The sequence below is a fragment of the Nerophis ophidion genome, linkage group LG12 (assembly GCF_033978795.1).
Source record: "Nerophis ophidion isolate RoL-2023_Sa linkage group LG12, RoL_Noph_v1.0, whole genome shotgun sequence".
Classification (NCBI taxonomy): domain Eukaryota; kingdom Metazoa; phylum Chordata; class Actinopteri; order Syngnathiformes; family Syngnathidae; genus Nerophis; species Nerophis ophidion.
Window position 1 is genome coordinate 53,041,642 of NC_084622.1, and position 72,089 is coordinate 53,113,730.

At 39.9% G+C, this 72,089-nt stretch overlaps 2 protein-coding genes across 3 annotated transcripts in view; one reads left to right on the forward strand and one right to left on the reverse strand.

Moving 5' to 3' along the window:
* Nucleotides 1–5,704: 5,704 nt before the first annotated feature.
* Nucleotides 5,705–49,248, forward strand: cpt1ab (carnitine palmitoyltransferase 1Ab (liver)). Of its 2 annotated transcripts, none has more exons than XM_061917736.1 (19): nucleotides 5,705–5,879; nucleotides 14,330–14,494; nucleotides 14,845–14,987; nucleotides 20,069–20,240; nucleotides 22,831–22,932; nucleotides 23,032–23,169; nucleotides 23,284–23,361; nucleotides 26,137–26,244; nucleotides 26,744–26,831; nucleotides 29,574–29,769; nucleotides 37,021–37,209; nucleotides 37,293–37,398; nucleotides 37,475–37,591; nucleotides 39,355–39,519; nucleotides 40,815–40,946; nucleotides 41,036–41,188; nucleotides 43,066–43,179; nucleotides 45,870–45,962; nucleotides 46,039–49,248. In XM_061917736.1, exons 2-19 carry the CDS (start codon nucleotides 14,354–14,356, stop codon nucleotides 46,123–46,125), a joined length of 2,322 nt encoding a protein of 773 aa, XP_061773720.1. In that variant the 5' UTR covers nucleotides 5,705–5,879; nucleotides 14,330–14,353; the 3' UTR covers nucleotides 46,126–49,248. The 2 variants fall into 2 exon arrangements, with proteins under 2 accessions (XP_061773720.1, XP_061773721.1); XM_061917737.1 differs by lacking the exon at nucleotides 26,744–26,831 and adding an exon at nucleotides 27,265–27,349 and having other exon boundaries at nucleotides 5,706–5,879.
* Nucleotides 49,249–67,086: 17,838 nt separating this feature from the next.
* Nucleotides 67,087–72,089, reverse strand: part of si:ch211-236l14.4 (SITS-binding protein) — a 137,929-nt gene continuing 132,926 nt past the window's right edge. Inside the window, exon 10 of the mRNA XM_061917738.1 lies at nucleotides 67,087–72,089. This exon is cut by the window's right edge and continues 765 nt beyond it. The gene's annotated coding sequence lies outside the window, so the exon portion shown is untranslated.

Genomic DNA, 72,089 nt, shown 5'->3' on the forward strand with positions numbered 1-72,089 from the left:
CACTATTATGTTAGATCCACTATGGACTGGACTCTCACACTATTATGTTAGATCCACTATGGACTGGACTCTCACACTATTATGTTAGATCCACCATGGACTGGACTCTCACTATCATGTTGGATCCACTATGGACTGGACTCTCACACTATTATGTTAGATCCACTATAGACTGGACTCTCACTATTATGTTAGATCCACTATGGACCGGACTCTCACTATTATGTTAGATCCACTATGGACTGGACTCTCACTCTTATGTTAGATCCACTATGGACTGGACTCTCACACTATTATGTGAGATGTTCTATGGACTGGACTCTCACACTATTATGTTAAATCCACTATGGACTGAACTCTCACACTATTATGTTAGATCCACCATGGACTGGACTCTCACTATCATGTTGGATCCACTATGGACTGGACTCTCACACTATTATGTTAGATCCACTATGGACTGGACTCTCGCTATTATGTTAGATCCACTATGGACTGGACTCTCACTATTATGTTGGATCCACTATGGACTGGACTCTCACTCTTATGTTAGATCCACTATGGACTGGACTCTCACACTATTATGTGAGATGTTCTATGGACTGGACTCTCACACTAGTATGTTAAATCCACTATGGACTGAACTCTCACTATTATGTTAGATGTTCTATGGACTGGCCTCTCACACTATTATGTTGGATCCACTATGGACTGAACTCTCACTATTATGTTAGATCCACTATGGACTGGACTCTCACTATTATGTTGGATCCACTATGGACTTGACTCTCACTATTATGTTAGATCCACTATGGACTGGACTCTCACACTATTATGTTAGATGTTCTATGGACTGGACTCTCACTATTATGTTAGATCCACTATGGACTGGATTCACACTATTATGTTAGATCCACTATGGACTGGACTCTCACTATTATGTTAAATCTACTATGGACTGGACTCTCACAGTATCATGTTAGACCCGCTCGACATCCATTGCTTTCCTCCTCTCTAAGGTTCTCATAGTCATTATTGTCACCGACGTCCCACTGGGTGTGAGTTTTCCTTGCCTTTATGTGGGCCTACCGAGGATGTCGTGGTGGTTTGTGCAGCCCTTTGAGACACAAGTGATTTAGGGCTATATAAGTAAACATTGATTGATTGATTGATTGATATTATGTTAGATCCACTATGGACTGGACTCACACTGTAATGTTAGATCCACTATGGACTGGACTCACACTATAATGTTAGATCCACTATGGACTGGACTCTCACACTATTATGTTAGATCCACTATGGACTGGACTCTCACTCTCATGTTAGATCCACTATGGACTGAACTCTCACACTATTATGTTAGATCCACTTTAGACTGGACTCTCACTATTATGTTAGATCCACTATGGACTGGACTCTTACTATTATGTTAGATCCACTATGGACTGGACTCTCACTATTATGGTAGATCCACTATGGACTGGACTCTCACTATTATGTTAGATCCACTATGGACTGGACTCTCACTATTATGTTAGATCCACTATGGACTGGACTCTCACACTATTATGTGAGATGTTCTATGGACTGGACTCTCACACTATTATGTTAGATCCACTATGGACTGAACTCTCACTATTATGTTAGATCCACTATGGACTGGACTCTCACTATTATGTTAGATCCACTATGGACTGGACTCTCACTATTATGTTAGATCCACTATGGACTGGACTCTCACACTATTATGTTAGATGTTCTATGGACTGGACTCTCACACTATTATGTTAGATCCACTATGGACTGAACTCTCACTATTATGTTAGATCCACTATGGACTGGATTCACACTATTATGTTAGATCCACTATGGACTGGACTCTCACTATTATGTTAGATCTACTATGGACTGGACTCTCACAGTATCATGTTAGACCCGCTCGACATCCATTGCTTTCCTCCTCTCCAAGGTTCTCATAGTCATTATTGTCACCGACGTCCCACTGGGTGTGAGTTTTCCTTGCCCTTATGCGGGCCTACCGAGGATGTCGTGGTTGTTTGTGCAGCCCTTTGAGACACTAGTGATTTAGGGCCAAATAAGTAAACATTGATTGATTGATTGATTGATTGATATTATGTTAGATCCACTATGGACTGGACTCACACTATAATGTTAAATCCACTATGGACTGGACTCTCACAGTATCATGTTAGACCTGCTCGACATCCATTGCTTTCCTCCTCTCCAAGGTTCTCATAGTCATTATTGTCACCGACGTCCCACTGGGTGTGAGTTTTCCTTGCCCTTATGTGGGCCTACCGAGGATGTCGTGGTGGTTTGTGCAGCCCTTTGAGACACTAGTGATTTAGGGCTATATAAGTAAACATTGATTGATTGATTGATTGATATTATGTTAGATCCACTATGGACTGGACTCACACTATAATGTTAGATCCACTATGGACTGGACTCACACTATAATGTTATATCCACTATGGACTGGACTCTCACACTATTATGTTAGATCCACTATGGACTGGACTCTCACACTATTATGTTAGATCCACTATGGACTGGACTCTCACACTATTATGTTAGATCCACTATGGACTGGACTCTCACACTATTATGTTAGATCCACCATGGACTGGACTCTCACTATCATGTTGGATCCACTATGGACTGGACTCTCACACTATTATGTTAGATCCACTATAGACTGGACTCTCACTATTATGTTAGATCCACTATGGACCGGACTCTCACTATTATGTTAGATCCACTATGGACTGGACTCTCACTCTTATGTTAGATCCACTATGGACTGGACTCTCACACTATTATGTGAGATGTTCTATGGACTGGACTCTCACACTATTATGTTAAATCCACTATGGACTGAACTCTCACACTATTATGTTAGATCCACCATGGACTGGACTCTCACTATCATGTTGGATCCACTATGGACTGGACTCTCACACTATTATGTTAGATCCACTATGGACTGGACTCTCGCTATTATGTTAGATCCACTATGGACTGGACTCTCACTATTATGTTAGATCCACTATGGACTGGACTCTCACTCTTATGTTAGATCCACTATGGACTGGACTCTCACACTATTATGTGAGATGTTCTATGGACTGGACTCTCACACTAGTATGTTAAATCCACTATGGACTGAACTCTCACTATTATGTTAGATGTTCTATGGACTGGCCTCTCACACTATTATGTTGGATCCACTATGGACTGAACTCTCACTATTATGTTAGATCCACTATGGACTGGACTCTCACTATTATGTTGGATCCACTATGGACTTGACTCTCACTATTATGTTAGATCCACTATGGACTGGACTCTCACACTATTATGTTAGATGTTCTATGGACTGGACTCTCACACTATTATGTTAGATCCACTATGGACTGAACTCTCGCTATTATGTTAGATCCACTATGGACTGGATTCACACTATTATGTTAGATCCACTATGGACTGGACTCTCACTATTATGTTAAATCTACTATGGACTGGACTCTCACAGTATCATGTTAGACCCGCTCGACATCCATTGCTTTCCTCCTCTCTAAGGTTCTCATAGTCATTATTGTCACCGACGTCCCACTGGGTGTGAGTTTTCCTTGCCTTTATGTGGGCCTACCGAGGATGTCGTGGTGGTTTGTGCAGCCCTTTGAGACACAAGTGATTTAGGGCTATATAAGTAAACATTGATTGATTGATTGATTGATATTATGTTAGATCCACTATGGACTGGACTCACACTGTAATGTTGGATCCACTATGGACTGGACTCACACTATAATGTTAGATCCACTATGGACTGGACTCTCACACTATTATGTTAGATCCACTATGGACTGGACTCTCACTCTCATGTTAGATCCACTATGGACTGAACTCTCACACTATTATGTTAGATCCACTTTAGACTGGACTCTCACTATTATGTTAGATCCACTATGGACTGGACTCTTACTATTATGTTAGATCCACTATGGACTGGACTCTCACTATTATGGTAGATCCACTATGGACTGGACTCTCACTATTATGTTAGATCCACTATGGACTGGACTCTCACTATTATGTTAGATCCACTATGGACTGGACTCTCACACTATTATGTGAGATGTTCTATGGACTGGACTCTCACACTATTATGTTAGATCCACTATGGACTGAACTCTCACTATTATGTTAGATCCACTATGGACTGGACTCTCACTATTATGTTAGATCCACTATGGACTGGACTCTCACTATTATGTTAGATCCACTATGGACTGGACTCTCACACTATTATGTTAGATGTTCTATGGACTGGACTCTCACACTATTATGTTAGATCCACTATGGACTGAACTCTCACTATTATGTTAGATCCACTATGGACTGGATTCACACTATTATGTTAGATCCACTATGGACTGGACTCTCACTATTATGTTAGATCTACTATGGACTGGACTCTCACAGTATCATGTTAGACCCGCTCGACATCCATTGCTTTCCTCCTCTCCAAGGTTCTCATAGTCATTATTGTCACCGACGTCCCACTGGGTGTGAGTTTTCCTTGCCCTTATGCGGGCCTACCGAGGATGTCGTGGTTGTTTGTGCAGCCCTTTGAGACACTAGTGATTTAGGGCCAAATAAGTAAACATTGATTGATTGATTGATTGATTGATATTATGTTAGATCCACTATGGACTGGACTCACACTATAATGTTAAATCCACTATGGACTGGACTCTCACAGTATCATGTTAGACCTGCTCGACATCCATTGCTTTCCTCCTCTCCAAGGTTCTCATAGTCATTATTGTCACCGACGTCCCACTGGGTGTGAGTTTTCCTTGCCCTTATGTGGGCCTACCGAGGATGTCGTGGTGGTTTGTGCAGCCCTTTGAGACACTAGTGATTTAGGGCTATATAAGTAAACATTGATTGATTGATTGATTGATATTATGTTAGATCCACTATGGACTGGACTCACACTATAATGTTAGATCCACTATGGACTGGACTCACACTATAATGTTATATCCACTATGGACTGGACTCTCACACTATTATGTTAGATCCACTATGGACTGGACTCTCACACTATTATGTTAGATCCACTATGGACTGGACTCTCACACTATTATGTTAGATCCACTATGGACTGGACTCTCACTATCATGTTAGATCCACTATGGACTGGACTCTCACACTATTATGTTAGATCCACTATAGACTGGACTCTCACTATTATGTTAGATCCACTATGGACTGGACTCTCACTATTATGTTAGATCCACTATGGACTGGACTCACACTATTATGTTAGATCCACTATGGACTGGACTCTCACACTATTATGTTAGATCCACTATGGACTGGACTCTCACACTATTATGTTAGATCCACTATGGACTGGACTCTCACACTATTATGTTAGATCCACTATGGACTGGACTCTCACACTATTATGTTAGATCCACTATGGACTGGACTCTCACACTATTATGTTAGATCCACCATGGACTGGACTCTCACACGATTATGTTAGATCCAGTTAGAGTCTAAACCTTTGACCAAGGTGAGTCTCAAGGCGTCCTCAACAACCTCCTGCGATACCACTTCAATCCTTAGAGGGGCGCTGTTGCACCCAATACGGAGGTGACGTAGCAAAAGAAACAAACGCCGTCCACTAGCTTTTTTCTCTCTCTCCCATTCATGTCGCTGGTGTAACGTTAGCAGTCCACACACACGCACAGACAAGAAACCCACGCTCACATTCTGACCGGAACACAGAAGTCCTGCACAAAAAAACAACAACCTCAGATTCATAGGAACGCTCAGTGAGTAAAAACGCCTCCATTGCCTTGACGCGGTCTTGCCTAGCTTGACTTTGCCCACCGCAGTTTAGCAGTCGGCTCATTAAACATGGCTGCGACGGATTTGAAAACACCAACGCTTTCAGTTAAAAACGTGGCGGGTTAAGGTTTCATTTCGTTTGTTATTTGTCTTTTGTCTTCTGCGCAGTAGTAGCTTCAACTGCGCGACGTTTAAGGGCCGTGGGAAAAAATAGTAACTTTCGCTTTTCCTCTTAATCCTAATAAAGACACCGCAGAAGTCACAGCACAGGGACAAAGTGTCGCTTACTATAACACTTATATTTCCTACGTTTATTAATCGTGTTAAAGCATTATTCCCTCATTGCTGTCTTCCCTACTCACCGATAACACCTATGTAGGTAATGGTGCAAATAAAGGTCATTCATTGTCATGTCCACGGCAACAGGACACCATTTAGACTTTGTTTATGCGTCTGTGTTTGAAAAAAAAAAGTCACTTATATGTATTTGACAAGACGTATCATATGTATTGTTTATGGGTTTATTTACAATGGGGGTGTGCACACGTGACCTAGTTTCTGGCAGACCACGTGGTTTGATGCCTGCCATAACATTACAATAACGCGGGGAAGTGATTAATAATAAGAATATTATTATAATAATGGATGATAGTGTGGTTTTGATTCTAGAAATGCATGTTTGTGTTGGGATTGGACGTACTTGAAATGACGGGGTTGTGATGAGACCTGTATTAAACGTAAACAAAACCTTCGTGATGACAGTCGCTGCGTTTTAGACGCCGGTTTATCACCACAAGCAAAATACTTACTTTTTAACATGCGGTGAACGCTTGTTGGAATTTAAGTATTTATTCGATCATTTCTAGTATTGTCTGTTTCCGTATCCAAGCGGCAAACGCGCGGCGACCTTTCCCCTAGTTTCTGCAGTGGTGGGCGGGTCATGTGACGTTTAGGGGGGAGGGGCGGTTTGCAGTGTTGAGGTGGATGATACTGCACGTTTTGGCGTCGACCTTCTATCAAGTGAATACAGGCCCCGTATCGCAGATACCGATACTTTTTATTTCATTTGGATATTTTTGGAAATCATTAACAGCTTTTATGATTGTTACGATCAGTTTGCTGATTGAAATAATAAATAAAAATACAAGATACAGAAAAACAGTAGCAACCGACCTATTTGTTAACATATGTTCATTATTAGAATTTAATATCCCATTATAAGATAATGTAACAATACCGACAAAATTGTAACCTTTTATTACATAAAATTAGGCCTCAACCTATAACAAATTGTGTTGGATGCTGTATTGTTCCAGAAATTATTGCGGGTAAATATTATTGTTGCAAAATGCAGGTGTTTAATAATCATTAAGTTTGTTAATATTAGGGCTGCAACTAACGATTAATTTAAAAATCAATTTATCTGTCGATTATTACTTCGATTAAATCGGATAAAGGAGACAAACTACATTTCTCCATCCATCCATCTTCTTCCGCTTATCCGAGGTTGGGTCACGGGGGCAGCAGCCTAAGCAGGGAAACCCCTGACTTCCCTCTCCCCAGCCACTTCATCCAGCTCCTCCCGGGGGATCCCGAGGTGGTCCCAGGCCAGCCGGAAGACATAGTCTTCCCAACGTGTCCTGGGTCTTCCCCGTGGCCTCCTACTGGTTGGACGTGCCCTAAACACTTCCCTAAGCAGGCGTTCGGGTGGCATCCTGACCAGATCCCCGAACCACCTCATCTGGCTCCTCTCGATGTGGAGGAGCAGCAGCTTTACTTTCAGCTCCTCACGGATGGCAGAGCTTCTCACCCTATCTCTAAGGGAGAGCCCGGCCACCCGGCGGAGGAAACTCATTTGAGCCGCTAGTACCCGTGATCTTGTCCTTTCGGTCATGACCCAAAGCTCATGACCATAGGTGAGGGTGGGAACGTAGATCGACCGGTAAATTGAGAGCTTTGCCTTCCGGCTCAGCTCCTTCTTCACCACAACGGATCGATACAACGTCCGCATTACTGAAGACGCCGCACCGATCCGCCCGTCGATCTCACGATCCACTCTTCCCCCACTCGTGAACAAGACTCCTAGGTACTTGAACCCCTCCACTTGGGGCAGGGTCTCCTCCTATTTAATAACCCTTTATAAGATAATGTAACAATACCGACAAAATTATAAACATTTATCACATACAATTAGGCCTCAACCTATAACAAATTGTGCTGGATGCCGTATTGTTCCACAAATTATTGCCGATAAACAATATTATTGCAAAATACAGGTGTTTGATAACTATTAAGTTTGTTTATATACAATGTTTTGAAATGTAGTGTATAAAAAATGATGTGTAAAAATCCAGTGCTATAACAATCATTCCATAAATATTCAGAGCAGAAAAAAATATTTGTTTTTTCAAAACTCAGGACCCACCAACGATGAATTAGGACTGAAGCAATCGACGGTGTCTCAGAACCAGCCAATGAGTTGTCAAGTTTGCAGTCACGTACATAAATTCAGTGTAAAAAAAAAAAAGCTCTGGTAATAACAACACATTTTAACATCCGAACATATTTCTACTTTACAACAAAAAGATAAACAAAAACATAATCCTATCAAAGTCATATATTTTCACCGTCATGATTTTTACATTTATAAAGTATATATATTTTGCATGCTTTCTTTTTTGTTGTTGTTTATTAATATTTGTACAATGTGCTGGAGGCCCCAGGCCCTGTTTTGGACACCGTTGGTTTATTTAGTCAACTGTATAACATATCTTGAAATACAGTAAATTATGATTAGCATGTTTTATGAACACACATGTAAATAATATAAACGTTTGGACACTCTTAACCTTAGACCAAGGAGAGTACTAAAGTCACAACATAATGGAAGAAATAAAAAAAGTAGCAACAAACATACTTGCGAAACAGATTTACAAAATTTTAATTAATATACCATTATAGAGAGAATGTAACAATACCAACAAAGCAACCTAAATATACCCTTTTAATACATACAATTTAGGCCTCGGCTGATACTGTATTTTGCTGGACAATACATTGTATCACAAATTACTGCCGATAAACAATATTATTTTTTAGCATTATTTTGAGACCAAATTAAGCACTAATGTAAACATATATTATTAATGCAAGTAACCCTCTCAAATACAATTACATTGTATTTTTAAATTTGTATTATTTTTTTTTTACCATTTAAAATGAAAATAAAATTTACTCTAAATCTCTGTTAGAAAAACCTGCTGCTAAATAAATATTGAACATGTTCAAGTGCAGTTTTTCCCCCAAAAAGTAGATCCGGTGTTTTTTTGGTACCTTTTTTGCCATCACGTTTCAACAAATTCAGCATACTGGCTCATTTGTCTGTTTTGATAGGTTAATCTTGCTCATTTGGTTTTAATCAAAATCCTCCCACAATGGGACATTTGGCTTTGCAATAATGTTTTGTCTTTCTATTTTTTGTTAACTTGTAGTTCTTCTCACTAGCAACTAAGGAGTTCCGCCTCCACTCACAGGGACAAAGATTGTGGATGGTTGATAGGAGGGTTCACACCATTCTTTTAATACTGATCAAACATTCCCAAGTAGCTCTTTGCACCCTGTTTAGAAGCAAGAGACAAAGAAAACAAACACACAAACTCGGCAATTTATCGATGCTGGCAAAATCATTATCAAGTTCATTGTCATTTTTATTTTTAATTTATTGACTGATTGATTATCATCCTGTCCCTACAAACAGTTATCTGAGCATAATGGAGTCAATAGTGCAAAATAAATAAAAAAAAAAATGGCAAAAAAACATTATTGGTTCTCATTTGCCTCTGAATCATACTTCGGCCCAACAACATATTCCCTGTTTTAGTGAACAATATAGAAATATTTAATTATCAACAATGTAACAATAGGAACACCACAACAACAAAAATACAAGAATTGGTTAAAATTACATATTGTGTGTCCACATGGATATGGTAAACCCCCCAGCCTATAATATGTTTTTAGACTCAATGTTTCAAAACAATCTCTGTTTGCATGAAAACATTCACAGGATTGCATGCACTTTTGTCCAATCATTAAATCAAAAATGAAACCACATCTGAATTGGTGGCATGAAAACGCCTCTGTTAATCAATGTTCAGTAGTGATATATATGAAGTACAATATTGTGTACACAGTCTTTAAAGGGCAACTGCACAGTTTTTTTTAAAAATGTAAGACAAGAACCTAAATGTTTTTGTTTTTTTTCTACTTGTAAATAAATGCTAGCAAAAGTCAGCTAACAATGGAGCCAATGGGAGTCGCTCTATTCCGCCTATTATGCGCTGTAAAAACATCTAAAAACCTCTGTCCGTGTTTTATATACACACTGAAAGTACCATATATATGTAATGTAGTAACAGGCACATTCATAATAAAATGTAATATTTACATTTTTTGCTCATTTGAAGCACACAACAGCGTATTAATTTCACAGACGCATCACAACAAACACTAAGTATCATATAGTAGTAATGCTAAGTGCTGAACAAGAAATATGAACTACAAACATACGAAAACAGCCACTTACTGTACAATGTCCGCTCTCACTGGGATGTAGACTGATGGGACGTTCATGTCGTCCCATTTAGATGAAGAATTAATCATGATCCTCACAAAGGAGTAAAAAAAAAGTGCCGCAAACAAACGTCTTTCTTGCGATCTCCTTGTATACGTTAATTGTCAAAGTTGACTTACTTCTTGGTTTATGGCCACAAACCTTTACTTTACAGTTGAGATGCAAATTATAATCTAGAATTAACTTTCACTAGCTCAGAGGTGATGCACCAGCTCACTGGCTCAATGTAGCAATATAGCAACATAAGCTAGTTATTAGTGCTCTATGTTCATAGCGCACCAAAAAATAATTTGTCTGCTACTGCGCTTATAATAACAATATTGCTAATACTTGGTTAATATTCGGGTCACGAGATGTAAATAGAGTATTGTTGGTGTTTTTGGATGTTTTTTAGAGGGCTTTATGAGCGTAATATTGTAGTCCCATTCGCTGCATTGTTAGCCCAGTTGTACTTGCCGTATTTAATGACTTAGTTTGTTAATTTTAGTTTATTTCCAACATGCATACAATACAATACAATTACAATGCCATGCAAAACATATTTCCAGTTGTTTCATTACAGCACATCCGAAAAGGAGTAGGAAGAAGCATCCTACCCCTTTTCATGTTTTAGCACTTATATCCCCTTTTTTGTTTTCTGTGTGTAATAGAACAGTGAATAAATAAGTAAAGACATGAAATATACCAAAAGTAAATTACATAAATATTTAATACATAATACATGTTAGACATTTAAACATATACACAATATACGTATATATATGGCTTCAAATATATTTTCTGGGTGACAATTTGTATCCTGCCTTCCGCCTGAGTGGTACTCTATATATATCTAAGTATATCTAAAAATATGCATTTTAAAATGATCTGCGTTTGTGTGGACATGGCTTAACACAGAAGAGAACTGAAAAGTATTGTTCTCATCACACTAGGAATGAGTTGATATCTGTACCGCCCTTGGTATCGGTGCAATTGTTACTTGGGTCCATCCCCCGCTGTCTTATGCAGCGACCATGCTCTTTTAGTGCGCTGAAAATTTACATCTAGCCTGTCCTTCAGCCTGGACACTACCTATACTGAAATAAACTGCTACAAAAACAGTGCAATTAACAGTGGAATAACAGTGCAATACATTTTCATAACTTGGTCACGCTGGCGACCCCACAAGGGAATAAGCGGTAGGAAATGGATGGATGGATGGATGGATGGATGGTCACTACTGCATAGTTTTTCTTGTTATATTTTTATTTTTAGTGATATATTTTTATTTTTATTGTTGCTGTTTATTTTTATTCTGATTGTTATATTTTCTATTTTATTTCCATTTATACCCCCGTTATTTACTTCCTACTCTTTAAATTCGAGCTCAATTCTGTAAACTGCTGCTGGAATTTTAATTTTCCTGAGGTAACTCTCTTGAAGAAATCAATAAAGTTTTATTTACCTATTTATCTATCTATGTCAAAGCATGCATACCATAATGGTATGCTATTGTACAGTACTTGTATTATTTGTGCATTAAACTTATCAATGTGATCAGTGGCGAAATGAACAAGACTTGAGTGCACCTGCAGATGGCCTTAAATGGGTCATATTAGGATTGTTTCCTACATTTAAAACACTTCCTTGTGGTCTACAATACATAACATGTAATGGTGGTTCTTTGGTCAAAATGTTGCATAGATCATATTTTACAGACCATCGTCGAGCTGATTTCTGACTGTCTCTTCAGGATGCACGGTTTTGTTTCATGTGAATCTACTTTGACAGCGTCTTATCCACGTCAGCCGTGTAGTAGTTTTTAGCCTTTCCATATCGAGACTACTGACAGATATAAGTTAGAACTATGCGCTACTTGGTATTAGAAATGACAACAGCAGAGGATGCATGTGTACGTACGAGCCAGTCTGTCCCACAACAAGAGGATATAGAAAATTTGGGAACTTATTGATTACAGTGTCGGACGACAATGGCGGACTTGTACACAGCTCTTCGGGCAACTTAATACCATATATAGAGATATCCGCTGACGTTACCAAAATGAAAAATGTCACTGATGGGGCAAATTCCAAACGGCTCTTTGGAGGAAGTATGAAGAAAGGCTAGATTGTTTTCATAAAAATATCCTCAATGCCTCAATGGTTTGATTTCAAATTTTTGGGGTTCATGTAGATCAAAACCCAAATACGCAAAAAAAGTAGCAAAAAATAAGAAAATTTTGCTTAGCATAGTAAGTGCCTTTTAGACAAACAACAAATCGTTTTTGATTATGTTCTTTTGCTAATTCTATTGCTTTCACAGATATGATGAATGCATCTTTAATAGTGTGGTTGGACTTTAAGGTTGTCTCAAAGGAGATGTACACATATTGACAGGTTTTTCTACTATTTTTGTCAACTTATTTAGTTTTTTAGAACAATATAGACAATATAAATTATTTAAATGTGTCTGACAATTGGGATAAAAGCATATGACGACACATTCTAGCGGTTTTATATTCATACATTTCTTTTTTTTTAAGATGGATCAGGTCTAGTGTCTTGTTTCCAAGAATTGAATTCTTCTGACAATACTCGACTGAGGAGCTTCATGGAGAAGATGACACACTTGTCCAACCAGTTTTTCAAACTGTAACAGTTTGTTATAATGACAAAACCCCCCTTGTGCAGCTCGCTTCGGTCTCAGGTTGCAAGAACTCATACCAATAAGAACATCTGATATTTTGGTGATCAATGAGACTACTCTTTAAACTCTAGGACTAAAAAAATAAAGAAAACTGTCACCTCGTTCCAGTTTTAAGATCATTATACAAACCAAATTCCAGGGTTAGTTAATCGATATCTTTACAACGATAAAGTATGTATATATATATATGTATATATGGACAAAGATAAGACCTTCTGGAGGAAAGTTCTGTGGTCAGATAAAACAAAAATTGAGCTGTTTGGCCACAATACCCAGGAATATGTTTGGAGGAGAAAAGGTGAGGCCTTTAATCTCAGGAACACAACCCTACTGTCAAGCATGGTGGTGGTAGTATTTTGCTCTGGGCCTGTTTTGCTGCCAATGCAACTGGTGCTTCACAGAGAGTAAATGGGACAATGTAAAAGGAGGATTATCTCCAATTTCTTCAGGACAACCTAAAATCATCAGCTCGGAGGTTGGGTCTTGGGCGCAGTTGGGTGTTCCAACAGGATAGTGACCCCAAACACACGTCAAAAGTTTTAAAGGACTGGTTAAATCAGGCTTGAATTAAGGTTTTAGAATGGCCTTCCCAAAGTCATGTGGACAATATTGAAGAAAAAAGTCCATGTCAGAAAACCAACAAATTTAGCTGAACTGCACCAATTTTGTCAAGAGTAGTGGTCAAAAATTCAACCAGAAGCTTGCCAGAAGCTTGTGGATGTCTACCAAAAGCGCCTTATTGCAGTGAAACTTGCCAAGGGACAAATAATAACATTTCTGTATGTATACTTTGGCCCAGCAGATTTGGTCACATTTTCAGTAGACCCATAATAAATTCATAAAAGAAGCAAACTTCATTTGTGTTTTTTTTATGACGAACAAGAATGTGCTCCACTCACTCTATCACAAAAAAATAAGAGTTGTAGAAATAATTGGAAACTCAAGACAGCCATGACATCATGTTCTTTACAAGTGCATGTCAACTTTTGACCACGACTGTATGTAGCGAGTTTTTGAAAAGTAGCAAATGTGGCCAGCTCTTAATGAACTTTTCCTTACATGGAGAATAGTTTTTTTTTAACAAAAGCATTTTTGTCCCCTTGTGATTTCTTCCAGTAACTTTGCACAGACGCAGCCACCATGGCGGAAGCTCACCAGGCGGTGGCTTTTCAGTTCACCGTCACTCCGGATGGCATCGACCTGCAGCTGTGCCACGAGGCTCTGCGCCAAATCTACCTCTCTGCTCTTCATTCGTGGAAGAAAAGATTCATTCGTTTCAAGGTGAGAGGTGTTCTGTTTGAATTGGGGGGGCAGTGTTGAAACTTCAACCCTGCAGAGTCCATCTCAGATGAGTGAAATCCTTTAATCGCCTATTATCATTAACTAAGACCGTTTCGTCTCTGGTCTTGGCAGATATTAGGTCAATAAAAAGCATCATAAAAGCTTTGTTGGAATGTGCCGAGGTACATTATTATAGTTCACACACTGATAATTTAATGTCACCTACTCACAAGGAACATGCCTGACGTTTCTCTTTGTTGATCCAATCTATTTCATAAAAAATATTATTAACATTGTTTTCACAATTTTAAACCCTATTTTAACATGATTGTTGGTGTAACCTTCTACAGAATGGAGTTATGACTGGAGTGTACCCAGGCAGCCCTGGTGGTTTCATGGTTGTGGTCGTATCTTACATGTCATACAATAAATACAACCAGTTGGATCCATCTCTTGGTTTGATTTCCAAATTGGGACAACACATGCCTATAAGGTAAGCCACCTTACTGCCCAAATAGGAAAAGACTATGAGTGAATCTTGACTATGAGTGAATCTTGAGGGCAATTCACGCCTGGTATCGTGTCAAGAATGAGAACTCTTTCATGGATAATCATTACCTGCATGTTAACCATGTCAAGATGATGAATGAAGGTCATTATAAACAATGACTTATTAATCAGGTTATTTGGTGTGCTTGGTAGGGTTGCAAAATTCCGGGAATATTCAAAGTTGGTAACTTTCCATGGGAATTAGCGGGAATGTATGGGAATTTACAGGAAATAACAGTAATTAATCGGAAATTAATGGGAATACTCATTGAATGCAACATGCTAGATCTTGCAGCATGATTATTAGCTAAAAAAACCTGATTTAATGCAAATTCAGTAGAATTTCAACCCTGCACTGTGCATTCCTCCATCACATGCACGGACAATTCCCAGCATGCTACACACTACAACAGGGCAATTGAGCCCACACTAGTATTTGAGCCCAATGAGTTCATCCAGTCAGGTAAGTTTTGATGGTATCAGTGGGGTAAATATATTTGATCGATGGTATTTAAGTTTAATAGAGGTGTAATTGCTTGTTACTGTAGACTACTCCAGCAGACTTCCACTCAAGCTAGCTAGCTGTTCCAGTACTTGTTAAATGATTTTGGGGCCAATATCTCTAAATGGCTTGGTTTATGTACCACCACAGTCTGATAATGAACCGAAAATATTTCTCGGTTATTTGTGATGCCAATTTTCTGTATGTTAAATCCCAGTCATTGTTGCTAACAACGTTAGCGATCCGTATTTACCTTTTTTCTGATCTGTAACGTTCAACTAGCAAATACTAAATCAAAATATAGTTTCCTCTACCTTCTGTTTTGTTAGCCATTGATTGATTGATTGGTTGAATGATTTAAACTTTTATTAGTACATTGCACAGTTCAGTACATATTCCGTACAATTGACCACTAAATGGTAACACCCGAATAAGTTTTTAACTTGTGTATGTCGGGGTCCACATAAATAATTTCATGGCCATTCTGTTGTCTTACAAGGACTTAGGTTATAGTTTAATTGAATGTAGGTTATAGTTTAATTTAGCACGCTGATTGAGTGTTCATTTATTCATGTAGGCCAGTGGTTCTCAAATGGGGGTACGCGTACCCCTGGGGGTACTTGAAGGTATGCCAAGGGGTACATGAGATTTTTTTTTTAATATTCTAAAAATAGCAACAATCCAAAAATCCTTTATAAATATATTTATTGAATAATACTTTTAACAAAATATGAATGTAAGTTCATAAACTGTGAAAAAAATATAACAATGCAATATTCAGTGTTGACAGCTAGATTTTCTTGTGGACATGTTCCATAAATATTGATGTTAAAGATTTATTTTTTGTGAAGAAATGTTTGGAATGAAGTAATGTTTGGAATGAAGTTCATGAATCCAGATGGATCTCTATTACAATCCCCAAAGAGGGCACTTTAAGTTGATGATTACTTCTTTGTGTAGAAATCTTTATTTATAATTGAATCACTTGTTTATTTTTCAACCAGTTTTTTGTTATTTTTATATCTTTTTTTCCAAATAGTTCAAGAAAGACCACTACACATGAGCAATATTTTGCACTGTTATACAATTAAATAAATCAGAAACTGATGACATAGTGCTGTATTTTACTTCTTTATCTCTTTTATTCAACCAAAAATGCTTTGCTCTGATTAGGGGGTACTTGAAATAAAAACATGTTCACAGGGGGTACATCACTGAAAAAAGGTTGAGAACCACTGATCTAGGCAATTTCTATTAATTTGTCCATCAGTGAAATATTTTCAAAGACTACTCCAATTGTTTAGCTGATTATTTATATATGTGTGTGGCATTACATTTGTGTTTTACAAGAATAAATAAATACAAACAGAATAATGCCACGTACACCATCTGGTGTGTGGAGACATTTCACACCAATGTAGGCGGAAAGGTTGTGTACATACGCAAATACTATGCAAATAGTTACGGCAAAAATGCCACAAAGATGCAGCAGCATATAGACAAGCTCCCAATAATATATGATTATTGTAATTCTCTATTAATTCCCATTAATTCCCATGGGCGTTGTCCAACTTTGACTAATCAAAAAATGGTCAGTATTTCCGAACTAACCAAGCTTAACTTACCGTGGTAAGTTTCCGGAAGTTTACCGTAAACTTTCCATCCCTTTGCAACCCTAATGCTTGGTTAACAATGCATATAACAGTCATCAATTGGAAAATGCTAAATATAAGGTTGTTTCGATCAGGATTTTATGGTGCTGATTCAGATACCGATCATCCATGAGTAAAATCGGCCAATACCACTATCATTCACATGTATCAATTGTATGGTAAATGTTTCAATTCAAAACGGCGAAAACATTGACAAACATAAAAAAATGATTTTGAGAAAATACAAATATTGACTCAATCCCTCTCATATCGATCATATACTGATACTTCCCTTGGTCTTGATGTCACCAATTTATGGATTGATCTGCCACCCTCTTCCCTGTGTACTGGATGCAACAATGCTGACACACCAACAGTTGTTGTTATTTTATATTCCCTCTAGACTCTTATTAATTAGCTTTTTATTTTCCTGTTAATATCTGCTTACTTTCTGCTGTAACACGGTTCCATTTAGACTTCATTAATGTTTACTAAGCACTTATTTCAAGGTGTTATTTGAAACTAGCTATTAGCATGCCTGCTTCAGGCTTGTCCTCAGTGTGTATTAATATTTAGCCTTGTCTTCCAGTGATTGATGCTTGATAGTTATACTTAAGATACTAGGATATGCATTTTATTAGCCGTAATGAGGGTGATTATTATTACCCTGGGGACTACGTATGGGGACACATCATTAGCAGCTAGCCGCTTGTCAGCCGGGGGACTACAAACAAATAGTGTCAGCCAAAGGGGGTCAGCGTTTGTGACGCCATTAAAAGGCGCTACTCTGCAAAGATAATCTCATATTCTAGAATGGGAAAATTAGTCCCACACTGATTTGGTGGCCGATTGATTGGCACATACCTAGGAAAATGTGTTTTGTTACAACATATCCACACCATTTAGATAAACAAATATTGTGTGCAGACAAATGTATTTTTTTTTTTTGTAAAAGGTCCAGCTTACCTGCTGACAGTTTTGTCTGACACTTCAGCCTTCATCGGAGCTGTAGGAGCTTCCTGAGGTGACGTGTCTAAAAGCAGCTGGCCGGTCCAAGGAACTTTATTTTTATCCAACAAAGGCTGAAGTCTCAGCCAAAATTGTCAGCAGGTAAAAGTCACCTCTAACTCAAAAAAATCTATTTTTGTCTGGACATAAGAAGCATTTTTTCCTGCATTTAAAGAGGACACGAAAACCATAATTAATCAATATCCATTCTATGATGGTATATCTAACATGAATAACTTTTTCAATCCAATCCAATCCACTTTATTTATATAGCACTTTAAACAACAATAACGTTTCCAAAGTGCTGCACAGCCATGTTAAAAACAATTATAAAAACATAAAATAAATAAAAATAATAATAATAAAAATAAAAAAAGTATATATATATATATATATATATATATATATATATATATATATATATATATATATATATATATATAATGCTCCACCAATGACTGAATAAAAACAAAAAATAAATGAATATAAAACCAATAAAAACAATATAAAAACAAATATGATTAAAAACTATTTTAAAGGGTAAAATCAATTAAAACATTAAAATAGAAATCAAAGTGTATAAAAAACACAGAGGACAACAGAGAATAGAGGACCACACAACTCACGTAGTGTTAAAAGCCAAAGAATAAAAGTGGGTCTTAAGACGAGACTTAAAACACTCCACTGTGGAAGCAGTTTGAACAAGGAGGGGCAGAGTGTTCCAGAGCTTAGGGCCGACCACAGAGAAGGCCCTGTCTCCCCTGGTCTTAAGTCTGGTCTTGGGCACCACGAGCTGGAACTGGCTCTCGGACCTCAGAGCGCGCGCAGGGATGTAAATTTGGATGAGGTCCGAGATATATTGAGGTGCCAGTCCTTGTAAAGATTTAAAAACAAACAGCAATGTTTTAAAATCAATTCTAAAATGAACAGGGAGCCCAACAAAGCAATGCTGAGTTTGCCATGATTCAAAATGTGTCCCTTTTCACACAAAAATTTGGTGTAATTGGCACCTGGTGTGACATATGGAATACATGTAAGACAGCAACAATAATTTTTTAACAAAACAGTATGGGAGAAGTGTATCTAAACTTTACATCCATGTTCCAGCAGTCCGTTATTTTAGTTAACATATATATCCGTTGTCCCGGCTCCTTTACTCACCTGATACTACCCCCAATAAAAGTTGTCTTCCTCGGCTAGCAGCGGTCAGACCTTTTGGGGCCCATTTGTGGTGTTGGATTTCGGTTCCGTGCGGTGGCTGTCTCCTTTTTCGCCCGGTGGCACAGGGGTTAGTGCTGGTGCCCCACAAGGTCCAGGGTGTAAATCCTTTTGACTTGGAATTATAGCTGACACAAGAAGGCTAGGGCTTCACAGTGGCAGAGGGGTTAGTGCGTCTGCCTCACAATACGAAGTTCCTGCAGTCCTGGTTTCAAATCCAGGCTCGGGATCTTTCTGTGTGGAGTTTGCGTGTTCTCCCCGTGAATGCGTGGGCTTCCTCCCACTTCCAAAGACATGCACCTGGGGATAGGTTGATTGGCAACACTAAATGGTCCCTAGTGTGTGAATGTGAGTGTGAATGTTGTCTGTCTATCTGTGTTGGCCCTGCGATGAGGTGGCGACTTGTGTACCTTGCCTTACGCCCGATTGTAGCTGACATAGGCGCCAGCGCCCCCGCGACCCCAAAAGGGAATACGCGGTAAAAAATGGATGGATGGACAAGAAGGCTAAACAAGCTCAGATCAAAGATGACTCATTTAGTCAATTCTACAAAAAAACTATTATTTTATGTCAAAAGAAGATGTGACATGAGATTTGCTGCTGTTTTAAGGTCCTGATTACCTTTTTGTCTTTCTTTTTCTGCAGCAAATATATGTGTACAAACAGTCAGCAGATTGTGGGCGGAGTGCTGGTGGGCACAGGTCTATGGGTGACCATAATCATGGTAATGAGGAATGTCCTCAAGTGCTTGTTGTCATGGCATGGATGGATGTATGCAAGCCACGGCTCTGTATCCTTTTCCACTCGACTGTGGATGGTGAGACACAAATAATGTCATTCATATTTAAGTCGCTAAAGAACGCATGCAGAGTCGAGCATTCTCATGTGGTCCGTATCTTTATAGATTAAAAAGGCAATGTTGAACAACTCACTCATAAACAAGTTTATTCTGCACTAAATGCTATTAATTATTGTTTAAAGGCCTACTGAAACCCACTACTACCGACCACGCAGTCAGATAGTTTATATATCAATCATGACATATTTACATTGCAACACATGCCAATACGGCCGGTTTAGTTTACTAAATTACAATTTTAAAATTCCCGCGGAGTTTCCTGTTGAAAACGTCGCAGAATGATTACGCGTATGATGACGCGTGTTTGTGACGTTATTGGTTGGACGGTACATTTTTGCCCAGCACCACACACAGCTAAAAGTCGTCTCTTTTCATCGCATAATTACACAGTATTTTGGACATCTGTGTTGCTGAATCTTTTGAAATTTGTTCAATTAATAATGGAGAAGTCAAAGTAGAAAGGTGGAGGTGGGAAGCTTTTAGCCTTTAGCCACACAAAAATTCCCGGAGGTGAAGCTTTACTATGGATCAGAGCGGTCAAGCAAACAAAGGATCACGAACTACATGTCGACCGGCAGTTTTCGGTGAGAAAATTGTGTAAATAAGTCGCCTCTTACCGGAGATCAGCGGAGCTTCTGTCGTGCTGCAGCTTCGTGACTTCCCTCAGAGACCCCTCCGACTATCAGGTACTATGTAACTCACTAAAACACTAGCAGCACAATAGAAATATAAGGGATTTCTCAGAATTATCCTAGTAAATGTGTCAAAAAACATCTGAATCACTCCCAATGCAATCGCCTTTTTTTTTCTAGTCCCTCACTCTAAATTTCCTCATCCACGAATCTTTCATCCTCGCTCAAATTATTGGGGGAATTGTCGCTTTCTCGGTCCGAATAGCTCTTGCTGCTGGAGGCTCACATTATAAAAAATGTGAGGATGTGATGACGTCATGCGCACATCGTCTGCTACTTCCGGTACAGGCAAGGCTTTTTTATTAGCGGCCAAAAGTTGTGAACTTTATCGTGGATGTTCTCTACTAAATCCTTTCAGCAAAAATATGGCAATATCGCGAAATGATCAAGTGTGACACATAGAATGGACCTGCTATCCCCGTTTAAATAAGAAAATCTCATTTCAGTAGGCCTTTAAATTAATTAGGTATTCTATTCTAGACTCCTGTAGAGCTTCCATAGATGGTTTTGACATCATTTTATTAGGAGAACTGCTATTTTTTAAAATGTTGCCTATCATTCACGATCCTTATAAGAGACAAGAAGACAAAAGTTTTTTTTAATGCATTCTAACAAGCAAAAATCTGCTCTAACGGAGAAATTCTACCTCTAAATCACTTTAAACATGCGTTCAAAAACCGCCAACAATACTTAATTTACGTTCTGTAACCTGTATTATAACCAAACTGTACAACATTGTTATTGTAAGAGTTAACATTCATTGAGGCATTCTTTTTAAAGCGGAGTAACATATCGGCATGCGTCGGTATTTACCCTAAAAGCATGCTAAGACAAAAATAAGCTAGCTTCTATGCCAGCCCCCAAATTGCGTTTGAGTTAGTAATGCACAACACAATGCGATAGGACACCAATCTGTACTGACTGAAAAACATAAAAAATCATATTGCAGTATCTGTAAAGTATTAGCCCACATTTAAAGTTTTGTTTTTATACAGCTAGCTCGACAGCGTATGTAGTTGTAATAACCCGCATGACGTGCTGCGTGTATCATGATCAATATTAAAATGACTCACTCGATGGACAGTTGTCTGTTTGGTTTAGCTGGCCGGGTACGTTTTTTCGGGTTTATTTTGGGAAAGCACGCCATTTATGTCCGCATAGCTTGGCTTCAAGTTCCACATTTACAGCGTCATAAAGTCAGGCCGACCTCACTCTCTTGGCTTCCGTTTCACCCTTTTGTGCAGTGCATCCTCTGTATATTCAGCTTCTAAAAAAATAAGGTTGTGAATCCTCATTTGTACAAAAATAGTCATTTGTTGTTAACCTTTTCTGTCATGATTAAAAAACATTTATGTTTGTTTCCGTAAGTAAGAACACACATTTGTTGCCGTAAGTCGGAAGTGTGCTGCTATTGAAACGGAAATAAATGCGTTGAGGAAATCATTTCCAGCAATACTGAAAATGACTAAATTAAGGTAGATATTGTACATAATACATATTATTATGAATGTGTCTGTTACTACATTGTATATGTACTTGCAGTGTGTATATAAAATGTTGAAGTGTTTTGAAGTTGTTTTAGAGGGCTATGAAGGCTACAGCGGTGACTTCCTTTAGTCGCATCTTCCAAGCATTTAATTAAGCATATATTTAAAATCCTAATAAAAAGAAATACAGTATCTGTTCTTGTCTCTCATAATGATTGTGAACGATAGGCAAAATACATTTAAAAAAAGTACAGCTCCTCTTTAAAAAGGAATATTCTGAGGTTTCTGTTAAATATTACCACACAAATTACTTCTACCAATGAACCCTTTCTTTCTTCCTCCCTTTTCTGTGCTGCTATGCTCTTCCAGTTGTTAGTAAAGGTGTTCTCTGGAAGGAAACCAATGCTCTATAGCTTCCAGAATTCTTTGCCTCGGCTGCCTGTTCCGTCTGTCCAGGATACCTGCACGAGGGTAGGTATTGCCAATCCCAAGGGGGTTTGTTTACTTTCCACAATTCTATCCTAGCTGTGTGGATGTACTAATCGTGACAATTCAATCCAATCTTAACAGTACCTGGAGTCAGTCCGCCCACTTATGGATGATGAAAAGTATGAGCGGATGAAGAGCCTGGCAAAGGACTTTGAGATGAATCTGGGGCCGAGACTGCAGTGGTACGTCAAACTGAAGTCGTGGTGGACCTCAAATTATGTGAGTCATAAATAATTAGATTCTTCTTTGTCCGTTGGAATGTTCTAAGAAGTAGTTTTTCTTGTAATATTACATCATGTTGCTCTCTTCTCTTACGTGTATTTCACCATACAGGTCAGTGACTGGTGGGAAGAGTATATTTACCTTAGAGGTCGAGGGCCCATCATGGTCAACAGCAACTACTATGCAATGGTAGGGAATGTCATCCGTTATTGTCTGATAATGATTAGTCTGGATTAAGAGGCTCTTTTTTGTGTTTGATAAACAAATTGTGCAATTTTGATTGTACAAATTCTGTGTGCACTGCTTTGCCACTGTCTGGCTTGAACTAAATAACAGTTTTTTCACCTAATTGGGATTTTGGAAGATTTCCTAAAGAGAGCTTCACACAATGGTTCCATTCTCATAAATATTTGGTGGTAATAGACATTCAATGTTGCGTACGCGATATGCTAATGTTAGGAATGAGCACCAAAAACTCAGTTCCACAATGACACCATTATCGACGTAAGTAGTATTCACCAGAACAAATAAAGTATCTTTGCTATCTACAGTATGTGCATGAAGGCAATATGGTGCAGGAAATAATATAGGGTCTCTTACAGTCTTCAACTCAATTGCCGACTTTAACGCGTCAATAGCAGTTGCCAGGTCTAACACAGCGTGCACATTTCGGAGCAAAACACTTTTTCTTTATGCACCGATCAGTGATAGTAGCGAACCGAATTCTGAACATCAATATTAAAGGCCTACTGAAATGAGATTTTCTTATTTAAACGGGAATAGCAGGTCCATTGTATGTGTCATACTTGATCATTTCGCGATATTGCCATATTTTTGCTGAAAGGATTTAGTAGAGAACATCGACGATAAAGTTCGCAACTTTTGGTCGCTAATAGAAAAGCCCTGCCTTTACCGCAAGTATGTGCGCGTGACGTCACGAGTTGCAGGGCTCCACACATATTCACATTGTTTTTAATGGGAGACACCAGCAGTAAAAGCAATTCGGACCGAGAAAGCGACAATTTCCCCATTAGTTTGAGCGAGGATGAAAGATTCGCAAATTAGGATATTGATAGTGAAGGACTAGAAAAAAAAAAGCGACGGCTCCGGGCGGCGGCAGTGTGAGCGTTTCAGATGTAATTAGACACATTTAGTAGGATAATTCTAGAATATCCCTTATCTGCTTATTGTTTTAATAGTGTTTTAGTGAGATTTTAAAGATTGTAAATACATACCTCGAGGTCGGATGGCTGCCGTGAACACAAAGTGTCTCAGAGAGAAGCCAAGGAGCCAAGCTCACAGCTGCCTTTTTTGACATGACAGCTGCTGCAGGACGACGAATAATCCAATGATTTCTCCGGTAAGATTTATATTCCAATTTTCCCCATCCAAAAACATGCCGGTTGACGTGTTCGCTTGACTGCTCTGTGTTAAAGCTTCACAACAAACAAAGAAACACCAACTGTGTCTCGGTGCTAAAGACAGCTGCAATCCACCGCTTTCCACCAACAGCATTGTTTTTATAGTCTCCATTATTAAATGTACAAATTGCAAAAGATTTAGCAACACAGATGTCCAAAATACTGTGTAATCACGCCATGAACAGAGACGACTTTTAGCCGTGTTTGGTGCAGCGCTAATATTATTTACAGTCCGTGACGTCACACGTACGCGTCATCATTCCGCGACGTTTTCAACAAGAAACTCGCGGGAAATTTAAAATGACAATTTAGTAAATTAAAAAGGCCGTATTGGCATGTGTTGCAATGTTAATATTTCATCATTGATATATAAACTATCAGACTACGTGGTTGGTAGTAGTGGGTTTCAGTAGGCCTTTAAATCACAATTTTGCCCATACTTGTTTTTTTGCATTGCTGCTGGTTTTGCTGCAATCATTTTGTCTATTTGTTGTGGATTTTATTTCATATTGTGCAATGTATGACCTATTTATTTTATTACTGTTTTTATTATAGTATTAGTATTACTTTTACAGTCGTCCCTTGCCATATCAGGCTTCAAATATAGCGGTTTTGTGGATTTTTGAGGGATAAGTACTTCTTTTTCCATAACATTTTTGCCTTAAATTAGGCATTGGCAAGCAAAAAATTGGCTAAATTAACTAAACATATCAATGTGCAGTGGTATTGGCAACCAGATGAGACCAAACTGATCACACTGTTCAGTCTTGTGGCCACTGATTGGCTCAGCCTCAGCCAACATTACTATATTGGACTAAAAAAGTGTAAAGTTGGCTAAAAGTGGTTATTCCATTCCGACTTATTATGTCTTGAAGGATATCATATTGTTAAAACAAATCTGTTTTGAAGGTAGTAAACCAGTTAATTATGCTGTAGCTATGAAAGTATTATATTTATAATTAAGGATTCATATTTAGTGGAGACTCATTGTCCGGAACCAAATAACAGCCATAAACAAGGGATGAGTGTGGTGCAGAGGAACAGACTGCAGACCACATCATAAAATCCTGTCCCATATGCCGCCATCCTAATGGGAATCGTGGTCTGGCAGCTGTGGTAGAGCACTTAGACAGTAGGCTGTTAAACACTTGCCCAGCTGTATAGTGGTTACACCTCTAATCAACATCTTTATCCAAATGAAGAAGAGGAAGAACAAGGGATTACTGTATAGAATATTAGTACACTATAAAACTTACATGTCACAATATTCAGTAAAACCAAAAAGGCATTGTTTTCCAGCTTTTTTATGTTTTCCATATTTTAATTACTGGTCCTGGCACCGTTTAGGCACTGGCACCATTTTTAAAAGTGCCAGTTTGGCACAGGTAACCGTTAACTGCAAACTGTCCTGATGTGGCATTAGCTTATTGACACACATCTGAAAGTGCATACACAAGTTGAATCAACAATAAATTCATCAGGTTCCTTCTCTCTTCATATTGGAGTCTCATAACAAGCATACAACCCATCCTTCCCTCCCCAGGACTTCCTGTATGTGTTCCCAACCTCCATTCAGGCTGCCAGAGCAGGTAATGCCATTCACGCAATCATGCTCTACAGAAGGAAGCTGGACCGAGCCCAGATCAAACCGGTGAGTCAGGATGGACAAGAATTCAATCTATAATTCTGTAACTTAATGTAGGCTACATTTGTTAATGTCCATGCACTTCTTTAATTGATTATTAATGACTCAATAGTCAAATCAATGTGATGTTTTCTAGTGCACAATCATCAGCACCTGTCACTATTATCTTCTTGCTCGTTAATGACTTACAAATGTTTGTACTGGCAACGTTTCCTGAATTCCACCTGTTGCTTCAGAATGCGGTTGAAAGAGTGAATCGTCGAGGCTGTTCCTTTTTTCTTTCTTCAACCCGCATGTTTGTTTAGTGCAAGTTTCTAGTATCCTCATCAAAAACTTGTCATTTTTCCAACAGTATGTTTTGTGAACCTCAATAGATTCCCACTGCCACTGACACATGTATGAATTTGTACAAATTCCCGTGCATGGGCTTGCAATGTTGCACACTCACATTCAGTTGTCTCTGTTTTGCTGTCTTGTCCTTTCGCTATGTCGGACGCTGTGTTAGATATACTTGCTGGCAAACAAGGTCCCTCTGTGTTCGGCTCAGTGGGAGCGGATGTTTAACACTACCCGCGTCCCTGGTTTGGAAACAGGTAAGATGAGGGCACACCTCTGCCGTGTCCTCTGACCCCATTCATACCCTTCCCTGGTATCCATGCCATCACCATGGCGACAGCCATTGGAAACGCTGACTCCTTCACCCTTTCTCAGCATCAAAGCCCTAAAAGAATCCCACATCTGATTGACTGGCTCTCATAAATTAAGATCAGTGTAAGAAAAATGTATCCCAATGTTTGTTAAAATGTGATATCTGGGCTTTGCTGCTGGCATTGAAAGGGTAGGCTGCTGGTTTCTGGACCCTGTTTAAATTCCCTCCCGCTGCTTTTTCCAACCTATCCGTATCATTTTCCCTCCATCTCATCCACGCGTCTGTCCCTGTAGGTGTGTGTGTCTGCTGCCTGATTTAGAATACGGTGATTTAGAATGTCATCTCTATTTGTTTGACTCTCCCCTCTTGCTTTTCAGCTCATGCTCCTAAACACAATTCCCATGTGTTCCTCCCAATATGAGCGTATGTTCAACACCAGTCGTGTCCCAGGTGTAGACACAGGTAGAGTCTTGAACAGTGTTGTCTCCTCCACACTATCCCGACTGTACTTCTCCTTGGGACATTTTGTCTGGATTGGAAATAATCTGAGCCGTTAAAAGTCGTAACACTCATGTGTACTGCACTTTTGCACGAGTGATGAATAATTTGCATGTGAGTGAAGTCCAGAGTGGGTGCAGCTGTGAGACCTACAGGACCAACAATGCTGGGGTGGTATGGCATTTACGATATGTACTATACTGTAGTATTTGCTCAATTGGAAATCTGGAGTTGGAAATACATTCACGGTCACTTTATTAGCTGTACTTTGCCAGAAACATGCACAGGTATTGTGCCTGCAGCACTGTTTTAGTTCTTTGTAGTATAGATTTAACAAGGTATTTAAACACCATAGTACAAATAACATCATAAATATGTTTTATGTTTATTTTCAACTCTGTGTGGTATAAAACGATTGATTCCGAATTCATTAAATAAGTTGATTTAATGTGTTGGGAAAAAAATAAGCCTTAAAACATTGCAAATTTTGCCACACCTTTCTGAAGACGATGCCACAAATTCTGGCGTTTTAGGCAGCAACAGTCACAAAAAAAGCATGTGAGATCTGGAGAGACTAATTTGGACTGTGAAGTTGTAGAGCGTTGATTTATAGTTCAACAACAAGTACTAAGGATCCCAAACAGTGGCCCTCTCTAACTTAATTGTGTCGTATTGGTGGTTTCCTGTTGGTAACCGACAAGTAACGTTGACTGTTACCACGTGTGTTTTTTTTCCATTGCAGCTCATCTTCAACTTGCAATGTGTGTTCAGAGATGCACTTTTGTGCATTTGGAGTTGAAACAATTGGTTGTTGACTTCCTGTCAAGATATTTTCGCCTTTGACTCCTATAAAATAACTGTTGCTTATCGGATATTTTCAATTCCGGAGTTGGTCGAATAGTTTTGTAGGACCATTTCTCAAATATACCTTTTGTTCCATTCTAATCCTCATTAGATAGATTCAGTAGGTATTTGCATAACAAGGAATTAAATAGGTGTATCTAATAAAGTGGCTGGCAAGTGTATTTTGCAATCTTAATCATTTGCACCACAAAACCAGAGGAATGAAAACAAAAACAAAAAACTAATCTCGGGGCAAAGTTTGATGTCTGAGAGGGAACAAATGAGATGATATACTGTGTTAGGTTATTATGTAATCATAGAAGTACTAACATTCAACATGAACCTCTAATTTATTTTCTAATATCTAGTCTCTCTCTAGTAAACTAAAAAGAGTTCACTTGAGACTTGTTTCCTTTGGCGCTCAAAACCAGAAAATGCAACAATTGTGGCTAAAGTTTAGTCCGAGGCCATCCAATAGACTGACATTGTCCCGTAGATATGAATCCCCCTCTGTAAGTACAATAAAAGCCCCATTGTGGTTCGCTCATTCAACACATTTCTATTGCTGGAGGTGTGCAAGCAAAGCAGGCTAAGTATAATCTGCATGCGCATTGCTTTCTGTTTGGGGGTAATTCCAAGTCTAAGCATTGTCTGGGTTTGTCTCTGTCAAAAAGGATAAAGCTTGTCGGATCACTGCGAGCATCACCAAGACAATAATCCTTTTTCGTTTGCCTTGACCTTACCAAAATGTGTTTGTCTTGATAATGCAGAGTGCTGTTCCAACGAGCTTTGCATCAAACAATCTTTCATTTTCCATCCGCCTTCCTGCATGCTCAAGCGGCCTTTTCAGTCAGATAGTCCCTTACATCACATATTAGTTCGCCTTCAATGTCTCCTCTCCCTCATCATTTCTCATGTGGAGCATTACCATTGATAGAGCTCAATTTAAAGATGTATTGTCATGTGCACACTAAGGAAACCATGAAATGATTGCTTTGCCGTCCACAGTGAATATCAAATAACTAAGTACCATAAGAAATAACAGAATATGTAAAACTACATTATGTACAGTAAGAGAAGGCAGTAAACGTTACATTCAATAAGGAATGTAAAGTATTCTCACCGCCTTTAATTTTTCTGTGACATTGCAGCAATACATGTAGTACAATAATCAACATTATTTTGTTGTTGCTCAAAAATCTATTGTAATCAGTATAGATTTTTGAGAAAAAGTAGGACTGCTCCCATATGTGGAAAAACAAGCCAGTCTAAATGTTCTATTTGTTCTGAATCTCTACATAATTATTTGACCTTCTGCACCTTAATGTTGGTCCCTCTCCTCTAGACATCCTTCAGCACATGAATGACAGCAAACACATAGCAGTGTACCACAAGGGCCGCTTTTTCAAGGTGTGGATGTTTTACGACGGACGGCTGCTTTTGCCGCGAGAGATCGAGCAGCAGATGGAGAGAATCTTGGCTGACAAGTCTGAGCCCATGCCAGGAGAGGAGAAGCTTGCTGCCCTTACTGCAGGAGAGAGGTGTGTGCATGGCCGAGTCACTCACACTATTTAAGAGTGCCATTTACTTGTGGAGGAAAGTGCACTAAGTACTACATACAGCTGGGCACATTTAGCAAGTTTGAGAAGTACCGTGTTTTCCGATCTATAGAGTGCACCGGTATTGAAAAAAACAATGTTTACATATATTAGCCACACCAAACTACAAGCTACAGATGTATATCGGTACGAAAGACTATCCATCCATCCATCCATCTTCTTCCGCTTATCCGAGGTCGGGTCGCGGGGGCAACAGCCTAAGCAGGGAAACCCAGACTTCCCTTTCCCCAGCCACTTCGTCTAGCTCTTCCCGGGGGATCCCGAGGCGTTCCCAGGCCAGCCGGGAGACATAGTCTTCCCAACGTGTCCTGGGTCTTCCCCGTGGCCTCCTACTGGTTGGACGTGCCCTAAACACCTCCCTAGGGAGGCGTTCGGGCGGCATCCTGACCAGATGCCCGAACCACCTCATCTGGCTCCTCTCGATGTGAAGGAGCAGCGGCTTTACTTTGAGCTCCTCCCGGATGGCAGAGCTTCTCACCCTATCTCTAAGGGAGAGCCCCGCCACACGGCGGAGGAAACTCATTTCGGCCGCTTGTACCCGTGATCTTATCCTTTCGGTCATGACCCAAAGCTCATGACCATAGGTTAGGATGGGAACGTAGATCGACCGGTAAATTGAGAGCTTTGCCTTCCGGCTCAGCTCCTTCTTCACCACAACGGATCGGTACAACGTCCGCATTACTGAAGACGCCGCACCGATCCGCCTGTCGATCTCACGATCCACTCTTCCCTCACTCGTGAACAAGACTCCTAGGTACTTGAACTCCTCCACTTGGGGCGGGGGCTCCTCCCCAACCCGGAGATGGCATTCCACCCTTTTCCGGGCGAGAACCATGGACTCGGACTTGGAGGTGCTAATTCTCATTCCGGTCGCTTCACACTCGGCTGCAAACCGATCCAGTGAGAGCTGAAGATCCCGGTCAGATGAAGCCATCTGGACCACATCATCTGCAAAAAGCAGAGACCCAATCCTGCGGTCACCAAACCGGAACCCCTCAACGCCTTGACTGCGCCGAGAAATTCTGTCCATAAAAGTTATGAACAGAATCGGTGACAAAGGACAGCCTTGGCGGAGTCCAACCCTCACTGGAAATGTGTCCGACTTACTGCCAGCAATGCGGACCAAGCTCTGGCACTGATCATACAGGGAACGGACCGCCACAATAAGACAGTCCGATACAAAAATCATGCAATAAAATGATTACAATAAAATCATACCATATCACGTAATCAAATTAAGAAAAGTCATAAAAAGCCCTTCTCCAAGTCCACAAAGCACATGTGGACTGGTTGGGAAAACTCCCATGCACCCTCAAGAACCCTGCCGAGAGTATAGAGCTGGTCCACAGTTCCACGACCAGGACAAAAACCACACTGTTCCTCCTGAATCCGAGGTTCGACTATCCGGCGTAGCCTCCTCTCCAGTACACCTGAATAAACCTTACCGGGAAGGCTGAGGAGTGTGATCCCACGATAGTTGGAACACACCCTCCAGTCCTCCTTCTTAAAGAGAGGAACCACCACCCCGGTCTGCCAATCCAGAGGTACCGCCCCCGATGTCACGAAAGACTATGTAAATGTTTATTTACATACCTTAATTGTTTCCAAACAGTGTCTGTAAAACAGCTGTAAAATGGCTGATCAAACAACAGAAGTCATCGTTATGGACCCATTAGCTGCGGGAGCTGGCTCTCCAATCAGCTAAACAGACTCAATAACTCCACGGTGACGTTTTGGTGAATTTACGAAACTGAAACAATACAAATAAAATGGCATTGCAAGTTAATATTACTAAAACGAACAGTCGTTAACGTGTTAACATATTCGCTAATGCTAATGCCGCTTATTTACGATAATACATACAAATATGCATGAAAACTTTCCTATAGCATGGGACGGTTTAGTAAGTATGAGTTATTTTAGTTATATTGTAAAACTTACAAACTTTGCTTGGAGTGATGTATGAAATATCCTTTCGAACAGAAATCTATGGAGGGTTATATTTCCGGTTCAAGGCACAAAACAGGAATCCGCAGCACCTGCAGTGAGTGAACTCGTCCGAAAGATTTCGCCACAGCACAAACAACACACCTTTTCAGTGTCTACGTTGTTGAATACAAAACGTTACGGCTGTTAGCGAAAACAATCCATTAATTAACCGCACCATTTTATTAGCCGCAGGGAAGATACAGTAACCACTTAGGATTGTGATATGGTTAGATAAAACTTCAATTCAGCTCTTTGACATCAACTCAACTCACTGTGTTTGCATACTGAACATACTAGATCACCTTGCCTGTTGTCAAACATGGATTTGAAAATGTTCTGCCTTTGGGCTGTATTTCTGATAAAGGTACAGAAAGACTTCAACTGAATGTACCCTATCCTAAAATGTTGATTAAAAATCTCTGGAAAACAAGTCATGAATAGATCCTCCAGCATAAAAAAAAATGAAACCACACAAGTAACTCAAGAAGAAGCACATTATTAGCGTACCGTTCCTGGCCCCAATTAACACCGAAAGCACAATGCTTGTGTAAGCACACCGAATTGCTTCACCTATTTTGGCACTAGAAGAGGTGATCTTGTGCCCAGCACCATTCTATAATTCCACGAGTCATAAAATGACTGCAATTCGATTAATGATAACCGACACAATTTCCATTACAGTGGGACCTTGATGTACAAACATAATCGGTTCTTGAACAGGGTTTGTAATCACAAAAAGTTTCTATATTATCCATCCATCCATTCATTTTCTACCGCTTATTCCCTTTTGGGGTTGCGGGGGGCGCTGGCGCCTATATTAAAGGGGCCTTATTATGTAAACAAAACCTACTTTCCTTGCCTTTTTGATCTGCATAAATCCCTAAAATTTGAAATCAAAATTGTGAAGGCATTGCACAGATATTTATAAAACAATCTTGTCTTCTTTTCTACTTCAAACCAAACGAGCTGTTTGGAATTTGCTTCTTTTGTGACGTTTTTACGGAGTGTCATGTTAGCGGATTATCCATGTATGCTAGAAATTGGACCCCGAGTGCCTCGCACACGTCTGCCATTATAGTCTGTGCTGTCGTCAATAAGCTCCTTTTTTTTTGCTAATTTTTCTTTGTGGGGCAGACTGGCTCGTACATGCACATGCATCCTCCTATTTTTAATACAAATAAACGTATAGTTTTAATTGATATCCAACAGTAGACTTCATATAGAAGAGCTAAAAACTGTAAACAAAATGGGTGGGCTTACTAGGCAGTCAAAGTGGAGGCACGGAAATAAGGAAAATGGTGCATCCTAAAGAGACAGTCAGAAAGTGGCTTAAAGATGGTGTGTAAAATATAATCCATCCAAAATTATGACCAAATAAACACCATTACATGTTATGTAGAACACAAAGGAAAAAAATCACAATGGGACCCCTTTAAAACAAAATAAATGGGTTCCACCCTTCACAAAAGTCCATATTTTGGTAGACTGTTGTACGCTTAGAATACAATATAAAGCACTTTACAGTCCATCCATCCATCCATCCATCCATATTCTACAGCTTTTCCCTACTGTATGTCAAATAAACATAACAAGGCAGTGATAAATGAACCTTCTATTTAATATCAAAGCCAAAAAAAACATCCATCCATCCATTTTCTACCGCTTATTCCCTTTGGGGCCACGGGGGGTGCTGGTGCTTATCTCAGCTACAATCGGGCGGAAGGCGGGGTACACCCTGGACAAGTCGCCACAGGGCCAACACAGATAGACAGACGACATTCACACTCACATTCACACAATAGGGCCAATTTAGTGTTGCCAATCAACCTCTCCCCAGGTGCATGTTTTTGGAAGTGGGAGGAAGAACCCACGCATTCACGGGGAAAACATGCAAACTCCGCACAGAAAAATATCCCGAGCCCGGGATTGAACCCCAGACTACTCAGGACCTTCGTATTGTGAGGCAGACCCACTAACCTCTCTGCCACCGTGAAGCCAAAAAACACAGCTATTTAAAAAGTCCTCAAAATTTACTCCAAAGAAGTCATCCATCCATCCATTTTCTACCGCTTGTACATCTGGGGGCTGCGAGGGTGCTGGGGCCTATCCCAGCTGCACTCAGGTAGGAAGGCGGTGTACACCCTGGACAACTCGCCACCTCATTGCAGGGCCAACACAGATAGACAGACAACATTCACACTCACATTCACACACTAGGGCCAATTTAGTGTTGCCAATCAACCTATTCCCAGGTGCTTGTTTTTCAATTGCAACAAGAACTTCTGTGTGTGTTAATGTGAACGATTTAATTTTTAAGGGGACCTGCATGCGCTTATTTTTTTTTTCTTTTCGACGCTAGCTGTGTATTTACCGGATTTTTCGGATTATAAATCCCTCCGTATTATAAGTCGCACAGGCCGATAATACATAATAAAGAAGGAAAAAATCTTATGTAAGTCGCACTCGAGTATAAGTCGCATTTTTGGGGGAAATGTATTTGATAAAACCCAACACCAAGAATGGACATTTGAAAGGCAATTTAAAATAAATAAAGAATAGTGAACAACAGGCTGAATAAGTGTACGTTATATGACGCATAAATAACCAACTGAGACCGTGCTGATATACACCTAGTCTCTTACATGAATGAGATAAATACCTACTAATACTATTTGATATTTTACGGTAATATGTTAATAATTTCACACATGAGTCGTTCCAGAGTATAAGTCACACCCCTGGCCAAACTGAAAAAAACTGCGATTTATAATCCTAAAAATACGTTACTAGGAATCTACAATCCCCAGTAATCTAACAAAATCAAAGAACCAAAGCAACCAACCACTGAATGAATTGATTAACGTGGACTCCGACTTAAACAAGTTGAAAAACTTATTCGGGTGTTACCATTTAGTGGTCAATTGTACGGAATATGTACTGAACTGTGCAGTCTACTAATAAAAGTATCAATCAATCAATCAAACTGCAGCAACGGCCTGAAAAACTGCCAATATAGAAAAGTACACATGAGAGAGGGAATGATGTCGACTTTGGGACTATTTTGGGGGGGAAAAATCCTAAACTGAAGAAAACAAGATGGTGGGGAAAAAGTCAGCATAAACACAGACTTTAGTATCTATTATGCAAAGTAAAGGTGAGTACATTATAAATAATTTAGCCAGAATTATTTTTGGGCCTCTTGGCTACTTTCTGTAACACCTCACAGTTCACACAGCAATGACTATAGAGGCATCGGCGTTCCCCACAGACATGAAGAGTTTGGGTTGTAATTATTGATCACATTTGACATTTTCAGTTGTTTGCCCTGACCCGCTTTGGAGCCAATTGTTGGGCCAAATTCACTCCAAACACACTTCGGACCACAGGACAATCTCATTAGACATAACAAAATCAGGCGTTTGCTGTCTTTGGTCAGAAGGGGGACAATTAGGAAAAAAAACAGCTTGATTGTTTCTATATGTGTACACTGCTTTAGATTGGAAGTAGTCCTGTATGTTAGAGAATGACAGTAATAAATCAAACAAATAGCAATGGCACAAGAAATGGGGTGAGACAGACTTTTGAGCCGTCTGAAGAGGGACATGAAAACATGCCCAAGTCTAGCACCATACCAATGGCAGAGTATCTGTGTGCCTTAAGAACCTGTAGGGGTCTAGGCTGTAGACCAGAATCACATTAAAAACCTGTGGAAGGAGCTGAAATCTGGATTTAACAAGTGACAGCCTTAAAGGCCTACTGAAACCCACTACTACCGACCACGCAGTCTGATAGTTTATATATCAATGATGAAATATTAACATTGCAACACATGCCAATACGGCCTTTTTAGTTGACTGAATCACAATTTTAAATTTCCCGGGAGTTTCGTCCAGAAAACGTCGTGTAATGATGACGTGTACGCAAGACGTCACGCGTTTTTAGAAAGTATGAGCGCTACGCACACACACAGCTAAATGTCGTCTGCTTTAACGGCATAGTTACACAGTATTTTGGAAATCTGTGTTGCTGAATCTTTTGCAATTTGTTCAATTAATATTGGAGAAGTCACAGTAGAAAGATGGAGTTGGGAAGCTTTAGCCTTTAGCCACACAAACACACGGTCATTCCTTGTTTAAAATTCCCGGAGGTAAAAATTTACTATGGATCAAGCGAACATGAATCCAGACCAAATGTCAACCAGCAGGTTTCGGTGAGAAAATTGTGGTTAAAAAGTCGCTTCTTACCGGAGAAAAGCTGAGCTTGGGCCGTCCATGAAGCTGCCGTTGACTTCACACTGCGCGTCAACACACCCGTGGAGACACCCATCCGACTATCAGGTACTATTTAACTCACTAAAACACTAGCAACACAATAGAAAGATAAGGGATTTCCCGGAATTATCCTAGTAAAAACATCGGAATCCGTCCCAATGCATTTGCGTTTTTTTTTAACTCGTTTTTTTTTTTTTTTATAGTTCATCGCTATCAATATCCTGAAACACGAATCTTTAATTGTCGTTTTCTCAGTCCGAATAGCACTTTTTGTTGGAGGCTCCCATTAAAAACAATGTGAATATGTGAGGAGCCCCCACACTTGCGACGTCATCGTCTGCGACTTCCGGTAGAGGCAGGGCTTTTCTCTTAACACCGACCGTTGCGAACTTTATCGTGGATGTTCTCTACTAAATCCTTTCAGCAAAAATATGGCAATATCGCGAATCGATCAAGTATGACACATAGAATGGACCTGCTATCCCCGTTTAAATAAGAACATCTCATTTCAGTAGGCCTTTAAAATGTTCAGGATTTGCGAGGTGTTTGCCGAGGGCAGTGTACCAAAATTCCTACTGAAATGAGTGTAACCGCCAACGTAGGAGCTCTGTACTTGCAAGCACTAAATCATGTTTTGATTGACGATCAATTGTTAATTATTAACTTTATTTTACATTCTTAACCTTCTTTTGAAATACTTTTAAAAACTGTGGACTGTTCATATATCTGTAAAGAGGTGAACTTAAAACAAATTAGTAGTAAATATGCATTTCCCCTACTATGTGATTGGATTTACTGTGCTTATGAGACCACATTTTTCTAGTTTAGTTATTAGTATTTTCCCCACCTTCAGTCGTGAATTTAAACAGTTTGTCTGCCTGCAACATTTTGTGTCAACATCCACTCTGTGCAGAACCCCGTGGGCACAGAGACGTGACGCCCACTTCAGCCGCGGCAGGAACAAGCAGTCCCTGGATGCCATCGAGAAGGCTGCCTTCTTTGTGACTCTCGATGACACAGAGCAACGTTTCGACCAAAGCAACCCAGTGAAGTCTCTGGATAGTTACGCCAAGTCCTTGCTCCATGGAAAGTGCTACGACAGGTCAGGGATAAAAAAAACGTATGCTAATGCTGCATAGGACAGTTTAATACACTTAAGGTGTTTTGTCCTTTTTACTCACTCAGGTGGTTTGATAAATCCTTTAATCTGATAGTTTTTAAGAATGGCACCATGGGTCTGAATGCAGAGCACTCTTGGGCCGATGCTCCGATCATTGGTCATCTGTGGGAGGTGTGTTATCGTGGTTTAACATCCGTGGTGTCTTTAATGCATGTTCTTTAAAGAGCTGTTCAAACTTGTGTTGTAGCACGTGCTCTCAATGGATCCCTTTAAGCTGGGATATACCGATCAGGGGCACTGCTGCGGGGAGCCCCATCCCAACCTGCCTTCACCCCTGAGGCTGCAGTGGGACATTCCTTCTGAGGTTAGTACAAGTGCCGACTTTGCTTCCCTCTGCTGGTTACTTGACCTACCTGCACCAGGCTTAACTATCTCCCTTCTTTTTTCGTCTTTGATTTGTAAATGTTGTTTCAGTGTTGGATACACGTGTTAAACAACGATAAAGCGTCAAATCATATGGTTCATGCTTTTTGACGTGAGCTTGTACGTAGTTTTGGATCCCCCTTGGAGTTTTTACAGTCTGGCTACGTTGTGGCGTTAGAGTGAGGTGGTCATACCTATTTAGACTTTTCTGGACATAGGTCCTCGTTGGTCTATATTTGCTCCACAATCACTTTTATAACCTATTTTCTGTCTATATCCGCGGGGGTTCTTTGTAGAGGCGTTCCCAAATTGCAAAAAAAAAAAATAACGCCTCACCCTTTCCAGAAGTATCAGAATTTATGTTTTGAAAATGGCGGTGTTATTGTGCACATGCCAAAATTAGTGAAAAAAATCATTTATCCTAACTTTTCTTTTGTTTCTTCAAGCCTGGCTGGTGTCAAACAGAGCTCCTCCTCACTTCTGACTGAGAGCTTTACTTAACGGGGAACTGCACTTTTTTAAAAATTTTGCCTATAATGTTGACAGTCATTATAAAAGGCATGACTACGGATGGATTTAAAAAAAATGCATTCTTGTAAATAAAAGTGCGTTTACAGGGAGGCCAGTGGTAGCTCCAGTATTCCACCCTTAAAATCCAAAATAGTGCCGATTGAATATTAACCAAATATTACTGATACTGTTATTATAAGCGCAGATCAACTATAGCGGCACCAAGATTACTTCCGCGTTTCCCTATGTTTACATCATCAAATATTCTGCTCACTTCCTTGCTCCCTGAAAGTTTACTTTAGATCATAAATCATGCATCTCACCTGGAAAGAAGAAGTCTGAGGAGGTATTCCGACAAGTTGGTACACTTTTACGGCCATTTAAGACCCGGAAATGGCCAGAACGACACGAAAAGACGCTTTGTGCCGCCACCAACCCCGTTTCTTTTTGAGGATTAGGAGTCATTCTTCATTTAAATTGGAATAGCTGAACATCCTAGCAGTCAGCATCCTAATGACAGCCAACCTTGTACAGTAAGTAATGTAAGTAATGGCTGTCACTAACTGCAGTGAGTAATAATGAAGGATGAAAAAGCAAACGTGATGCGTTTTTTAAATTAATGCACTGCGTATGCTTAAAATAATCCAAATACGTACATGTTAAATGTTATTATAAATGTGCTCGTTACTACATTTCATATATACTTATATCACGTATATAAAACCTCCATAGAGGTGTTTGTAAGTTTTTTAAAGAGCTTTACAAGCGGAATTGCACGGCTTCAATAGGCTCCGTTGTAAGCAGACTTTTGATCACATTTATTTATTAATTAGAATGCAAGACAAATAAAAAATAACTTCCATTTTCATGTCTCGTAATGATTGTGAACGATGGGCAAAATTTAAAAAAATACAGTTCCCCTTTAATGTCCAAATAAGTATGTCGATGTCACAATATAGCCAGAGTGAGAAATACATCCAAAACTATCACGCTAAAATGCATGAAGAGTATGATTTGACATGTTGGCCTTGTTTAGCACAAGTATCTGCAATTTTAACCACATTTTAAGTTAAAGGTCCCCTTTACCAATCAAAAGACCCAGTCAAATTTAAAAAAATGTCTATCTTATGCGATTTAAAAAGTATTGAAAATATGTTTATGAGCCAATCTTCATATCTTTGCATTTGTTTTTAGTGCCAAGAAGCCATCGAGACATCGCTGACAGTTGCCACGACACTGGCTAATGATGTGGACAGCCACATTTTCCCTTTCAATGACTTTGGGAAGGGTCTCATCAAGAAGTGCCGCACCAGTCCTGATGCCTTTATCCAGATTGCCCTGCAGTTGGCTCATTACAGGGTTAGTACTCTCACTGCTCAATTGCATGAATTGAATCTCTATGGGTTTATAGTAGTCCATCAACAATTATCCTTTATAGTGCCTATTGGGTCTGGAAAGAAGAAAATATATACTATTATTAATTCAGTTCGCTATTATGAGTCAAAAAGTTTATATTGTGAAATATCAACTCTAGTGCCAGCGTCCTCTGCAGTGGACATCTATTTGTGGTCTGTAATTGTATCTGTCAGTGTTGCACATTTCTGAAAATATAGTAGAAACGCAGTATTAATTTTTTCAAGTGGGTACTGAAACCGATAACTTTGCTTTGCATGTGTTTTACAGCCTTTCAAAACAGTGTTCTTGTAGCTTATTCGGTGTGTTGAAGCTCCAATTTTTTTTTCTCTTTGCGTAACATTTGGTGGAATTGGCACGTACCACGCAACAGACACCATGTTAGTTTTCAAGTTTACGATAGGCTTGCAGCATAGCATGTAGGGGAAAATGAGCGCTTGATTTGTTCACCATCAGTACAGATAATCTCATTTCATTTGAAGTTTTTTTTTGTATCACTTATCAGAGGTATTTTTGTAATGGTATGGAATTTATCGATGTAACGTCATAATGTAGCACTGATATACAAAACACAAATGTCCACTGCAGAGGACGTTGCCGCTCAAGAGATGACACCAAAAAGTTCTAATTTTAACCTGATTTTCAGACTTGTACACGCAACTTCCACCAATTCTGTATGGAGACTACCTTTATTTAATAACAACTGTTAAAAACATGAGTCAATAAACTGAACTAAAGAGGCCATTTTTTTTAGTTGCTATCCAAGAATTTACCCCCTCAGACACGTAATTGCATATCTCCAAATGATAATAAGAAAATTGCAGTATTTTGGAAACTTATGTTAATGTAATTCCCTCTGCATTCCACATCTTAACACATGCAAGAAAGTGCTCACTTATTTACACTTTATTCTTGCAAAGTGACTATTACTATTTTTATCATAAATTATTTCCGTGCATTCTGTTTTTTTTCTTTACAGTCTGTTATACTCTGTAATGTCATTGATACAATATGATAATTGCACAGTACCTAAAAATTCCAGCAGAGGGCAGTCCCAACACGCTAATATGTCAGTGAATGATTTTTTGTGGGGAAAACTGGCCAGTTGCATTGGAGATCATCAAAGAGATATATTTAGTAAATGCGTTATAGTGAGAATTACTTTTTTTTTAACTGAATATATTTAGAATAGAATCTCTGAAGTATTACTGTTGAGGTTGACTAATCCTGTCCCCAAACAGGACAAAGCAAAGTTCTGCCTGACCTATGAAGCCTCCATGACCCGTTTGTTCCGTGAGGGCCGAACCGAAACGGTCCGCTCTTGCACCATGGAGACGTGCGCCTTTGTCCATTCCATGATCAGAAATGAGACCGTAAGAAACATTTATTAGATGCTCACTATCATTGCTTAGGATTAGCTGATGCTGACCACCGCCCCTTTCTTCTTCTGTTGTCCTGCCAGAGAGAAGAACGTCTAAACTTGCTGAAAATTGCAGCAGAGAAGCACCAAAACATGTACCGCCTGGCTATGACGGGCAAGGGAATCGATCGCCACCTGTTCTGTCTTTACGTGGTTTCCAAGTACCTGGGAGAAGACTCGGCTTTCCTTAAGGAGGTACTGTAGGAGCTGCTGTTTGTTTGTAATAAAAGCCACTGTTGTAGCGCTTTAATTAGTCCAAGCTGCAATAACACTACCCTGCTCTTTTTGATTACAAATAGGGAATCATCGTTAGCTTGCGAGAGTCTCAACTAAGGAAGCAAACAAACAGTCAACAAAATTTGTAGTGGTACTCAGAGTTGATGTCACAAGCTAAACCCTAACAGAGAGTTATAAAAGTATGTTGTCCAAAGTGTGTAGGGCTGCATTATTTCATTATTTTTGTAATCGAGTACTTTATAGTTTGTTCATCTCATCGAGTCATTTAATGAAACACACTTTATAGCCTCAAAAAAAGAGGAAAATAAATAAATAGCATTTTTTTCTGCTTGCCATAACCTTAATAATTTTTTTCCAATAAAAGCAAATTGACAACATTGAAACAGCACTCTCAACATGTGTGCATTGATAAGAATTAAAAAATAAATAGATAAACAAACGCTGTTTACAGTCACATATATATCGACACCCACACTTCAGCTTTCAGGTGTGTGTTACAGCGGCCATGCATATTTGTCTGCATAAATTAAAGTTCCAGGCACTATGCGCAATCAAAGTTGTATCCATTTTTGTACATAACCCCCGCCTTCCTCCTGAAGGCAGCTGAGATAGGCTCCAGCGTCCCCCACGATCCTGATAGGTAGAAGCAGTATAAAATGGATGATTGGATGGACACTCTTTAAACGATCAATCGAACCATCCATCCATCCATCCATCCATTCATTTTCTACCGCTTATTCCCTTTTGGGGTCGCGGGGGGCGCTGGCGCCTATCTCAGCTACAATCGGGCGGAAGGCGGGGTACACCCTGGACAAGTCGCCACCTCATCGCAGGGCCAACACAGATAGACAGACAACATTCACACTCACATTCACACACTAGGGCCAATTTAGTGTTGCCAATCAACCTATCCCCAGGTGCATGTCTTTGGAAGTGGGAGGAAGCCGGAGTACCCGGAGGGAACCCACGCATTCACGGGGAGAACATGCAAACTCCACACAGAAAGATCCCGTGCCTGGATTTGAACCCAGGACTGCAGGACCTTCGTATTGTGAGGCAGACGCACTAACCCCTCTGCCACCGTGAAGCCCATCAATCGAACCAAAATAATTAAAATCATTGCAGCCCTAAAAGAGTTGCTCTAGAACCATTTGCAACCAGTAGCTCATTTTTATTGGCCCACAGCTTATTGTACTTGTAGAACTAAAATTAAACCAAAACAAACAACAATGGAAAACAATAGAGCTAACTCCGTACTGTAACAAGAAAAAACTGAAATGAAAAATTTGAAAAGGTGTCTTTAAATAGCATCACTTTTTTGGAGCCATTTTACTGAATTATAAAAACTTACAAATTAGATATATAAAAATGTTGGCATTATTATACAACTTGGAACTGTTGTTACCTTTACTTTACACATGAAGTCCTGCCTGATGACCAACCTTAAAGTGTTTGATGTATATCCATATTTTTTCTGAAAAATGTTTCCAAATCCAGTTAGCAAGTTTCACATTCACTCTTGTTGACAATACAACCTGAAAACACTAAAGCTTAATAGGTAAATACTCTGCTCCAGACCAGGACTAAAACAAGATTATTGTTCACACTGAGCTTTTTTTCATGGGACAAGGACATGATTAGGTAGTTTTTTTTGTGACACAACTGTTTTCAAAATAATTTAAATATGATGTTTTTTAATGAATGCTATGTGGCCGTTTTATGACAGAGCTGATGAGTTCCTGTTCTTAAACTGAATTAAATCTCCAGATCTTATTTATTAATGACAGCTATACTTGATACAGTACATTTGTCCGACACTACCTGTTCTGTTGTAGGTCCTGTCCGAGCCATGGAGGTTATCCACCAGTCAGACACCTCTGCAGCAGGTGGAACTGTTTGACTTGGTCCGACACCCTGAATATGTGTCGTCTGGAGGAGGATTTGGACCAGTAGGTTCTCACACAGCTCAAGATCTGATATCTATATGAAAACATATTAATTGAAATGGTTCATTCTAATGAATGGTTGTCTTTTGCTTGATGTAATTCTGAAAATTCCAAAATGTCTACCTTTTTTTCAAACTTAAAATCTAATAATTCCCTATATTGAAATACTCAAAGCTGAGATAGGCGCCAGCGCCCCCCGCGACCCCAAAAGGGAATAAGCGGTAGAAAATGGATGGATGGATGAAATACTCAAAATTTATATTGGCCCTTCTTAGGCAACATAAAACAGCAAAAGCAATATAATGATAATATCGTGACTATATATATATATATATATATATATATATATATATATATATATATATATATATATATATATATATATATATATATATATATATGTATGTATGTATGTATGTACACATATATATATATTTATAAATATATAAAAAAATTTTTATATATACATCTATTTGTGTGTGTATATATATGTATATATATACACATATATATGTATAGATGTATTTATATATATATATATGTATATATTTATATAAATGTGTGTGTATATGTATATATATATATATATACACACATATATATGTATATAAACACATGTATATATGTATACTGTAGATGTATTTATATATATATATATATATATATGTGTGTGCATATATATATTTTTGTACATATATACACACATATGTATAGATGTATTTATATCTATATATATATAGATATAAATACTAATGGTGTGGAAAAAAATTGATTCGAATACAAATCGAATCGTTTACGTTGTGCAATTCAGAATCGATTCTCATTTTTTTTAAATCGATTTTATTTTTTTTTACCAACATTTTTTTAATTTTTTTTTTTTTAATCAATCCAACAAACCACTACACAGCAATACCATAACAATGCAATCCAATTCCAAAACCAAACCTGACCCAGCAACACTCAGAACTGCAATAAACAGAGCAATTGAGAGGAGACACAAACACGACACAGAACAAACTAAAAGTAGTGAAACAAAAATGAATATTATCAACAACAGTATCAATATTAGTTATAATTTCAGCATAGCAGGGATTAAAAATCCCTCACTGACAATATAATTAGACATTTATAAAAATAAAAAAAAAGAACAATAGTGTCACAGTGGCTTACACTTGCATGGCATCTCATAAGCTTGACAACACACTGTGTCCAATGTTTTCACAAAGATAAAATAAGTCATATTTTTGGTTCGTTTAATAGTTAAAACAAATTTACATTATTGTAATCAGTTGATAAAACATTGTCCTTTACAATTATAAAAGCTTTTTTAAAAAAAAAATCTACTACTTTGCTAGCATGTCAGCAGACGGGTAGATCCTGCTGAAATCCGATGTATTGAATGAATACAGAATCGTTTTGAATCGGAAAAACATCGTTTTTGAATAGAAAAAAATCGAAAAATTATCGAATCGCGACCCCAAGAATCGATATTGAATCGAATCGTGGCACACCCAAAGATTCGCAGCCCTATTCACCGCTAATGTTGGACTACTTGGCTGCTATGTGTCGACTAACTATGAACGCCTGTTGCTTAAACCTCCAACTGTAATTTTAGAACAAATAACATAGGCAATGTTTTGTGGAGTATGATTGCCATGAGTTGGCATCACCTGGAAGAAGAAGCGTTACCTTACTGTGTAGCAAAATCTTAAAAACAAACAAGTAATGTTAAATTGATCACGTTCCCTAAGATCCTCTTCATCCATCCATCTCACTGTCCCTTTATTTAAACTGTCCACCATGGTTGTCCGAGCTTTCAGCCGCTCTGCCCCACATCTTTGGAACCCATTACCACCAGACCTTCGTAACTTGGACTCAATATCCCTCTTCAAGTCAAGACTCAAATCTCACCTGTTCCGGTCTGCTTATTCATTGTAGTCATCTATTCTTCTCTATCTTAGTTATTATTATTATTGTTGTTTTTATCTAATTTGATTTTAATGTTTTGATTTTGTTTTGACGTTGTATCGATCCGTTGTGGTGAAGAAGGAGCTGAGCCGGAAGGCAAAGCTCTCAATTTACCGGTCGATCTACATTCCCATCCTCACCTATGGTCATGAGCTCTGGGTCATGACCGAAAGGATAAGATCACGGTTACAAGCGGCCGAAACGAGTTTCCTCCGCCGGGTGGCGGGGCTCTCCCTTAGAGATAGGGTGAGAAGCTCTGCCCTCCGGGAGGAACTCAAAGTAAAGCCGCTGCTCCTCCACATCGAGAGGAGCCAGATGAGGTGGTTCGGGCATCTGGTCAGGATGCCACCCGAACGCCTCCCTAGGGAGGTGTTTAGGGCACGTCCAGCTGGTAGGAGGCCACGGGGAAGACCCAGGACACGTTGGGAAGACTATGTCTCCCGGCTGGCCTGGGAACGCCTCGGGATCCCCCGGGAAGAGCTAGACGAAGTGGCTGGAGATAGGGAAGTCTGGGCTTCCCTGCTTAGGCTGCTGCCCCCGCGACCCGACCTCGGATAAGCGGAAGATGATGGATGGATGGATGGATGTTTTGATTTTGGACAGTGTCCTTGAGTGCCCAGAAAGGCGCTTTATAAATAAAATTCATTATTATTATTATTTTATGGGAAACAATGGTGGATTAACATTGGGCTGAAACTCACTTGTCGGTTCTCCTCTGTTTGAAGGTGGCGAATGACGGTTACGGTGTGTCTTACATCATTGTCGGGGAAAACCTAATCAACTTCCACATCTCCAGCAAACACTCCAGCCCAGAAACGGTATGTCTTTTCTCCCAGTTATTTGTCTCCTCCCCGCTTTTATTTATTTTTTTGGGCTTGATTTTCCACCCGACAGGACTCTCACCGCTTTGGCGCCAACATCCGACGGGCCATGTTGGACATGCTGGACTTATTCCAACTCGACAAGAAAGCATCCAAGTGATGTCCTATCTCCTTTTCAACACGAATTGCTGATTCTTCCTAAAGCTGTACAGAATCAAACATACGGTTGGATGATTTAACTTCATGTCATAGAAGGGGTGTAAAAAAAAAAAATTGAATGACTGGGATGTATTCTTTACAAACCTTGCTTTCATTTTATGTGTGAGGTGTTTGTGTGTACACTGTACGCATATTGCAACGATGGATTGTAGTGGCCGTGCACAGATAGTTTCTATTTACAGGACTGTATGCAGCAGTGCCTTAGCGACGACCCGCTTGTGTAAAAAGGGCAGTAAAAGGGAGGAGAGATTAGATGGGAGTTTGATCCGAGCGGTAGCATATTTCAATATTTAAGGTTTGACGTTGCAATGTGGTGCAGGAGGAGCTCCTTCTGCTTTTGTGTTTTAATGTCTTTAGTTGCACACGACTCTGCCCTTAGCTCATCACACTTCAACGGTTGCAATCTGCTGATTTTTATCTTTAAAAGGGAAACTTCACTTTTCTAAAAAAAAAAAAATGTTGCCTATCATGTACAATCCTTATGAGACAAGAACACGTACGGTATCCATCCATCCATCCATCCATTTCCTACCGCTTGTCCCTTTTGGGGGCGCTGGAGCCTATCTCAGCTGCATTCAGGCGGTAGGCGGGGTACACCCTGGACAAGTCACCACCTCATCACAGCACATACAGTATGTCTTTTTTAATGCATGCTAACTTGTAAATTAAAGTCTGCTTATATTGCAGTCAACGGGACGTCATCTATCATAAAACCCAACAAATAACCATCCAAAAAGCGCTAACAATACTCCATTTACATTTCAAGACCTTATATATTAGCCAAGTATTAAACATATTGCGCTAATGTTAAGGACCTATATTGAGCGGAGCGTTGATCAGAGAGATGTCACTTCCTTATTCTGCTGTATTGACATCAGCTAGTGAGCTGCTTTCTCGCCTCGGAGCTCGGGAAAGTTTATTCCAAAATACAAATCATGCTTCTCACCTGCATAGTAAAAAGACGTGGACATAAACTGAGAAGTTGGTATACCTCTGACAGCCAATTTATACCCGGAAATGGCAAAAAAAGACTCTAAAAGACGCTGGTTTGCATCATCTAAACGGGAATATAATAATATCTTAACAGTTGGCATCCTAGTGACAGCCAACATTGTACAGTAAGTGATGTTTTATTATGAAGTCTGCAGTGCGTAATTATCCTAATTATATATATGTGATGCGTTTTTTTTTTTTTTTTAACACGCCGCTGTATGCTTAAAATGAAACAAAATACGTCAATATGAGATTCTGAATGTGCCCGTTACTACATATATTCTTACAGAGTGTATATAAAATACTGATGGAAGTGTTTGGATGTTTATTTTAAGCTCATTTTAGGCAAAATAGAGCGCCTCCTATTACGCCCATTGTGAGCGGGACAAGTTAAAATGCATCCATCCATTTACCTACCGCTTGTCCCTTTTGGGGTCGCTGGAGCCTATCTCAGCTGTATTTGGGTGGTAGGCGGGGTACACCCTGGACAAGTCGCCACCTCATTGCAGCACATACAGTATGTCTTTTTTAATGCATTCTAACTTGTAAATTAAAGTCCGCTTATATTGCAGTCAACGGGACGTCCTCCATCATAAAACCCAACAAATAGCCATCCAAAAAGCGCTAACATTTACATTTCATGACCTTATATATTAGCCAAGTATTAGCATATTGCGCTAACGTTCAGGACTTATATTTAGCGGAGCGTTGATCAGGGAAATGTCACTTATGCTGCTGTATTGACATCAGCTAGTGAGTCGCTTTCTCGCCTTGGAGCTCGGGAACGTTTATTCCAGATTATATATCACGCCTCTCACCTGGATAGTAAAAAGACGTGGACATAAACTGAGAAGTTATGTCCAATTTATACCCGGAAATGGCAAAACAAAAGAATCGAAAAGACGCTGGTTTGCATCATCTAAGCGGGAATATAACATCATCTTAACAGTTGGCATCCTAGTGACAGCCAACATTGTACAGTAAGTGATGTTTTATTATGAAGTCTGCAGTGCGTAATTATCAGTGATGTTAAATGAAGAGTCGGACGTTGTGATGCGTTTTTTTTAATTATTTAACACGCCGCTGTATGCTTAAAATGGGCAAAATACGTCAATATGAGATTACATACAGAGTGTATATAAAATACTGATGGAAGTGTTTGGATGTTTATTTTAAGCTCATTTTAGGCAAAATATAGCGCCTCCTATTAAGCCCATTTTGAGCGGGACAAGTTAGAATCCATCCATCCATCCATTTTTTGTCCCTTTTGGGGTCGCTGGAGCCTATCTCAGCTGCATTCAGGCAGTAGGTGGGGTACACCCTGGACAAGTCGCCACCTCATCGCAGACAAGTTAGAATGCATTAAAAAAAAAAGAAAAAACATGTATTTTTGTCTTCCATAAGGATTGTGAACGATAGGTCAAATTCCAAAAAGCGTGGTTCCCCTTTTAGCGTTTGAATACTCCAAATCAGGAGTTCGATTCCTGCAAATATCAAGTGAGCTCTGGTGTCCTTTTCTGATTCATGCGCACACATGGAACGTGATTGTACGGTACAGCGACTAACGTTTGCCTTGTTCCTATCCTCCGTTTAGACTGACTTGTACTTGTGCGGCAATCCTGGTAGAAAATGCAGTATTTTGATGAGACATTTGCTCATGTTGTCCGTGCATATTTGCAATCATCCTGCAGGTGTGTCCATCGCTCCAGCCCAAACACGCCCATAAAGAGAGGTGCTGTCATGCATAGGAATGCATTTTATTATGGATATGTTGTCAGTACGTTTTATTTATTTGTATCTCTTAACTTCTTGAGGCGTACAGCAAACGGATTTAGACGGTCTCTTTCCACATTTATGCTGACACGGATCTTTTTTGGCGATGTGTTTTAGTTGTATGACTTATAAGAGTAGACGTCATGTTTACACTGCTGCATGGTGTGTTTTTTTTTTTTTTCTTTTCTGGAAATAATGCTGTATATGTTTGCTTCTAATTTAAGATTTCAGATGACAAGCAGCTGGTACAAACCGAAAGAGGTTTAACAATAAAGTGAATGTCAGACAGCTGTATGAACGCTGAGTGTGTTGGTGTCATTTTGTCTGGTAATGCCGCAATATATAGGATCATACAGGAAAGTTATCACAGCACCTTTTCCACATTTTGTTACGTTACCGCCTTATTCCAAAGGTGCATCACAGAAAAATTGAGTAAAGGCTTTGAAACTCTAATGTACATGTGATTATTTTACTGTTTTATCTACAAAACCCAAAACAAGTGAAGTTGGCACATTGTGTAATTCGTAAATAAAAAAACAGAATACAATGATTCGCAAATCATTTTTAACGTATATTCAATTGAATAGACTGCAATGACAAGCTATTTAATGTTCGAACTGAGAAACATATTTTTTTTGCAAATAATCATTATTTTAGAAATTAATGGCAGCAAAAAAGTTGGCACAGGAGCATTTTTACCACTGTGTTACATGGCCTTTCCTTTTAACAACACTCAGTAGACGTTTGGGAACTGAGGAGACCAATTGAAGCTTTTCAGGTGGAATTATTTCCCATTCTTGCTTGATGTACAGCTTAAGTTGTTCAACAGTCTCCCCCCCACTGTAACGGCTGGGTGGCATAGCGTTGGCGGGTTTGTTCTTCCAGGGATGCGTCGGCAAGAACACAGCAAAGGTAAGAAATAAAGTATTTATTTAACTCGAAACAGGCTAGAACATAACACTGGTGCTAATAGAAAAAGGGAAACGCAAGGCTCTAGCATGGAGGCCAGGAATAATAAACAGAAAAACACTGAACTTGGCACGAAGGCACACAAAAGGGGAAACAAATCATTAGCATGAGAGCTGGAATGAAAACAAAGCCGTAGCGTGTAAGCTAGCGAGAATATTCGTACCGAAGTCAGTCGTCACTGTTGCTCGAAGGCAAATTAGGAAACCAGGCAGAACTAACAAGGGGCGAGCTTAAATGAGGAAGGTGATTAGTAAAAAAGGTGTGCAGGGACCGTGAGTAGCAGGTGAAAACAATATGAAACCATGGTGACAGACTAAACAAGAACTAAGGAGGTCGAACTACAAATTGTGATACAGGAAAAGAACAATAAACAAGAATATGCCTGCGATGAGGTGGCGACTTGTCCAGGTGTACCCCGCCTTCCGCCCGATTGAAGCTGAGATAGGCGCCAGCGGCCCCCGCGACCCCACAAGGGAATAAGCGGTAGAAAATGGATGGATGGATGGATGTAAAGATCTGAGCAGCGGATCGCAACATCCACAGTCCTGTTGCCATATTTATATCTTGATGTTAATGGTAGTTTTTATGTTGTTGTTGTCATAACTGTTATTCTCAGCCTTGCCGGTAAGTAAGGTCTATTCAGGTGTACTGGAGAGGAGGCTACGCCGGAGAATCGAACCTCGGTTTCAGGAGGAACAGTGTGGTTTTCGTCCTGGTCGTAGAACTGTGGACCAGCTCTTTACTCTCGGCAGGGTCCTTGAGGGTGCATGGGAGTTTGCCCAACCAGTCTACATGGGCTTTGTGGTCTTGGAGAAGGCATTCTCATCCTGTGGGGAGTGCTTAGAAAATAAGGGGTAGCGGACTGTCCTTTTGTGTTGGTCCGCTTCATGTACGATCAGTGTCAGAGCTTAGTCCGCATTGCCGGCAGTAAGTCGGACCCGTTTCCAGTGAGGGTTGGACTCCGCCAAGGATGCCCTTTGTCACCGATTCTGTTCATAACTCTTATGGACAGAATTTCTTGGTGCAGTCAAGGCGTTGAGGGGTTCCGGTTTGGTGGCTGCAGGATTAGATCTCTGCTATATGCAGATGATGTGGTCCTGATGGCTTCATCTGACCGGGATCTTCAACTCTCACTGGATCGGTTCGCAGCCGAGTGTGAAGCGACAGGGATGAGAATCAGCACCTCCAAGTCCGAGTCCATGGTTCTCGCCCGGAAAAGGGTGGAGTGCCATCTCCGGGTTGGGGAGGAGACCCTGCCCCAAGTGGAGGAGTTCAAGTACCTAGGAATCTTGTTCATGAGTGAGGCAAGTGTGGATCGTGAGATCGACGCGGCGTCTTCAGTAATGCGGACGCTGTAGTGAAGAAGGAGCTGAGCCGGAAAGCAAAGCTCTCAATTTACCGGTCGATCTACGTTTCCATCCTCACCTATGGTCATGAGCTTTGGGTCATGACCGAAAGGATAAGATCACGGGTACAAGCGGCCGAAATGAGTTTCCTCTGCCGGGTGGTGGGTCTCTCCCATAGAGGTAGGGTGAGAAGCTCTGTCATCCGGGAGGAACTCAAAGTAAAGCCGCTGCTCCTCCACATCGAGAAAAGCCAGATGAGGTGGTTCGGGCATCTGGTCAGGATGACACCCGAATGCCTCCCTTTGGAGGGGTTTCGGGCACATCCGACCGGTAGGAGGCCACGGGGAAGACCCAGGAAACGTTGGGAAGAGCTGGACGAAGTGGCTTGGGAGAGGGAAGTCTGGGCATCCCTGCTTAGGCTGCTGCCCCCGCGACCCGACCTCGGATGAGCGGAAGAAGATGGATGGATGTTGTCATATCACTGTAATGTTCTATAATTCATTTATTTAATGACTCTATACCAACAACTCAACTTCAGTTACTTTCAGTCCTGTTACTCAAATGAGTCATTTTTGCCATAGGAGTCGATTTGGTGGAACATCTCCAATATCTACGTGACAAGCGCCAAGGCCACCAACTTACACACAGAACAGTACAGTAACCCCACCAGCGCACTAAAAAGGCCACTCATCACATGGTTAGGCTCAAGTGGTGGGCAGCAAGGAAGGCAGCTGTTTCCGCTGGACTCGTCTATTAATAAGGCGGCTTCACATCACAGAGTCGCCCATATTGAAGGAAGACGCTGCAAGGTGACACATTTCCAAGGAGGACACAGGCAGGAAGCGATTACATGTGACAGTTGTTTCGGAGCTCCTTGCTACCACACACACACACACACACAGACACACACTCTGAGTCTTGTATATGTCACCTTCTTGAGACCTCCGAATAATGCCTACCTCTTTGGGACCACACTTTCTAAATATATAAAGATGTCTTTTTACAGCATTAATAATATATACATCCATCCATCCATTTTCTACCGCTTATTCCCTTTTGGGGTCGCGGGGGGCGCTGGCGCCTATCTCAGCTACAATCAGGCAGAAGGCGGTGTACACCATGGACAAGTCGCCAATATATACATACTATGCAAATATGAAAAAAGCTTGTTGAGAAAAATGAGTTGGAATTTCTCAAGAAAAAGGTGACAATTTCACAAGAAAAAAACTTAGAATTTTTGCAGTTTTATAATAAAAGTCGTAATTTTACTTAACGCAAGTCAAAATTTTACAAGACAAACTGAACATTTGTGCAATATTATGATAACAGTTGGGATTTTACTCAATAACAGTGTCATTTCTGGGATGATGTTTTGTTTAAGTTATGTCCTGTTTGGTTTTTGAACTCTTTTTAGTTCCTGCTTTTTCACTCCCTTGTCTTGTTTCCATGGTTATCCATTAGTTTCACCTGTCATGTCACGCACCTGATTTGTTTTGACTCACACACCTGTTCAATCACCACAGTATTATTTAAGCCACAGCTGCCAGGTGGTCTGCATGGCGATATCACCCTCGATCACCCTCTACACATCAGTGCGTAGAGGGTGATGTCGCCATGCTGACTACCTGGCAACTGTGGCTTAAATAATATTGTGGTGATTGAACAGGTGCGTGAGTCAGAACAAATCAGGTGCGTGACATGACAGGTGAAACTAATGGGTAACCGTGGAAATAAGACAAGGGAGTGAAACAGCAGGAACTAAAAAGAGTCCAAAAACCAAGTAGGACATAACTTAAACAAAACAGGATCCCAGACGTGACAAACAGTCGCAATTTTACAAGAAAAGCTTAACATTTTGGCAACTTTTCTGACAGAGTCGTAATTTTACCTGACAAAGGTCACAATTTTAAGGGAAAACTTAAACAATTTGGCAACTTTTATAAAAGAGTCGTAATTTTCCCTGACAAAAGTCACAGTTGTAAGGGAAAACTTAAACATTTTGGCAATATTATAATGATAATCGGAATTTTGCTTGACAAAATTATTGACAAGAGTCATAGTTTAACTCCAAAAAATGACACTATTTGACAAGAACAACAAAAAAATTGGCAATATTGTGATGCAAGTCAGAATTTTTTGTGACAAATATCCCCATTCTGCATGAAAAAGTAATAATTTTATGAGAAAATAATGCAATATTGCAGAAACAGAAAGAAAATGAGAAATGGCTCCCAATCTTATAAGAAACAAGTCGACACATTGTGAGAAAAAGACAGCTTTTAGTTATTTTTTATTGTTGTTGAATTTTTTGTTTGTATTTGTTTTTCAATCTTCATTATTTACTTCAAGTTATTACAGTATGTCTCTCTATACATATTTATTTCATTTTTTTAATAAATTTTGGCCAAAGGGGGTGCATTTCAATTTCTTACACTCACTTGTTATTACATTTGTCGGCCAGCGGGGGAGCACTTCAAATTTTTACACACACTTGTTATTTCATATGTTGACCAGAGGGGGGAGCACTTTTAAAAGCGACACACAGTCATTTTGAAAAATCCCTTTTTTTGGGAACACCCTCATTTTGATAGATTTCACCACCAGGAGTGCAAATGAGATCTCTATTTTTTGTTTTTTTGTAATGTGCTTAAGACCGATGACAAACGAGTCACGGACCACAGATGCCCCCTGTGTCGCACTTTGGGCAACCCAGCTGTAGAAGCTAACTGTTAATGGCCACCATAGTCGTAGTACCGTAGTATATTTGTTCGTGTCCTGGGCATGACGTTAAAGTGCATCCGGCAGTGGAGGCTCCTCTATGGGGTCTTGGGGCACTAGGAGGTTAACCACTTCACTACTGTTACCCCAGGTGGCCCTTGGCAAAGGCCTAGTACCTGACTGCCCCTTAGCCAGGGATACGGTGAAGACCTCAATGGTGGAGCAGGCAGAATTGAGAACTACCACAACGGCCCCGATGGCGGATGAAGGCTGCAGCAGAAAAGGGTCCCCAGTCGTCTTGGACTCCATGCCACTGGACCCTGACCCGATTCTGTCAAGGATCGTGTGGTGACTGTCTGTGCACCAGTCTCCCCACGTTAAACAAAGTCACACACAGGCATCCTCCATAAAGGGATACACCCCTACCTGGAGGATCGTCATACTTGCTTCGAGTGACCGCCGATGATGATGATGATATTTGTTCATCCAATAGTCACACATGGGACGCGGCTTGTCTTACGTCAGCGCCCGAAGTCGTAAAATCAGCTGTTCACCCGGCGGCTTTTTTCGAGGATGAATAGGAAAGTCCTTCTTTAGCTGCCGTCTTGTTTTATCATACACTGCTGCCTTTGCACCTGTCAATGTTTACATTTATATGCACATTAAATCAACAAAAAATCCTGACTTTGGAGCAATGTTCACAGACTCTAGTATTTGGCTCTCTGTTAGATGGAATGGTTTTCCGTATTGGGACCATGGTTTCGCTCCTAACTTGTTCACCGGACCTCATATGGAAGGTACTTTTCCTTGTTGATGTCTCAAAAAGGGTAGCAACACTCTCACACACACACACACACACACACACACACACATGCGCGCCCTGATGTTACCCTGGCCTGGGCTTCCGATAGCAGGCTAACATTTCAAGTTCTGCATTCTTGAGGTCTGCTTACGCCTCACTTACTCTGGTAGACTTCTGTTTGGCCAATTAAGATGGGACAGTATCGGTACAACGGGTGGTATCAGCATTGAATCGATACCATGACACTCGTTTGTGTTTTTTGGTAATATTTTTGGGTGTCTGCGATGAGGTGGTGACTTGTCCAGGGTGTACCCCGATCTTTTTATGTTGTCTTATATTGCTAGAATTGTGTATTGTTAATTTGTTCACAAATATTTTATTTTGAATAAAGTAATAGCATTTTATCAGGATGCTATTGTGCTACTTTCATTATTATTATTATCATTATCATTGTTAGAATTTATTTGTTTTTTTTTAAATATTGTAGCTGAGATAGGCGCCAGCGGCCCCAAAAGGGAATAAGCGGTAGAAAATGGATGGATTATATGATGATGATATGTTTTTAGGGCCTTAAAGACCTACTGAAACCCACTACCTGCGATGAGGTGGCGACTTGTCCAGGGTGTACCCCGCCTTCCGCCCGATTGTAGCTGAGATAGGCGCCAGCACCCCCCGCAACCCCAAAAGGGAATAAGCGGTAGAAAATGGATGGATGGATGAAACCCACTACTACTGACCACACAGTCTGATAGTTGTGGAAATTGCGGAAATAAGTCGCCTCTTACCGGAGATCAGCGGAGCTCCTGTCGTGCTGCAGCTGCCGTGACTTCTCTCAGAGACTGGCGTCAACACACCTTTGGACACACCCCTCCGACTATCAGGTACTATTTAACTCACTAAAACACTAGCAACACAATAGAAAAATAAGGGATTCCCCAGAATTATCCTAGTAAATGTGTCTAAAAACATCTGAATCGCTCCCAATGCAATCGCCTTTTTTTTTTTTCTAGTCCGTCACTCTAAATTTCCTCATCCACAAATCTTTCATCCTCGCTCAAATAATGGGGAACTTGTCGCTTTCTCGGTCCAAATAGCTCTTGCTGCTGGAGGCTCACATTATAAATATTGTGAGGACGTGAGGATCCCTACAACCGGTGACGTCTGCTACTTACGGTACAGGCAAGGCTTTTTTATTAGCGACCAAAAGTTGCGAACTTTATTGTCGATGTTCTCTACTAAATCCTTTCAGCAAAAATATGGCAATATCGCAAAATGATCAAGTATGACACATAGAATGGACCTGCTATCCCCGTTTGAATAAGAAAATCTCATTTCAGTAGGCCTTTAACATACACAATCTCATAAAAAATAAAAAGACATTTCAGTCGTCCCAAACACTAACACTCCAAAGGTGTACATTTTTTATTTCTGAGAAACTAATGACAAAAAATTATAAGCGAAATCACGGAGTCATTTTCGGAGCTCGGCATTTGTTTTAGTAAAAAGCATCGGCGTCAGTATCGGCAATCCTGGCCCCCGTTGTTTACTTGCAGTATCGCCCTGCCCTACCGATTGTACACCTAATTGGCGAGCTGGAAAAAGTCATTGGCTTAAAAGCAGAGCCTGAAACTTAAAACCTTGACTTGCAGTTTCTAAAAGTAGACTTTGAGATCTGCAACCTACACTTGTCATCAATTTAATTCCTGGGCCAGTTTACTCCCTTAAAATAAATTAAAAAAAAATTGTTCAAACATGCAAACAATTCCCAGGTTCAGTTTTTACTAATTTTTATTTTTTTTAATGGAAATGTTGGATTTAAAGGACATGTTTATGTGCCGTCTTGTATAATAAAAGTTTTGGGGTGCATGCTAACATGCAGCCGCTCTTCTACTGTGTGATTAAACCAGATTTGCTCCCATATTAAAAAAAAAAAAAGTGCCTTCTGAATCCAAGCGATTAAAAGTAGGGTGTAAACGGAGAGTGTGAGCTTGTTTGTTGGCAAGGAGGATCCATGCACGACTGCAGCCAGCTGCACCTGTTTTAATGTGGGAGAGCGGCGAGGCCCCCCAGGCCCCAAGGTGGACCTCGGCCAGGACCAGAGGCTAAGTGGAGATTGTGACTCCCATAAGAGAACCCTGTCCACCTACTATAGCGCTTCCCCCACTATAAATAACATTTATATGGACTACATGGAATTAGTCATCAGCGAGCTCCCACAAACCGTGTCAATGTGCAGACGTTGTTTTAAAAAAAATCCCTTTTTTTTAATGTAAAGTGCATTAAAAAATAAAATTCATGGCGAGTGAGAGGCAAACTTGTACTGTAGGGGATTTATTGGGTACTACTTTTCATAACATGGTCACTACTGCCTAGTTTGTCTTGTTATATTTCTATTTTACTGTTATATTTTTATTCTCATTGTTGCTTTTTATTTTTATTGTTATTGTAATATTTTTCAATTTGAGGTGGCGACTTGTCCAGGGTGTACCCCGCCTTCCGCCCGATTGTAGCTGAGATAGGCGCCAGCGCCCCCCGCGACCCCAAAAGGGAATACGCGGTAGAAAATGAATGGATGGATGGATTGTTTCCATTTATACCCCCATTATTTACTTTTTGAATGTGATGTCAATTCTGTACACTGCTGCTGGAATTTTAATTTTCCTGAGGGAACTCTCCTGAAGGAATCAAAAAAGTACTATCTATCTATCTATCTATCTATCTATCCATCCATCCATCCATCCATCCATCCATCCATCCATCCATCCATCCATCCATCCATCCATCCATCCATCCATCCATCCATCCATCCATCCATCCATCCATCCATCCATCTATCTATCTATCTATCTATCTATCTATCTATCTATCTATCTATCTATCTATCTATCTATCTATCTATCTATCTATCTATCTATCTATCTATCCATCCATCCATCTATCTATGAGAGTCGATTGGACCCACTGATGTGGTTAAATGAGTTCACCAAAATATTAGAACTAACACAATCTTGTTCAGTTCTTCAACCGCTACATGATAAACATCTTTTTTTATCCATCCATCCATCCATCCATCTTCTTCCGCTTATCCAAGGTCGGGTCGCGGGGGCAGCAGCCTAAGCAGGGAAGCTCTGACTTCCCTCTCCCCAGCCACTTCGTCCAGCTCTTCCCGGGGGATCCCGAGGCGTTCCCAGGCCAGCTGGGAGACATAGTCTTCCCAACGTGTCCTGGGTCTTCCCCGTGGCCTCCTACCGGTTGGACGTGCCCTAAACACCTCCCTAGGGAGGCGTTCGGGTGGCATCCTGAGCAGATGCCCGAACCACCTCATCTGGCTCCTCTCGATGTGAAGGAGCAGCGGCTTTACGTTGAGCTCCTCCCGGATGGTAGAGCTTCTCACCCTATCTCTAAGGGAGAGACCCACCACCCGGCGGAGAAAACACATTTCGGCCGCTTGTACCCGTGATCTTATCCTTTCAGTCATGACCCAAAGCTTTCAGTAGGCCTTTAATGACAGTCCAAAAACATTTGTGTCCAACTGTGCCAGTTTACACAAACATTCCAAACATGCTAAATATAGATGCAAAACAAAGGTCAAAACAGTTTTAGTCTTGATAAATCACCTTGTGAGTGCTGAATGATTGTATTGTATTTGCACATCCTCCTCCCAGTATTGTGGGCATTTTGATAATCAGCAAAAATATTCTGCATATTCATGAAGACATTGAGAGAATTGCCGTCTTTATTTTCCATCGTTCAAGCGGTGGTGTGCCGTCAGGGCCAGCAAGGCCTTGTCTGCTGGTCTAACATAACCAGACATCATGATCATAATTAAAGGTAAAATTATTTTTTTATTTACTTTCCCTAAATATCTAAAAGTATTCATATCCTCTTAATGTCATATTATGCTCCTTCCAGCGCTGTTGTTTTTAGTTTGAGCTTGTATCCAATCAGAATTCAGCTAGCTTGTGTCGCCATGCTGTACCAAATCTGCTCGAGGCCTTCAGAATCTGTAATGAGGGCGTCCGAGTTGATTGACAGTTGCAATAGCCAATCAGATCAAGAGTTTTTGACAGTAGCCTATCGAAGTAGCCTGATGTTAACGAGATTGTGATTGGATACACACTTGTCATTCCAAAGTGAGTGTCCAACCACAAGTTTCAAGTTAGCAGGAAGCAGGAAGTGTTGCGCGGTAGCCAGATCAGGATAGCAGAGGAGAACAAAATGTTGATTAGGTGGCAGATCTATATTTGCAAGGCCATTTTCAAGAAGGATATTTAAAAAGTAACTAGGTCTTGTGAGACGATGTCGGCCAACCCTGGAAGCTAGCTCAGCTGTTCCGGCGAAGAAATGAGGATTAATTCTTGCCATTTCTACTCGAATAAGCCAACGACGAGGGTTACCACTGGCTTATACGACGTCGAATGGGTGCTACTAATTGTGAGTTGAAATACTTTGTTTTTTCACTTTCAATATGTTTTGTGCTATTTTGATTGTGACAGTACCCATAAATACACATAAGATTAGAGATGTCCAATAATATCGAAGTGCCGATATTATCTGCCGATAAATGCTTTAAAATTTAATATTGGAAAATATCGGTATCAATTTCAAAATTATCGGTATCAGTTTCAAAAAGCACAATTTATGACTTTTTAAAACACCGCTGTGTAGACGGACGTAGGGAGAAGCCCAGAGCGCCAATAAACCTTAAAGGCACTGCCTTTGCGTGCCGGCCCAATCACATAACATCTACGGCTTTTCACACACACAAGTGAATGCAACGCATACTTGGTCAACAGCCATACAAGTCACAATGAGGGTGGCCATATAAACAACAAATATGCGCCACACTGTGAACCCACACCAAACAAGAATAACAAACACATTTCGGGAGAACAGCCGCAACGTAAGACAACATAAACACAACAGAACAAATACCAAGAACCCTGTTAGGTTTCGAAGAAGGATTTGACCCCAGGATGCAGGGACGGGAGGCGAAGTTGAATCACAAAGTAAAGTTATCTTTAATGAGTCCAAAAAGGGATAAACTAAAGGCGATGGGGCAGACGTGCACACCATGGAAGGACAAACTGAAGTAGGACCCTCGGTGGTCGGCAAAAGGTTCCAACGAAAAACTTCTCTTTCCTACAGAGGAACTATGGGGCAAAAACAAGAGGTGAGGAATAATGATAAAGAAAGACAGACAACGTACCAAGCTGGATGATGCGAGTCAGGCATGAGCACAAGGAATGTACAGGTGACAATACCCGGCAGGGAACAGCTGGCGGTGATGAACTTATATACTGCCGGGTAGCGATTAGTTGCAGGTGTGCCTCGCTGGGGACTAATAAAGGAGAAACTGACACAAAAAGAAACAAAGAGAAGACAGGGAAATAACAAAAACATAACAAACCCCTTGCAGCACTAACTTTTCCGGGACGCTACAATATAAACTCCTGCTACCCCATTCCCCCACGCCCCCCCAACCCCGCCCACCTCAACCTCCTCATGCTCTCTCAGGGAGAGCATGTCCCAAATTCCAAGCTGCTGTTTTCAAGTTTCAAGTTTATTGTTCTTCGGTCAATGGTCAACAAAGCAAAAAAAAACAGTTGTACATTCATAGATTGAAAATAAAAAGTTGTTCATTCATAGATTGAAAATAAAAAGTTGTACATTCATAGATTGAAAATAAAAAATGTTACAGACCGAAAGGGTTTAGGCTGAAGTTAAACACTTATTGGGCCTAACCCTATAAACAATTCCAAGTACAAAATAAACTTCCGAAAGTTATAAAAAGTCCTTTGCACAACTTATTATAAATACACATTATAAACAACATTATAAACAACATGAACGTAGTTCAATTTTATACACAGTACAGGCATGTGAAATATCCCTGTGTACATATAGACCAGGGGTGCCCACACTTTTTCTGCAGGCGAGCTACTTTTCAATTGACCAACTCGAGGGGATCTACCTCATTTATATATATCATTTACATTTATTTATTTATGAAAGAGACATTTTTGTAAACAAGTTAAATGTGTTTAATGATAATACAAGCATGTGTAACACATATAGATGTCTTTCTTTCACAAAGACAAGAATATAAGTTGGTGTATTACCTGATTCTGATGACTTGCATTGATTGGAATCAGACAGTAATGATGATAACGCCCACATTTTCAAATGGAGGAGAAAAAAAGTTGTCCTTTCTGTACAATACCACATGAAAGTGGTTGGTTTTTGGCATCTAATTCATCCAGCTTCCATACACTTTACAAGAAAAACATTGGCGGCAAATTCCGTAGCTTGCTTGATTGACATTCATGGCACCCGAGGGTCTTGTGAGATGACGCTGGCTGCTGCCAGTTCATTATTATGAAAAAATGACAGAGAGGAAGGCGAGAAACACTTTTTATTTCAACAGACTTTCGCGCCGTCCCTTCTGTCAAAACTCTAAAGGCCGATTGCACATTTCCTATCTTCACAATAAAAGCCCTGCTTCATGCTGCCTGCGCTAACAAAATAAGAGTCTCGGAAAGCTGGCGTGCACAAGCGATGTGCACGCCAGCTTTCTGAGGGATCGCTTGTGCACGCCAGTTTTCCGAGACTCTGTATTTAGTTAGCGCAGGCAGCATGAAGCAGGGCTTTTATTTTGAAGATAGGAAATGTGCAGTCGGCCTTTAGAGTTTTGACGGAAGGTACGGCGCGAGAGTCTGTTGAAATAAAAAGTGTTTCTCGCCTTCCTCTCGGTCATATTTTCATAATAATGATCTTGCAGCAGCCAGCGTCATCTCACAAGACCCTCCGGTACCGTGAATGTCATTTAAGTGACGTCTTGGTGAAGATTGATGATCACTAATTTTTAGGTCTATTTTTTTTAAAAGCCTGGCTGGAGATCGACTGACACACCCCCCGCGGTCGACTGGTAGCTCGCGATCGACGTAATGGGCACCCCTGATATAGACCTGTGCACTAATTATATATACAATATATACAAACAATTGTACTTCTATTATTATTTATATCTCATGTTTAATTTTTAATTAACATTAATCATAGTATTGACTACAATGTTAATTCAAGAGTGATATATTTTTTCAAGACATTGGTCTTAAAGTGTTTTTTTAAATGTGTGAATGGAACTGGAACATTTTAAGGAATCATCCAAGCTGTTCCACAGTTGAACTCCTCTAACAGAAACACATCTACTTTTTAAGCTTGTTCTTATTTTGGCTTTCTGAAAGAAAGCTGAACCTCTGAGGTCATAGGGATTCTCTCTGGGTTTAAATCTCACCTGTAAACACCCAGACATGCTTGAAAAAAAAAAAGCACTTTGTGACTTCAATAATAAATATGGCAGTGCCATGTTGGCATTTTTTTTCCATAAATTGAGTTGATTTATTTTGGAAAACCTTGTTACATAGTTTAATGCATCTAGCGGGCCATCACAACAAAATTACGCATAATAATGTGTTAATTCCACACTGGTATATATCGGTATCGGTTGATATCGGTATCGATAATTAAGAGTTGGACCGTATCGGAATATCGGATATCGCCAAAAAAGCCATTATCGCACATCTCTACATAAGATATGTTTTCGCTAGAAAATAACCTGTTTTGTACACTGTTGATGTGGTTCAATACTCAGTAGGGCGTAATGGGGGTTTGTTTAATATTTCTCCCACAATGGTTGTTAGAGCCAAATACACTTTCTGGCCGTCAAATTGATGACGTCACTAAAGGGGTTGGCTCCAAGGCCAAGTGCCTGGCTATTTAAGGAGCATTTAAGTCTCACCTTAAAACTCATTTGTACACTCTAGCCTTTAAATAGACTCCCTTTTTAGACCAGTTGATCTGCCGTTTCTTTTCTTTTTCTTCTATGTCCCACTCTCCTTTGTGGAGGGAGTCCGGTTCGATCTGGTGGCCATGTACTGCTCGCCTGTGTATCGGCTGGGGACATCTCTGCGCTGCTGATCCGCCTCCGCTTGGGATGGTTTCCTGCTGGCTCCGCTGTGAACGGGACTCTCGCTGCTGTGTTGGATCCATTATGGATTGAACTTTCACAGTATCATGTTGGACCCGCTCGACATCCATTGCTTTCCTCCTCTCCAAGGTTCTCATAGTCATCATTGTCACCGACGTCCCACTGGGTCATTATTGTCACTGATGTCCCACTGGGTGTGAGTTGTCCTTGCCCTTATGTGGGCCTACCGAGGATGTCGTAGTGGTTTGTGCAGCCCTTTGAGACACTAGTGATTTAGGGCTATATAAGTAAACATTGATTAATTGATTGATTGAGTCAGGATCTTGCTCAGGTGTTGCTGAGTAGAGGCGCAACAGTTTTTGACTGTGCCGGGCTAGTGTTTGTTTGCTCCCGTGTATTTTCTGTTTTTGTACAAAGTGTGTTATATAAATGTGACTTTATGATATTAAATATTTTTGTTAAACATGGACACAATTTTGGACATCAATTATTAGCCGGCTGCACACGTCTGAACTAGTTTCGTTTATATTCGGCAACCAGTAGCAGTAATAGTATCGGACTTTACCGCTACAATTATTTATATTCGGCAACCAGTAGCAGTAATAGTATAGGACTTTACCGCTACAATGGTCATATGGTGACATAAATTATGGTATTTTGAGAGGTAATCTTTGAAGTTGGACATCACTGAAGGCTTAGGTGGGAAATGTACGTCCCACCACTGCATTCAAGATACGCAATCCGCTACGCATGAATTTAGTAGATCAGTTTTGAACATAATGCACGCAAAACTTCAGTAGATCAGGCCCATAATAATTGAAGGATTGTGCAAAAAGCGATTATTTATTTATTGTTAAAAAAAAATACTTGTAGGAGTCAAGGTAGTAAGAAAATGTAAACTTTATTTGCAAAAGAGTCCTCTGATTAATAAGAGAGACACACGAACAAAACAAAAAAAAACCACATGTAATGGCACAGTCATTGTAATTTGTACATTGCTGATACTGCAAAAAAAAAAAAAAAAAAAAATCCATTTCCTTGGATTAAATTAAGGCACGTGTGTCATAATGTCAGCTCAGCCTGTCGAACATTCAACAAAACGTGAAAACAGCGTTTTCTGCATTAAAAGCTCCTCCGGCGAGTGGCTCGGGTTGGGAAATCACAGTTTCTGTACATTCAGCTCTAGGAGAGGTTAAGACATCAATGTGTTGCACTAAGACATTTGGTGATTGGATACGCTTCAGTAGACCTGAGTGTTGATACAGTAAACTTACGGTTACTTGCAGACAATGTAAAATATTCAGTCCGTCTGTATCATCACCGCCGACAAGCCAAGAAAACAATAAAATAAAATCCATAAACGCCACATAAGGCATTGTGCAAAGGTTAATTTGAATAGGATCATCCCAATCACTTCTATCATAGTATAGTTTTTAGTCCAGGTGTCAAATAAATGTTCAACTGATAGCAATGGATGTGATTTCCAGGGTAGTTAAATACATCAATAGACTGTAGGAAGAGGATTCATATGGCCTCATTCGTCACGATTTACCTGTCACATGAAACGTGACTAATTAGGGGGAGGGACGGGGTCTGGGGTGCACCATCCACTTCAGCCTCCAGATTGGCAGTCAAGTGTTGAATATCTTAACATGTGTTTTTTTTTTGGCAATTCCTGTTTTGACCACAGCATCAGTTGCTATGTTTCCATCATTTCCAGCAGACTGCATTGCAACATTGATAACCACCCCCTTTCCTCCTGTAATGCCAGATTCATTCAGGAATGGGTCCATGTCATACTTGCCAACCTTCCCGATTTTCCCGGGGGACTCCCAAATTTTAGTGCCCCTCCTGAAAATCTCCCGGGGCAACCATTCTCCCAAATTTCTCCCGATTTCCACCCGGACAACAATATTGTGGGCGTTCCTTAAAGGCACCGTCTTTAGCGTCCTCTCTCCCCTGAAAACGAGACTATTATATATGTCTCCGTTATCCATAGGTTTATCTATAACCCATAAAGTAGGCAAGCACGGAACTATTTCTCAGCGTGTGTTTATACCAGCCGGCACGTAAATACACAGATACACAGCATTCAGATTGGTATCATGCACTGCTTAAAAACTACGGCAAGTATTAATGTCCAAAAACATAACAGAGACGAAGCATAAGAACGAAGAAGAGACTTGGCGACGATGAGTAAGAAGAAGAAGTACGCTTATATATATATATATATATATATGTGTATGTATATATATATATATATATATATATATATATATATATATATATATGTATATGTGTGTATATATATATATGTGTATATATATGTATATATATGTGTATATATATATGTATATATATGTGTATATATATATGTATATATATACATATATATATATGTGTATATATATATATATGTATATATATATATGTGTATATATATATATGTGTATATATATATATGTATATATATATATATATGTATATATATATGTATATATATATGCATATATATGTATTTATGTATATATACATATATGTATATATATATATATATATATATATATATGTATACATATGTATACATATATATGCATATATATATGTATATATGTATATATACATATATGTATATATATACATATATATATGCATACACATATATGTATATATACATATATATATGTATATATATATATATGTGTATATATATATATATGTGTATATATATATGTGTGTATATATATGTATATATATATATATGTGTATATATCTGTATGTATATATATATGTATACCAATGTATACATATGTATACATATATATGTATATATATATGTATATATACATATATGTATATATATGTATATATATACATATATGTATATATATGTATATATATACATATATATACATACACATATATGTATATATGTATATATATGTATATATATATATATATATATATGATACTTGAAAATATATACCCCCCTCCGCACGCGCACACACACACACACACACACACACACACACACACACACACACACACACACACACACACACACACACACACACACACACACACACGCACACACACACACACACATTTCAACACCCCTCCCCACCATCTCTCGAATTCGGAGGTCTCAAGGTTGGCAAATATGGTCCATATGAATCCTTTCCCTACTGCAGGTAAAAGTATAATATAGGATGGAACTACATGGCTGCATTGAGTAAAACAGTGGTTACAATTGCAATGTACATCTATTTATAGAATATTCAGTACAACACCATCATGACCAGACAAACTGACAGCATCGCGATTATAACAAGTTTTGCCCAATCAAACGAGATCCAACACGAGAAGTTTCAGCATGAAATGATACCGATGATGGACCGTGTACCGAGGTATTCTTTGAACAATTCAGTGGTACGTCAACTTAAGTATTTTCAGATAAGAGCTGTCTCTCGGCTAATTGCTATGTGGTAAGTTGCCAGCAGACTTGTGCGTTACAAGCAGTTGCTTAGCAAATGTCACAGTGAACCCACTAAAGATCTAACCATAACATTCGGTCTTATTATTATTAGCTTTAATACTAAAGACCGAAATTGCTTTTTTTTTTTGTTTTTTTTCAACCCTTGGTACGAAGAATGTGAGTGTGAAGAACAGTGCTGAGAATAAGTGGATGATATTCATTGAATTAAGGAAATAAATCATCAAAACCATGAATGGCGAAGCAATTCGAGCGTATCACCACCAGTTTACATGGTACTGAAGCAGAATGACTCTAACACCAGCCAAGAATGTTGAAATAATATCAAAACGGCGGACATTTATCTATAAAATTATGGAAAAGCTGCTGATGGTGTGTTTGACGGAGAAACAGCTGGAAGAAGCTACAGTAGAAGTCCACTTTTAAAGGCAAATGCTGCATTATTATTACGTTACTGTAGTTGTTAGCAGTGCATTCTATTGTATTGTTTGTATACACTATTTCTTATTTAAAAGTATGTTTTGGTTATTGTGCTGTTGAATTGATTTCAATTCATTTCAAGGGTTGATGTTGATTTAAGATACAAGTGTTTTGAGTCACAGAACCAACTAAACATGTTGATGTAGTACTGTATGCATACTTGCCAACCTTGAGACCTCCGATTTCGGGAGGTGGGGGGCGGGGCGGGGCGTGGTTAAAAGGGGAGGAGTATATTTCCCCCTAGATTCACCAAGTCAAGTATTTCATATATATATATATATATATATATATATATATATATATATATAAATACTTGAATTTCAGTGTTCATTTATTTACACATTTACACACTTATCTACTCATTGTTGAGTTAAGGGTTGAATTGTCCATCCTTGTTTTTCCAACCATATGCATGTACAGTAGATGGCAGTATTGTCCTGTTTAAGAGTGTCACAACATTGCTGTTTAGACCGACAAACTGCTTCACGGTAGACGAAAACGGACTGCTGTTGTTGTGTGTTGTTTTACCGCGCTGGGAGGACGTTAATGACAATAAACCCACATAAGAAACCAAGAACTCGCCTTCGATCATTCTACAGTTAGAACGTCATTGGGTAGGCACGCTCTTTATACACGTCACTTAGGTCCACATGGAGCTGGAGGGGGCGTGGCCTCCAGCTCCGCCTGAATTTTGGGAGATTTTCGGGAGAGGCGCTGAATTTCGGGAGTCTCCCGGAAAATCCGTGAGGGTTGGCAAGTATGACTGTATGTTTATTATTGTGCTGAGAGACACCAGCATGGAGAGAAAAATAAGCACTAATATTAATAAAGACTGAATGATTTCCTATGGTTCTTTCTTGCATTGGATCTGTTTTGTTAGAGTATTTATAAGACTGTATTAAATGGTCTTTTTTTTTGTAAGCAGCGAGAAAGGACGTAAGGTTCTCTTCCTTTCTCGCACAGCTGAAACAAGATATCAACGCAATAGTCGAGTACAAATTCGAAAGGAGGCGACGGCGAGAACCCCCCTCGCTACAGCAGGTTGTTATAAGAAGGTCAAATGCGGCAGATGTATATATATTCAAAGATTACAATATCAGTGCCTACAGTACTATGGGACATTCAGGTGTTAACAAGGTAAAATTAAGTTGAATAAGTGCCAAGGGGGTGATTCTGTAAAGCAGTGACAATTTAAGGGATGAGGTACATTCATAACATCAGCACTAAGGCCTAATAAATTCAAGTAAAAGCCGTTTTTTTGCTTTTTTTTTTTTTTTACGTGTGAGCATGGTACCCCTAAATTTCCCCCAATAAAACCCCCTTTCAACATCATTTAATGTCCATTTGGTCTTCTTGTCAGATTCAGGTTCATTTTAAGCAACAAAGGGCTCCTCCTTATTAACAGAGACAGCAGCAGCAGCAGCAGCTAATAACATTAAAAACTGTTGAAATGCAACAACAACCAAGGTATGTAAACGCACGGATTACATACTAAGTAAGATACGATGGCCTGCAAGTGCGTTAAAAACCTTTTACATTTCATGAAATACCTCACAATTTCCAAAAAAACCTGTTGACAAAAGGCAAAACAAGTTACGAGGGATGTGAATCTTCCAACGACTTCCATTCGATTCTCGATTAAAACCGATTCTAGCCTTATCTTATTTGCTACAAGAATTAGATTGAAAGTTACAGGTTACAGAAGCCCCTCTTGTTCGCTGATGTACGATGTGTACGTGCAGCGATCAAGCGCAGAGATTGGCCTAAAAAAATATTTAGAAAAATAATTCTTAAATTGGGACACGCAAACTCCTCTACCACGGTAAGGTGGCAACTCTCTGCAGGGTTCTTGAGGGTGACTGGGAGTTTGCCCAACCAGTCTACATGTGCTTTGTGGACTTGGAGAAGGTATTCGACCGTGTCCCTCGGGAAGTCCTGTGGGGAGTGCTCAGAGAGTATGGGGTATCGGACTGTCTTATTGTGGCAGTCCGATCCCTGTACGATCAGTGCCAGAGCTTGGTCCGCATTGCCGGCAGTAAGTCGGACACATTTCCAGTGAGGGTTGGACTCCGCCAAGGTTGCCCTTTGTCACCGATTCTGTTCATAACTTTTATGGACAGAATTTCTAGGCGCAGTCAAGGCGTTGAGGGGTTTCGGTTTGGTGGCCGCGGGATTAGGTCTCTGCTTTTTGCAGATGATGTGGTCCTGATGGCTTCATCTGGCCGGGATCTTCAGCTCTCACTGGATCGGTTCGCAGCCGAGTGTGAAGCGACCGGAATGAGAATCAGCACCTCCAAGTCCGAGTCCATGGTTCTCGTCCGGAAAAGGGTGGAGTGCCATCTCCGGGTTGGGGAAGAGACCCTGCCCCAAGTGGAGGAGTTCAAGTACCTAGGAGTCTTGTTCACGAGTGAGGGAAGAGTGGATCGTGAGATTGACAGGCGGATCGGTGCGGCGTCTTCAGTAATGCGGACGTTGTACCGATCTGTTGTGGTGAAGAAGGAGCTGAGCCGGAAGGCAAAGCTCTCAATTTACCGGTCGATCTACGATCCCATCCTCACCTATGGTCATGAGCTTTGGGTAATGACCGAAAGGATAAGATCACGGGTACAAGCGGCCGAAATGAGTTTCATCCGCTGTGTGGTGGGGCTCTCCCTTAGAGATAGGGTGAGAAGCTCTGCCATCCGGGAGGAACTCAAAGTAAAGCCGTTGCTCCTCCACATCGAGAGGAGCCAGATGAGGTGGTTCGGGCATCTGGTCAGGATGCCACCTGAACGCCTCCCTAGGGAGGTGTTTAGGGCACGTCCAACCGGTAGGAGGCCACGGGTAAGACCCAGGACACGTTGGGAAGACTATGTCTCCCGGCTGTCCTGGGAACGCCTCGGGATCCCCCGGGAAGAGCTAGACGAAGTGGCTGGGGAGAGGGAAGTCCGGGCTTCCCTGCTTAGGCTGCTGCCCCCGCGACCCGACCTCGGATAAGCGGAAGAAGATGGATGGATGGATGGAATTCTTAAATTCGTCAGTCTATCCCAGGGCAGCTGTGGCTACTGATGTAGCTTACCACCTCCAGGTGTGAATGGATGTTGAGTCCCACTTCTCTGTGAGCGCTTTGAGTGTTTAGAAAAGCGCGTTATAAATCTAAGTTATTATTACTATTAAAAAAACAACAACAAATAAATAAAGTTGTTTTTTTTAAAATTCCGAATCAAATTGTTTTCTTAAAAATTTTTTTAAAATTTTTTTTTTAATGTTTTTATTTTATTTTATTTTTTTATAAATTGCTGTGATGATGATGTAAATGAGGGATTTCCAGTCATTGCTATGTTGGAATTCTTATTAATATTGGGCCCTAGTTGGCAATATGTTCCCAACTTTCCCTCTTATCTTTTTTCCTAAGTGTTTTCTCAGAGGAATCCATTCAAATTCATGACGTGTCCTTAAACGGCCAAATTGTTCCCACCTGCTGTTTTTAAGTTGCTGAATGCCAAATGGTTAGCGCGTGCGTGTCTATCATAATTTGCATATAAACACGCCCTTATTTTGTCAGGTTTGCCACTGACAGTTTGTTTGTGTTTTAGTTTTTCCTCTGTGTGTTTAGTATTTCCTGTCAACACTCTTATTTTGGTTCAGCTTCCTGTTTGTCTCCCTGAGTGCTTTGTTTCCCCCCAGCTGCAACTGATTGGCACCTGGCCACACCTGGTGTCAATCAGCCCGCTCCTATTTGTACCTGCTCTGTCTTCCATTCAGTAATGGATTATTGTCATGTCGATGTCGCTCTTGTCGTTGCTACCTGTCGTATCATGTCTTGTTAATGCAGCGTTGTGGTAAGCTTTATTTGATTGCGGTTTATAGCTTCCTGCTTTTGTTCCCTGCTTCCAAGTTTGTTTTTCATATTACATGTACGACTTCTGTTTCCTGCTCGAGACCTGCTAGCTTCCATGCTAGGTCTTTTTGTTTTTGCTAACTTCCATGATAAACTCAGTTTATTCTCTAGTTCCCATACTAACTCTTTTTGTTTGTTATCCGCCCACGTGCGCGCTTTTTGTTGTACCCCTTTTGTTTGTTCTAGTTTAATTTGAATTAAATCACATTTTCTTATTCAATGCCTGCCTCCATCTCTGCATCTTGGGGTTCGTCACCAACTAACTCTGATATATTCCCCCAATATGTATATGTAAACACCCTAATTCCATAATTTGCATTGGTAAACGCCCTTAATTCCCCATATAAGGGCAGAATTCTGGCGGAAAAGCCGAACATCAAACACACGGAGAAAACACAAAAAGATTACAGAAGAGAAATTCGTATTATCCCGCGGGGGGAATTACATAATGTCAAAACGTAAGTTTAAGAAAGGGGGGACTGCTGAGGTAGCCCCGAAGCGGAAGAAAAATTGGTCGAGTTCAGAAATTGGAGGTTCTATTGCAGGAAGGGGCGAAAAACTAAGTAGTGATCCTTAGCAGTGCAAACTCGGGGTTTAAGGGCAGATATAAAGCTAAGATCTGGGGCACTATAACCGATGCGGTAAACATGGTGTCAAGCAGCGAGGCCCACATAGTTGAGGACGTTAAACAGAAATGGTGTGCGTGTGTGCACGCACACGGTATAGTAGTCATTTTGCGATATGTCTGTCTGTCTGTCTCCTATCTATCTATCTATCTATCTATCTATCTATCTATCTATCTATCTATCTATCCATCCATCCATCCATCTATGATATTAATTTAACATTACACAATAGAAGCAAGGGAAATTGTCACACTTAACAAATGGACCACCCTAAGAGTGCTCCGAGGCACTCTTAGATTTTGTTCTTAAGAAAACATTGGTGAATATAAAAATCTCCTTGAAAAATTCACAAGTGGGCCTAAGAACAACATTTGTTCTTAAAAACGGTTGCTGAATGGGGCCAACTGATACAGTTGTTGATATTATTCATTTTTGTTTGACTCATTTTGGATTATTTTGTGTCCCCAATTGCTCTGTTGATTGCTATTCTGAATGTTGCTTGGCCGGGTTCGGTTTTGGAATTGGAATTGTATTATTATGGTATCATCGTGTATTATTTTTTAGGATTGATTAATTAAAAAAAAAAAAAAAAAGGTTTAACTTTTTTTTTTGTTAAACAATTGATTTTTAAAATTGAAATAAATAGAAATCATGTTTCGGATGTAAATTGACTGTTTTTCAGCACCCTACCGATTTATAATTTCACAAAACACAAACAAAAGACAACTCAACATTACAAATCTGTGCAGAAACTGGACAGAGAATGTCCCAAACCACAGATTGACAGATTGTTTTTTTTTTCCATTTCCACACGGTCGCTAGTTCCTCATTTCAC

What these genes read in the sequence shown, in the direction of transcription:
- cpt1ab (XM_061917736.1), top strand. Translation starts at nt 14,354, where the DNA reads ATGGCGGAAGCTCACCAGGCGGTGGCTTTTCAGTTCACCGTCACTCCG. An exon ending in TCCAGGATACCTGCACGAGG is followed by an intron (nt 22,933 to 23,031) that starts GTAGGTATTGCC and finishes CAATCTTAACAG; the next exon opens with TACCTGGAGTCAGTCCGCCC. An exon ending in TGCAGTTGGCTCATTACAGG is followed by an intron (nt 39,520 to 40,814) that starts GTTAGTACTCTC and finishes GTCCCCAAACAG; the next exon opens with GACAAAGCAAAGTTCTGCCT.